The following is a 72,089-nucleotide window of genomic DNA, read 5'->3' on the forward strand; positions in this document are numbered from 1 at the left end:
CTACCTCGAAAGCATTTCCTTTATATATTTCTCATACATGCACACTTCTTTCTCCATCATTACTTTTATCTTATCTTGCCCCTTTCTTTACCATTTACCTCTCACTATCTATATTCTATTTGCACTATAAATATATACACTCTCTCTATCACCCCAAATATCTTTATTCTATCACTCCAAACTCCCCACTCTCCACCCACTTCTTCTTTATCTTTCCCTTCATATTAATCTCCCTCGTAAATGCACACCCTCTCTTTTTATCAATATTAATTTTTTTTAGCTCTCTATATTATCACTATAATTATATTGAAATTACAAGGGAAGTATCAAAAAAAATTATTCAATCACTATATATTAAAATTTAAAAAATACAATTTTTTATATTATATTAATTAAAATATATAGTACAACTAATATACTCTAATATAATTACTTTTGTATACGTAATTAAACTATTTTTAAAATCATAATATAATATTTCTAATTAAAATATTTAAATTTTTACTTAACCTCTATCTCTTTTAACTTAATATAATTTACCATTTATCATATACATTCATTTTTATGTTACATATTAAAAAAATCACAAGATCACTTAAATAATTCCTAATAAATTATTAGATAACTCTAACTAAAAATCTTTTAAACCAATATATTTTCTAATTCAGTTATAAAATTATCGATAACTTGATCTTGAATTATATTCACTTTTTATATTATTAAAAATTTAACAAGTTACTTAGCTAGCTACACTAAATATTAATATTGCTATCAAAATAAAATCAAAATACACACAAATAGGAGGCATTTTCATGTACAAGTTCGAAAAGGACTTGATAATGATAATTTAATATTTGATTATTGTGTTAAATATATTTTTTAATTTTATTTTATTCAAATATTGTGAAATCATTGTCAAAAAGTAGTGGTAGAAGACGATTATACCAATGATGCTATTTTTATTATAGTTTCCATAATCTATTATCAAAATACTAAGACTTTTATTATCTAATAATACATCACACTGCTCTATAATCCATAAACATAATCTAAAACATTACATTATTATTATTTTATGACCCATCATCAGAATAATAATAAAAATCTCCAACAAACAACCATCAATTTTACCATAAAACCAACTTGAGTTGTGGATTGTGTTAAGATATCTTTTGTTTATGTGTTAAACGATATTGCTTAACTATCAAATCCAAAACCTAACCAAATCCATGAAAATTCAAGCAAGTTTTTGCATATCAAAATCCTTTCTCTGCATGCCAATCTCACTATAAATGATCCGCAGAGCATCAACAGTTACAACGTTGTATATTGATTTAGAACAAGTTGATGGTTTACCATATTGACTTGAATGTCATCTTTATCATCAAGCTCACCTCCCCAAAAAAAAATCTTGCACGTCTATGTGAATCAAAACATCTACAAAAATTGTTATCTTATTGTATTTCTATCCCTAGTGAAGCAGCCACTGAAGCAAACTATGGTAATGACTCTCTTTTTTCAGTGTCTGACAATGTCAGAAAATCAAAAAATTCTAACTAAAGTTGCGTAGGGAGAAAGACTTATAGCTTAAATATCAGCTGAAAAGCGATGGTGGAAGGCCATTCATTTCATCCAACTAAAATAGTTGTTCATTTCATACAACATTTTATAAAAGCTCATAAGCACACATCCTACCCTTTTTCTCAAGTAAATTTGTTTTCTTTATTTATAATAAAAAAATCTATTTCCATGACTACTCTAAAAAAAATAATGCATATTACTCTCAGTAAATTTTCTTAAAAACTATTAATTATTAAAATAATTTATTTTTATTAAATAATCTTTGAAAATATCACATAGAAAGACTTCAAACTATAATAGAGATTATTTTATATAAAGTTTAGAAAGTATGAATGTTAAATATTTAATTTAGTAAAAAATAATTAAAATAAGAAGTAATGTTAAGTTTTGAAGTTTATATTTTAACTTGATAAAAAAATTTTAAATAAAAGAACTAAATGAAAATAGAAGCTTATTTTTTTAAGAGCTTTATGATGAACATATTTGTTATCAAATTAGAATTTTTGATTTTATTAAGTGATTTTATTGACTGGAACAAGAGAGCAAGAAAAAGTCACATTGTTTTCTAAAACTATGTTATGATAGAGTAAGATTTTCTACTAGATTATATCTATATATATATATATATATATATATATATATATATATATATATATATATATATATATATATATATATATATATATATATATATATATATATATATATATATATATATATATAATAAGTCGACCAAAGGCCTATTGCATTGATTGAATATATATATATATATATATATATATATATATATATATATATATATATATATATATATATAAGTCGACCAAAGGACTATTGCATTGATTCAATTTATTATATTACTTTAGTTTTTAAAAAAAGCTTATATATAGTTTAAAATTTAATCATGGGATTAAATCAAAGCATTAAATAGTATGTTAATTTAAAATTTAAAAAAAATCTATTTGCAAATTGATTAAAAATATTCTTTGTGTACAATATTATGTTGAGTTTTCTGAAAACACACAGATTCCATTTTAATTTAAACATTATATTGAAGACTTATTTAGAAACATTCTATTCTAATATTATGATTTAATATTAATTTTAATATGGAAAAATATTTTATTTGCATGTTAGCTTTAGTGCATTTATTTATTATTTTTTAGGATTTCAAATCTTTGTGTCTATTATTATTTATTTTGTACATTATAAGTTGATTTTATAATATTCTATATCTCAGTGTACCTTTTTCTCCTTCATAAACTTATACTATCTTGAACAACTAAATATAGATAAGGATCATATTTAACTACAATTTCTTTTACAATATTTAATTACTTTTTTCAATATCAATACACCACCTACAAACATACATTAATTTAGAGTAAATGTCTAATTTATAGTATAATTTATTAGTTCATAAAACTATGCTCTTAATTTATTTTCCTAACTTCACTCTATTTTCACATAATTAGCTATGGTGAGACCAAGTTTAACCTTTCATTCGGAGGACCAGAGAAGATAACATCAAAGGGAATATCATAGACAATATCAAAGAGACTATCATAGATGTCAACAAGAACAAAGGACAAGGTGTAACCAAGTTGATAAGGAGAGGCGTATTAGAAGAAGGGTTGAACAAACAGTTGAAGAATTGGAAATTCAATAAATAAATGGAAGAAATGTACAAAGAAATATACGATGTTAGATTTCTTTAGAAATCCTTCTCCTTCAAAATGAAGCACAAAATGAGTGTCAAGAAGATTATGGCCAACCAATTGAAAGGTACAACCAACCATCTATTGCAAATATTGATTTGGATGTTCAAAATGAAAATCCTAAATTAGTACAACAAGTATCTAAAATCCCATAGCATGAAAATGTTTGGAGCATTAATTATGATGTTGAAGGAACTATGGAAAACACTACTAACCCAAATGGTCTTCTTGGTACCGAGTTCAGAAGATTACAGATACAATTTAGGCATCATATAGATAGTTTGAAGACTCCAAATATTTCTTGTTTGTCAGGAATCATATCTTTTTATGAAAGTTTCTCTTACTTCTAAAGGTCCTATATCTAACAGGTGTTGACAAGATAGAGGAATTCATAAATTTTCTTCTCTAAACCATATGGATCGTGGGTCTCAACCACAAGTTCTTGCAAATTTGACCCAAGTTGAAGAGATGTTGATTGCACATGTTAGTCCTATACTTCATGTTACATATGCAACTAGTGACCAATACAGGTACAAGGGACACACTATGTTTTCCTTAGCATGTTGAAGAAGAAACTAAAGTTTCACTACATGCAATTGACAAGTTGCCAATAATTATTTTTTGTAGACATGATCAACATGGCACCTATTATAACTTTATTGTAAATAGGGAGTGTGTGTACAAAGCATTGAGGTAAAAAGTAGAAAATGATCCCTTTTATGTAGATGTTAGAATCAATGAAGGTGCTCCCAATGACTTGACCCAAATTTTTGATGAGAATATTTTTAATAGGTTGAAGAAAGTGCACATAGAGTTTGATTCTAATGCAAATGAGGTCATTTTCATTGGTCCACTCATGGAGGCAAATGAAGGCAATATACTTGACCATTCTACATCTATGGCCTCTAGACCACTCAATGCTCAAAGAGAAATGGAATTAATTCATGCATGGGCTAAAAATCCTGATTCACTCAATTAATTTATTGGTCAACTATAGGTGCATCTCCTATCAATGAATATGTTACGTCAGGATTGTTGGATATGGCTTTTCCAACATTGTTTCCTAACGGAAGATCTGACTAGTTAGAACCAAGAATGAAGAAAGTTTATCTTAATGAATTTTCTAAACATCTAATTTGGTATAGGGATCATCATTTTGGTAAACATCCAAGATTCAAGTATATTATGACAAACATGATAATGAGGCATCATGCACAAAGTTCATCATCTGTATTTGTAAAAATGAATTTACAAGATTTTCCAATTACAATCAATGAGTTCCATGAACGTATGGAAAATATGCCACATAATAATTTGATTGATAGCTTGATAAGGTTTGGAACAAGTCTAAGAGGCACAAGGTCATACTGGGCTAAAATTAAAGGTGAATTGATAGACTTGGTTCACCAACTAGGAACTCCTATAATATTTTTCACATTGAGTGCAGCAGACATGTAGTGGTCTAGTTTACATGCATTAATGCCAGGGACACCACCAAGTGATCTGTGGGAGGCTCAAAAATGGAGAAGATAGGATATCATTAAATATCTTCACATTGTTGCACATTACATGCATCTCATACATACAATGTATAGAAAATAAATACTTCAAAGGGGTATGAAAGTCAAATAATTTTGGTGTAGATATTAGTGGCAACACTAAGGTTCACCTCATGTGCATGGATTCCTATGGTTGGAAGGAGCACCAAATATGGACACTATTGATTGGTCAAATGAGCAAGAGAGGAAAAGTGTTGAAAGATATTTTCATTCCATTATTCATGCATGGAATCCTAGACATGATCTGCACTAAAGAAATATATAGGTATTTTTTGAATGATATGATCGCATATCTCACTATGTTATGATGATTACAGATTTATTCAAGCACAAATTTTATTAATAACTAACTATAATATGTACAACTATTTTTAGGCTTTTCAACATTTTGGTCAACATCCATGTCTCAAAAATGTTGCACAACTAGCATAGATGGATATTGATCAAGACTATGAAGAGATATTGAACTGTGTTGAAAGATACACTATCTGTAGGGAGGGTGCACACTTATGTATAAAAAAGGGAAGAATGGTTTGTAGGTAATTGTTGTATGAATTTAGATTTTTATGTCTATTTAACACATCAAACACTTACATAAGTCAATAGAAACTTATAATTTTATCCCTCCTAGGTATAATGCTCCTTGGCTAGTGAATCTATGTGGGTCTAGATTATATGAGGATTCAAAAATAGGTGAAAAAAAATTGAGCCAACAAGAAATGATGATAGAGTTAACACACATAATTGACACATTATGCAACTTTGGAGGGAAAATGTAGATTGGCAACCCATACTTTCTAGACATGAAGTTATCAAGTATATCGCAAAGTATAGAAAGAGACATTGGAGTTTAGGAAACATGTCATATGTTGTTAGAGCTTCCACTTATGGAGATTAGTAGAATGTTTGTTAATTTAAATGTATCACATGAAGTTTTCAAACCTATAACAATTAATATAAAGAATAATGAGGAAGATCATACAAAGTCTTTTATACAAGGGTATAAAACAAGACCCCTTTGTATGGAAGGTCTAACATTAATTGATTCAGCAAGATCTTGGATAGAAAATCCTAAGAAAAGAGGAGATAAAAAATTAGGGTCAATAGAAATAGCAGCTATAGTTAGAGTTTTCCTAAGGTTTATATCGATTCCTCGATGGGACTCTAACAAATGGGTTGATTTTTGTTCATCTGAGTTGTTGTTGTACAAATCTTTCTATGACATTTAGAGGGACATTGGTGATAGTGATGATACTATAGTGTCCAATTAGGAGTCACTCCAATATACTCCTTGGCATGTTCAATGAGCCAAACAACTAGAAAATGATAAACCTACAAGTGACTCAGATGTAGAAGATATTGTATACATGCTCAAGAAAATACTACGGAGCATGAATGGGAAATCATATCTAAATTGCATCGTGGTCAACACATGCAAGTTTCTGAAATAGACATGTTGGGAAGAAGAGATATTGATAGGAATACAAACTGGTCTATTGCATATTAATTTGAAGATAATATTGTTGTAGCTATTAACTTTATTGGTGAAATCAAGAAACATCAATGTCTAATGTATGATGACAATCCAGAATGCATCAACTTTTCAAGTATGAGTGGAAACCAACAAATGGCCATTGACATTATTATAACAAATTACCATAGGAATCAGGTGGGGAACCCTCTATGTATTCCATTAGTCAATCTCTTCATATGGATGAAATCCCAAATCCTTCTCCATTTCTATTACTCGCACTAACTGGAGTAGCAACTTTTAATATAGGAGCTTCAACAATTCATTCAAAGTTGTGAATACCAATAAAATATTTAACTCAACTAGAGGGGACACAACTTACAATTTTTCAAGAAGAAATGACTCACATTAGATATATTTTGATTGATGAAATGAGTTTCATTGGTCAAAACTTGTTGGAAAATATAGATTCCCATCTTAGACAGGCATTCCCAGAAAATGCTGATAGAAGTTTTGTTGGTAAATCCTAAGATAGATGATTGGAATAGATTCTTATGATGAGGATCTTGATATGGCTTGATGCTCTAACCAATGATTAGTTTGACAAAGAAGTACATTTATTCTCAACCAATGATAATGTACACATTCATAATAGGATAATGTTGTACTCTTTTAGGTATCATATTGTGCGTAGTCTTGCAATCAAGAGAAGGAATGATAACATAGTTGAAGATGGTTCAAGTGATTAAATAGAGTTAGAGTTATTAATTGGCAAAGATTCCACAGTGATGTTGAATATGAATCTTTGGATAGAAGCTAGCCTTGTCAATGGATCTTTGGGATATATATGGAGCATTGTGTATAGGCCAGGAACCAGTCCTCCTAAACTACCAACCTATGCCACTGTTGAATTTGATAATTATTCTAGAATACCATTTGATGACCACCATGCAAAAGTAGTTCCTATAGCCCTATTATAGAGAGGAAGTACCTTTCAACTACCATTAAGATTGGCATGGGCATTGACAATTCATAAATCATAGGGACTAACTCTCCAAAAAGAAATAATTGATATAGGTACAAAGGAAAGATATGGATTAACATTTGTGGCTATTTCTTGTGTAAATTCTATAGAAGGATTGAGAATGATGCCACCATTTACATATGAATACTATGAAAAAATGAAAAGCAGGAAGCATCTTTCAAGTAGGAAGGCTAAGGAAATGAGATTGAGAAGCCTTGACCATCAATGATGTAATAATGAGTTACTTTTACAAAAATTCATAATTAATTATTCTTCTATTTTGTGTCAAATTTGTGTTTTATTACTTTGAAACAATACACTTGTACTAGACATTTGAAAATTATGTTTATTTACTCTTTAATGTCTATGAATGATCATTATAATGTCATGTTTCCATAAATAAAATCTTAATGCAATATGGTTTTTACATTGATATACTCCACACTTTATAATGATACTTCACTTATTATGTTATGAAAATATTTTGATTTCAAATTTATATCCCTCCAATTAAGTATCATTGACATGATTCTGATTTCAATTTTGTATCACATTTTATTTCAGCTATAGAAACTTCGGATAGAGAGTCAAGGAACATTGACATGAGCCCTATAGCTTCCATAGGTTCAAATAATTTCTTTGAAATAGAGTTTTCCAGGTGCAATCAGATAATTCAAGAGTCTTCTATAACTATGTCCATAGAACTTGAGAATGCAGCTTTGGCAATTGATGATGTACAAGAAGTTGAGATAATTGAGATGGAAGATGTTGTGAGATTTGTGTGTAATGCATTTTCAAAAGTAGATGTGTTTCCATCCATGATGAAAGAAGTGTACAATTATCATTTAACAAATAAAGGACACAATACAACTTTTATCTCTAAAGAATATATGATTTACTTACATCATTATGGAGAAATGTTCTCCATGTAGTGAATTTATATCTTCCATTTTTTTCATTTTACTTTATTTGAATAATTGTATTGTGAGATATAATTTTTCTTCAATCTATGTAAGAGAATAATAACATCCAATTTCACAAAAAGGTTCATGTTTATTTCAACCATACTTTCAAATTTTTTCAACATGTATCCTTCTCACCTTGTTGATCTAATATTAAACCCTTTGCATGATACATGTCACTCATATGTTGGCCATTAAATTGATGTGTTAATTATAACACTAAACCTATTCTATAGAATATGATTCATTTTATACTAACTTTTGGTCTAACCATTATGTTAATAACATCAACTAACTAGACATGTTATAGGAATGTATGGTAAGCCTAATTCTCACCAAACAATACTCTAATTATATATATAAATAACAAGAGTATAATACAACTTAAGGAACTTCACTATACTTAATTTTCATAGGATTATGCTAAGACACATGTGCAAGGGGAGCACGATATTATCATAAATGTACCCACAACATTATATTTATTCATAATCTTAGAATAGTATTAGTAAAATTGATTGTATTCCTAATGTTAAGTCTAATTCTAACCTTATTTCAAATTGTGTTACCTTTTTGTAAATGTAACTTTTGTTATAACTCTAACCCTAAGTCCAACTCTAACCCTGATTCTACCCATATAGTCTTTTGATAAACATAAATCTATCTATATCCCTAACCATATTCATAATGATAATTCTAATCTAATCCTAAATCTGAGTAAAAATATAACCCTAACCCTCAGTCAAACTCTAACCCTAATTCTAACCATATATTATTCTGATAAACTTTACCCTAACTATACCCCTAACCAAAATCCTAATGATAAGCCTAACTCTAATCCTATGTCTAACTCAAACTCTAAACCCAACCCTAAGTTGAAACCTATCCCTAACTCTAAGTCTAACCCTAAATCTAACATACATAATTTTGATAAACTTAAGTCTATCTATACCCCTAACCATATTCATAATGATAAGTCTAACTATAATCATAACTCTACGTAAAAATATCTTAGGAAAAAATTAAATTAGAAAAAGAATATTCATAAGACAATTAAATAAATTAGAAAAAAAAATTTCCAAAATTATATAGTATTAGAGTAATTATTCAAAAAATCTCTTTCATGTGTGCTCTGACTACATCTCTCTCTCTCTCTCTCTCTCTCTCTCTCTCTCTCTCTCTCTCTATATATATATATATATATATATATATATATATATATATATAATGTCGAGAGTCATCCTTCTTGAGGCACCTATTTTAATTCAAAACCTATCCCACACCAAAAAAAACCTATCTAGGCTAGTATATTTGTGAATAATATATAGTTTTGTTTAAAAAAACTAAATATATTTTGCTATCTTTATAGTTATTTTTCTATCGAAATCATTTTCTATTTTTTTACAAGATAATATAAAATATGTTCACTATTAAGAATTTTGTTATATCATATAAATAATTATATTAAATGTTTTTATTTTTTAAGCCCTACAATAGTGTGCATATTGGAATGAAGGTTGAAGTCTATTAATACGCCCGATACCACATCTGATTGCATTGGCTCAATATATATAACTAGACATTCATGTGAAAGTACTAGAAAATGATTGTTGGTGGAGAGTGATTGTTGATAGATTTGAATCACCTCTCAGTAGCAAGAATTGTTTGAAATATATTTCCCCAATAGTCAACTCTACGACTATTTTCACTCTCTCAGTTAAAGGTTAATGGATTCAAACATAGTCATATTGAATAGTTCATTATTTATTTTTGTATTGATTTTATATACTTGATAAATCATTTCAAGTACAATTTCAAGATCCATTATTACTTATCCAATAATACTATTTCAAGTAGCACTTAGTGGTTCACTATTTTTTTTTCGTATTGAGATCTACTACATCTTTTATCATGTTGTGTATATTTAATTACTATATTTAATTGTTGGGTTGTTTATTTAGGAATATTCTACATTAGATTATTTATAATTATGCCGAGAGACATATAAAATGGTAGAAAACATAAGAATATGTTGTGTAAATAAAAAGGTATTTTTAGCATTACAAATGAACATATAATTATGCTAAACATTCTATACAATCACAACACAAATCCAAATCAAGCACAAAAATATATCAAAAATGATTCTTTATTAATAAAAAAGAAAATTAGGTGGTTATAAAAGTTAAAAAGCTATTTATAAATTCTTTTTATTTTTGCCTTGCAGTAAACAAAAAATAAATAAAGTAAATAAACAAAAAAGTATTGAAGTAAAATATAATTAAAAAAATTAAAAAGATTAATCAAAGTCGTATAAATTAAATTAAAAAGAAAAAAATATATATATTTTTTAAAGGTATATTAACCAACATTTAATTTCCTCCCATGGCAATGCGAATTAGAGGAACCTCTATTTGAACCAAATTTGGCATCCGTTGAAAGCCTGGCCTGCACCTCCTTTCTATGACAATCAAATGAGATACCTAGACACTAGATAGAAGTTGGTAATGTTTACACTTTATAGAAAAGATCCAATATTTTTCCTTCCTCTAGGGATGAGCATTGCTAATTCAGTTACAAAATTCTCATTATCAGGGTAATTTTGGAAGGGGAATCCAAGACTTGTTGGTAAATAGATTTGTCACTGTAAAGGTGACCCAGCAGAGTGTATGTGGAAAATTGTTCACAACAGTTGGAGAGGCCCTTGATATGCAGACTTCCTCTACATTTAGAAGGGAAGCTCCCTTATATGATATAATTTTGAGGTTTTTCAAATAAAGATGAAATCAAACTTTAAAAGATCAATAGAAAGGCATTGATGACAAATGCACCAGATGACTTCAAAGATTTCTTGGATTAACTTAAACTACTAATTACAACAATCAAGATCTATGCTTGAGAATTATCACTAGCACAATATTGATCCAAAGATTCATAAACATCTACACAATACCATGAAAATGCTCAATGCAAAGAGAATCAATATTTCTAACAATTGAGAAATATTTTGATAGAAGAGAACTCAAATAGAATTTCTTACACCAAGAACATAATAGATATTTTCAATGCCAAAGACAAAATTTGTAGATACTTTCAAAAAAAATTCTTCTTATCAAAATTTTAGCATAGGTGTTCCCTTTTTCTAAACTCCAAAAAGTCCCTTTACAAAGCCAAAATGATTCTTATATAGACATGGAGGTTAAGAACTACTCCTTCGTGGTTAATAACTACCTCCAAAATACATAATTTAGGAGAGGTTAATTAACCTCACTAAAAATAACCTATACAAGGAAAACTCCAAAAACATGACTTAAGTTAGAATTACTATGAATGCATATATATATATATATATATATATATATATATATATATATATATATATATATATATATATATATATATATATATATATATATATATACAATCACTAGTCTTCTAGCTATGAACTCCATCTATTTGGGCATTATTGACTTATCTTGGAAAGTCATATAAGCATTGAGGATGATCACCATTGAATCATAATTGGGAATGAACATGTCTTCCATCCTGAGTTTGGTCAGAAAGTATTTATCCTAGATTGCTTTGACTCTTGTTGATAGGCTGAAATATTGCAATCTTCCAGAGTGACTGAGATTAGACTGAGCTTTATCATAGTTTCAGCATCTGACACTCAGTTCTCCACTTCTGAATGAATTTTGATATTGAAGGAATCAAGAAGAAATTGGTAACCAATATGTTGAAGATCATTTACTACTGCTCCACATGTGATAATAGAGACTAGTTCATCTGCAACTTTCATTTTCAACTGTTCACATGAAGCTATTAGTTTTTCAAACTCAGTAATCCCTTTGTTGATATTTATCATCTTCTAGTTAATACTTTTACTCCAGATACGTGTTTGATTCTCACTTGGATCAAAAATAATTTTCTTGAGAATCAGGGTGTTTATATCTAACTTGGATATTTCTTGTAGTTCATCAACTACTTTTTTCTAGGTGACTTTCTGCTCCTTGTTTCTTTTTAGCTCTTTAAACATCTCTTGCATCTGTTCCATGGCTTTTCAATATATTTTGTTTACCCCAATTATGAGTTTTGAAGCATCTTCTATATTCTATTTATCCAAGCTTCGATCAACATACTATGTGACTTGTATTTGTTTATTTTTTCAACAACAACATGATCAAGAATACCATCAGGGCCCGCTAAGGCTAGTGAAGTAACTATTGCCTTTTCATTAGAAGAATTTCTAACCAAATTGATGTAAGAAACTAGCATCTGAACCTGCTCTTTGAATTGCTCCTTTGATATTTTCTCTTTCTTTTCTCTTTGTAACATTTGGGCAGCAGTCAATTCAAAATTTTGAAAATCTCCTTCCACACTAGATAGACCAAGATCAACCTTATTCAGATTGAAATCTGACTCTGATGCTTCATCAACATTCTTGTCTATAATGGGCCTTGTTATTTCTATGCATAGATTGCCTAAATTTTTATCAACGGCCAACCTAGACATCACTTTAGTCTTTTTCACTTTAGGAGGCTTCTGAAGAAAACTAGAGATTACATCAAATGGAGGTGGGATCATCTAACCAACTTTCTTCTTCTTTTGGAGCCATGAATTTGTAGAAGCTGGAAGTGAAACTTGCATGTTACCTATTGTATTTTCAGAAATCATCATCAAATCTTCTAAATTAGATAATTGATTATCTATTTGTGTGATGTCTATTAATGATATCTCAAGAAGAGAGAGACTCAAAGGAGAAATTACTATGTCATGTGAGGATGTAACTAGAATGTGTTGTTCAACAGTTTGAGGGCTTCTTTGAACCTTCTCATTAGGTTTATTTCCTTCCTGATTCACTCTATTAGATTTACTTTTTGGTTTTGTCCTCTTTTTGACTATAAGCTTAGCTAGTTGATTTAGATCTTCATCTTTATCTAGATCACTCTTATCCAATTGCTACATTTTCTCACTAGAATTTTCCTCCAACGCCATTCGAGATGATTCTCCTTGATTACTTCTCATCCCTTTACTTTGAAATTCATCAGTCAATTTTTTTGCTATGATTCTACTGATCGATTCCCTTGTTCTTTTAAGGACATATGTAATTCTTTCCTTTAGGTTTTTAAACTCCTGAATTGACCAATCAATAGGGGGAAGATCTAGTAATTCAATTTTCTCATAGTATAAGGGATCGACCAAGGAAGCTTCATCATCATTTCTACCTTTCACATTGATATCCACCTTGAAGTCTATCACTTGCCTTACAGTAAGTTGCATCCAATCTCTCTTCCTAACTTTGAAATCACTTTCACAATCTTCCCAAAAAATTTCTAGAGCCAGAAAGTGACCAAGGCTAGGGGTTAGCTTTAATTCATTAATTGCATAGCCTTTACTATCATAAGGGAAACACATGGTATAACAATGTAAATTAATTTTGGTGATGGATCTCTCCATGTTCCTCACATCTGATGTAGTATCACAACTATAATGTCCAATGCTGATAGGGAAAGGTATTTCATCTATCCTTCTATTCTTGCAAACCTTATTTATTTGAATAATGTATCTACACATTTCTATCAAGACCATATTATCATCATCAAATCTAGGTAGCATAAGGGGATAGCCATCATAGGTGGCTAACCTAATATAAGTAAACTTCGGGAACTGTATGAAAACACTTCCATTCTTTTGTACTTCCATCATTGCTTCTAGTGAAATTTTGAGTCCCATGTTTCCCTGAAGTTCTCTTAAAATCAACATTGTGAATGCATCATTCACTCTCTTGAAATGGTGCAGGCTACTATCATATTGTATCTAAGGAAGATGGTTGTAAATAATAGCCACATTTTCATATACACCTTGATGATTAAGCCAAAGCCAACTTTTGGTGCTTGCAATAGCATAGAAGAGATAAGAAGTCATGTAGAAATAATCATTTGCTTGGAGTTCTATGAGTTGCCTATGTAGCGAGTCACTGATAATTTCAGCCCAATCAATGTGTTGCTTCCCTTTGTAAACCATGTTAATAAATAGGAACATCCTCCCAAGGTCTTATTATCCTACTTAATAGAGTTACCATATTTGCTACATCTTCTTTTAACAATGATCTGTGGATGGACTTGGCTAGTTGAGATTTCCCTTTTCTTGGTTGCAAGAGCCATGATCTAGCAACAATGTTTAAATACTAAGTTTGATTTTCCATAAAGTACTCCTTCACAATTCTTAAATTGATGTTGGCATATTGTGCTCTGATAGGTAATCAGAAAGTAATGGTGATAGAAACAAGATTCAAACAGACAATCACTTTATTATTTGATGAAATGACTTCCCTGGTATTTGGATGATAGGCTTTCATGCATTCCAACACTAGATTAGGACACTGTGCTGAGATGGGGTTCCCTCCTGCTCAAGCTATGCCACTTTCTAATATTTTTTAGCTAAAGGGGTCCTATCCTCGCTCTCAAGAGATGAGAAAAAATCTTGAAGGAAAACACTTCCTAAGATGGTATCGCCAATGTTAGGAAGTGTACTTTTTAAAATGGGAGCATAATCAGGACTTTGATATTTATACATCATGACCTATCATTTGATCTTTCTTCCAATTTCTTCAAATGCCTTTGGAAGTTTGTACTTTCAATGAGCAATTTATAAGTTGTACCAACATTCTACCATCACTTTTCCAGTACAAATGACTTCCCAAGGAACCTTTCTACTTTGAATCTTTCACATAGGCTAAGTTTTCAAAATCAATCCCCTTTCTATGCATAAGGCATGATTTATTGCATACCTTTCCTTTTCCTACTCTTATCATGGATGCTTATACTTCTCTCAAGCTCTATTCCTCTTTAATACACACACTAAATGAATAACTCACCAAGTAGCTGAAGATATGATTTCTTCTATGATGTTGAACTTCAAAACAAATCTTATTTATGTGAGCCACCAAAATCCGATTCATACCATGTATCCAACTTCCTTCACTAAACATTCAATGTGCCACAAGGGGAATTTTGGAGTCTCTTTTCATATATGCCTTTGTTATTTGTAACAGGATATGATTTAGATTCGCTATTCATCACTCTAGTACTTTTAGGCATTTTTTCTAACAAATAACATGCATCATCCATGTTTTTATGCTTTAGGTTGGCGGCATTCCATTACACAATTCATGTGCCTTGACTTAGTTTGGAGGCTAGCATGTTCTATTGATACCTACATGGACAGAATGATGCTCAAAATGGATTGCAAAAACCTTGAGGGCCCGTTTGGCTATGGGAATAGGAATAGCTATTTTGGAATACTTATTCTAGAATAGAAAATGGGGCTATGTATTCCTGTTCTCTATTTGGTTTAGCCAATATTCGATGGAGAATTCACAGACCCCAAAATTTATATTTTCTAAAATAAATAAAAGTGGAATAGGAATACATATTCCAATAACACCTATTTGGGTGGAATTACAAAAGCCCATTTTTGGGCCAAAATTGAAATACGTATTCCTATTTTACTTCATATTCCAATTCTGATTTGGTGCATCCAAATGAAGAATTCAAAATTTTAAGAATTTACATATGCCTATTCTGCTTGTATTCCTATTGCCAAACGGGCCCTGAAGGTTAATATCTATCAAACCAATGGAACTTTATGCCTACGCATTCCTTCCAAGTTATTCTTTGTTAAGAGGCATTATTTGCAATGTATGAAGTCTCTGATCTTCAAGTGCATAGGCTAGAGACTGAAGTCATGGTTCCCGCATCATCTTCTACCATTTTAAAATCTCAACATTGATAGCCATTGTCCAGGACCTTTACCAAACAGATCCCATGCATCACCTATGACCTTCTTTGCATGCGAGTTGGAAAGCTTGGATGAATTACTAGTCTAATAGTCCATGCATTTTGTTTATAATTGGGTCAATCAATAGACATTTTTTCAAGCAATTATAATTTCTTCTTCTTCATGTATGATCAAGGTGCCACAAATTCCAAACTCTCTTCACATAGTGAATTCAATTCATTTGAAAGAAATTTAATAACACCATCTAATGTGTCATGGGTTGGACTGAGGAAATGGTAGAGGTTATTTTGTCCAGAAAGTCACATGCTTAGGTTACCAGCTGTTACTTCTATATTCAAATGTCCTTCAACTCTTGGAAGCCCGAACTGACCCATTGCTCACTACGTGGACTCTCTTTATTCATTTGTATTGTTCACTATCTGATAGTTGGGTGGAGTGTACAACATGTTCTCTAAAACATTAGATTTTCTATTCTAGGTGCTTGAGACTATCATATGGGCACGATCATTATGTCAAATAGATTACATGTTTAGATTAATGACAACCATCTAAGACTTATAGTTAAGTTCCTTTGTTTGATAATTATCATGATCGATCTATTTGTCTTATATCTCTTGCCAAACCACCATTATAGAGTGGGATACATCAACATCGAGAAACATCTATTGCATTTGGTGTAATGATATATTGTCTTGATAAACAAGTCAACAGTTCTGCTAGAAAAATAATAGGTTGGATAAGCTAAAATGATTCATGTCCTCTCATGCCAAAAGATTTGGTTTCTTTCCCAATATTTGTAATTTTTTTCATGATTGACATCTGTAGTTGTATCTATCTCACGTTTGGCATTTTATCAACCAATAGTCATGACAATTTTGATAGTCTTTTGTAATCAAGAGTTTCCATAGAGTAGGATCTCTTCAATATATTTGCAATCAGTGACTTGAGAGCTTTGTCAAACTTGGACGCCTTTTCTTTGACTCTACATTATACCCATTGTCTCTACCTCTCATTTTCTTTACTTTTATCAACTAAAAGGTTAATAACCGTCTGAAAAATATGTGTTCTAGAAGTTTATCTTAGCCTTTTTTTTGGACCTCGAACCTTAACCTTTTTAGATGAGGTTAATGGGTAATGATTCATTTCGAAACATGTATTTTGGAAATAAATCTTAACCTTTTTTTTTAAAGTGGAGAGGTTAAGATTTTAAGATGAAACACATGTTTTGGGATGCTTCATTAACCTTTGATAACTTGAGACTCGAAAACTAGATTTCAAAGATTTGAAGTGCTGGACAAAGCTTGGAATGAGTCAAAGATATTTGAAAAATAAAAATGTTTTAAAAGCTTGAGGAGAAACAGTCATTTCAATCTTTAAAAAGAGGTGCATCAAAGGAATAACCATAGTTGACATGATGAGGATTTTAAAAATTCAAAGCAATTTTTTTATATCTAGGCAACAGGACTACAACAAAGAACAAAGAACAATATTCTGCCATTAAAATATACCATGGAAAGCTCTTTTAAAATAATAATCAATCTGGGAAAACTCTATGCTTTTATGGTCAAAATTTACACTGCAAATTAGAATGTTGGACAAGCACCAATGTGATCATATTGCATGCTTTGTTGCACCAGTTATGTACAATTCAACCTAGTTTTTTCAGCTTCTAACAAAGAGAATTTTTGGGGGGAGTTTTGTGTATTCAATGGTAAAATAGCAGCCTTTTAAATTAGATCAGGTCGAATTATACTTGTGATTGCAATAAAAAAAATTTAATTAATGAGGGAATAGTTGTATAAATATTTTTTATTGATGTTTGACCATAGGTGTGTTGTTTTAGATCTCTTGAGAATAGGTAAGGTTAGAGCCAAAAATAGATGCATGGAAAATATTAACTATTATGTTAGTATTTAGGGTGGTTTTTGTCTATTTTTTCATCTATTATATTGTTATTAATAATCAATTTCATAATATTTGTATTTGTGGTCAAATTTATAGTGAGAATGGTGTTAAATAATGGTTTGGATAAGGATTGCATTCTTGTACTTTAACTTAAAAACCACCAACATGAAATGCAATATAATTATTATATAGGAAAATAGCAGATTATATTTATTGTCATATGTTAAGGAATGTAAAAAAAATTTAGATAGTAAAATAGTGGATTATTCCTACTATCACATGTTAAGGAATCCAACATAATTTTTAAATAGTAAAATAGTAGATTATTTCTAAATTGTCACATGTTAAGTTATATGTGGGCTTCTCAATTAAGTTTTTCAATCAAAATGGGATTCACTTTTTAGATCATTTTGAGTTATATTGAAGAAGTGGAGCATCAAAAGAAACAAAAACAAGAGAAATTCAATTAAGAAGAATAAGGAGAAACTTCCCAACATTGAAAGCCCATTAGAATCAAGGATTTTTTCTCATTGCTTGCATTCTAGAAGGAAATATTTAGTAGAATCTTGATTTTCTATTTTATAGGTTATATGTTTAATTATAATTTAATTTGAGTAACACATTCATTTGCAGTTGTGGATGTTGATGGTGTTCTACAAATCCTAGTCTCTTTAATTGAAAAAAAATATTTCCTTATCAGAATTGCAAAGATTCAATGTGTGTTGAAATTTGTTGAAACATTATTGATCATGGCTATCTATATGCTTAGAGTATTTATATGTTCTAAATAGTCCAAATAATCCAAATATCTTCTTATAATTAAAGAGATTCAATATGTGTTGAAATCTGATGAAATTTTGGTGATCTTGGCTTCCACTCTATTAGAGTGCAAACTAGAATTCCAAATTGTATATGATTAGAGAAATTGGATTTTATATGAATTTCTTGTTTGTAGGAATGAAGCATCTAGTCATTCCAATTATGGGAGTTATGTGATAGCAAATAAAAAGGCAGAGATTGAAACAAAATGTGGTGTCCAAATAGGTCAGTGTGTAGGATGGAACAAAGGCGTAAGGCCCAACAACATCACAATGTGAATACAAATCATAATTATTTAGAATTTGACTTCTTGGTCACTCCTCGCTTAAATGAGTTATCTTAATGGACTAATTGCTTATAGTTACTGAATCACCACTTTGTGTAGGAACTAGTAATTGCACCAGCCTTTAGTACCAAAAAAAAGATAAATACTCGACCTACATAATTGTCCACGAATATGATAGCACTGAAAGAATGGATTGGAAAAAAATGTAGAGACTTGAGGTTCTGGAATAGTGCACCAAGGGGAATATCCACTATTTTCTTTTTTAATGTAGGTTCTATATACCAACTGCCAAGATTTGCAAACATATAGCATCTCAATAGTCTCACATCTTGTATTATGCTCAAATGTTGTGTCATTCTTGATTGGGCTATTTTGACTTATAAAATTCACAGACACCAAATTCATTCACAACATGGCTTTTGATAAGTAGGAATTAATCTCCACAGCAAGTCAATGAATTTGACTGAAAAATCACACGATTAAATCTTGATAGCAATATCAAAATTTGACTTGCTATGGAAATTATCTCCTACTTATCAATTGATGAGCTTAAGGGGATTTCTAATGAATGGTTCATAAGGCACAACACTTGGTGAAGGTTTTGCAAATGGGGTTGAAAGCTTTGGGTTTAACCATGGAGGAAACTTCATAGTTAAGTGTGCTAAGGCTGGAGTAGTAATAGGATGGGTGACCTCCCAAGAAGTCCCAGTGCTTCACCCCTATGAGCATCACCTAGATCCAATGAGTGCTAATTGTTCCATTTATTCTCATGAGAGATGGATTCATGTTGAATCACTACTCATGAAACATGGGTCAATGAGTTTGACTCAAAAATCACATAGTTAAATCCTAGTAGCAATATCACAATTTGACTTGCTGTGGAAATTATCTCATACTTATCAATTGATGAGCTTAAGGGGATTTCTAATGAATGTTTTTAAAGGAAAAACACTTGGTGAAGGTTTTTCAAATGGGGTTGCAAGTTTTGGGTTTAACCATGGAGAAAACTTCATAGTTAAGCATGCTCAGGCTAGCGTAGTACTGGGATGGGTGACCTCTTGGGAAGTCTCGATGCTTCACCCCTGTGAGCATCACCTAGATCCAATGAGTGCTAATTGTTATATTTATTCTCATGAGAGACGGAGTCACTTTGAATCACTACTCATGAAACATGGGTCAATGAGTTTGACTCAAAAATCACACAGTTAAATCCTGATAGCAATATCACAATTTGACTTGCTGTGGAAATTATCTTCTACTTATCAATTGATGAGCTTAAGGGGCTTTCTAGTGAATGGTTCATAAGGCACAACACTTGGTGAAGGTTTTGCAAATGGGGTTGCAAGCTTTGGGTTTAACCATGGAGGAAACTATTATTATTTTTATAGCTTAATTGTTTTGGATTGTGCAAATTTGTTGTCTAGGCAAAAAAACTAGAGCTGAATAAGTTATGTCTATTTTAATAATCTTAAGAAAGCATACTTGATATCTTCACCTTAAAAGACTTTCAATACTTATTATATTGAACAACTTTTTAATTAGATTAATTAATAGTTAGAATCACAATCAGAATAACTTATGTAATGGACTAAAATGTTACATGGCAACAGTTGAACCCTAAATTTGTAATGCAATTTAACAAACAAATGAAATTGGAACAAATTTTTAATTAGATTAATAATTACAATCACAATCAGAATAACTCATGTAATAGACTAAAATGTTACATGGCAATAGCCGAACCCTGAATTGCGATGCAATTTAACAAATAAATGAATCTAGCTAGTAAACTAATCCACAAGGAAAAGTCATAAAATTCAACCTGTTAGAACATCCCACTTAAATCATATTAGCAAATGATAAATGATGGAATAAAAAATGAAACCTAACTAATCTATAACAAATATCAAATGGAAAGAATGCAAACACCACAATCACCTGCACTCAAACTGAATTTTTCAATCAATGGTTAGGATATATTAGTTTTCACTCATTCTAAATTTTGACATATACTTGTATTTTGTAGGACAAGTTCAAACAATCAATTTTATGCTTTTAATTTTTTAGATATAATGTATTTTAAAGTTCAAATATAATAAACAAGCATTAAAAAAGTTATGTTTGAAACAAAAATAAAACTTGCAGTTATGAGATTTCCACAATACATGAATTATGCAGCTATTTTTCTGGGTCAATATTGTGTAAAAACTGTTATACATACCAAGTTACCAAAAGAAAAGCAATAAGAATTGTTTAAATTGTTGGAAATAGTAGGTGTGGAAGAATGAAATAGTGATGTAAAAGACAAATGACTATAGGTGGTCAACAAGCACAATATTATATTGTGATGAAAAGGAGGGAAAGTGTTCAAACATAATTTTTAAAATACATCTCCTTACACAAACATCTAATAAATTGGGTACAACTCTTACCTACATGAGGGAAATGAATGGTGTAGTAGTTTTTCAAGGATGGTTCATTTCGTATTATCTTAAAAACAAGCATTTCATAAAAAAATTTGTCTCCCTTATGAAAACTATAATGGGCCAAAATAGAAACAAATTCATGGCAAATAATATACATATAAATATTTTGCCTAATTTGAAACAATATCCACAAACTAGAAAAGAGGTTGTAAAACAATTTGGATTCTTCAACATTCTATTAATAGTTATGGAACCAATTTATGTACACATGATTTTGTTTGCAAAATTTTAGATGACAGTAAATGGTTAAGTATGATCAGTTTAGAGATAAATAAAAGGATATTGAGATCTTCAAAATTCAGAGCTCTATAGAAGCACAAAAGTTGTGCAACATGCTATACAAAAGTGAGGATTAAATATTATGTGCATTGAAATGGTATACAAAATATAGATGATGAACTTGTCCGTGTGGAGTAGCATAGTGCTTTACAAGCAATCCTTAAGAGTTATAGCACCTAGTGGTTAATGCCTTAAAATCTTTACAATGGTGGCGTTGACAGCCAATGTGAAAGTGTCACAGAGTTGTAATTTGCACAATCATAGACCATTTTTGAGATATTATTTTGGTATTTCTCATATGTTATGGATGTTATCTTTGGGAAGTGCTAGTTGAGTAGATCAACTGTTAGGCTACAATCAATGTTGCCTTCTTGTCTTTGTAGTGTGCATAACAGTTTGTGGCACCATGTGGGCTTTGCAAGTCCTACACTGTAGGTGCAGTTGATAGAGTCAAGATTAGTGGAAGTGTCATAAGGCAACTAGGTAAGTAGAGTCCATGTCTTTTAGTTGTGCAATTGTCGTGTCGGGTGTCAATCTATATTGCTTGCAAATAGGTTTGATTATGCTTATCTTGTTCTCGGTTGTCAAAGCAATAAAACATGGTGCATCACCTCGTTCAAACTGTGATTTTCTTTGCACGGTGAATTTAGTGACTCATATGTTGTACCCAACTATTATTTATGGTAATAAGTTGTCTATCAATGCATTACTAATGTTCATTGTAATTGTCATGTGCCCATTAGCATCGACGAGGTCTACATGGACAATTTCTACTTTGTTCGGTGCATTTGGATTTTTGCCGGTTGATGATCCGTAGACAACTAGAATTTCTCCTTCAAATGCCAATCCAACCGAATGTTTACAATGGTCTCAAGTTGTACTTATTTGTTGTGGTACTGATGTGAGGCTGCAAGCAAGTGAGAAGGTTACTAAGAAATTTGCTACTGAGTTGAAGACAATGTCTAGGTGGATTACAAACTTGAGTCAAATATATTTGAATTCTTTATTTGACCTAGATAGAAGACAGAAGAAAAGTTTTGTTGAATTTTCCCAATCTATTTCCCTAAAATTTTGGCACATTTATGAGCTATTAATGAGGCCACTCAAAACAAGAATCAATGAAGATTTTTTTGATACAAAGCATTAATTAAATGTGCTATAATTATCTAAACCAAAGCCTTTAAGTTCAATTGAAATGGAATGGTTGGATAAGAAGTTTGCAGCAAGTGGTATGAGGAAACTATGTTATAAAGCATGTAGATTTTGTTGAGAACTAAAAAAAAAAATACAATGGTTAAGGGAATAGTGAAAACCAGCAAGAATACTTTATGAAATGTTGGCATCAGGAAAATCCCATGTTCGAGACACTTCTCCGATGGAATAAAGGTTACGTGCTAAAAAATAGATGAAATTTTGAAAGAGGAATGCATTATTTTTATCACCACCTAAGTTGAAATGACTGATTTCTTGGTTCATCAAATGATTCCTCTATCATGTGCATTTTCATTGCATAAGGGGGATGAGAAATGATCCAGATCTATCTGAAATTATTGTCTGATTTGCGAAGGCAATTAACCAAAAGAGGGGGCTTTACTATTGGCAATATCTTTACTCCTGCATTTTCTCATCCTAATGATGGATCATGTAGTATGATCCAAAACGTTGATGCTAAAAAAGTACACACAATCAAATCCAGAAGACCAATTATTTACAAATGAATTGTAGAAATCTGTAAATAAGTTCCAAAACACCCAAGAAATATCTGATGGTCAATAAAGAGTAATTAAGTATTCATACACCCATTCAATGAATGAATACTAGACCCCCAAAAAATAGAGGGTTCATAAAAATCAGTAAGAAAGCTTCCACCCACATGCTTCACAGCGAAAACACTATAGAAAAGTAAGAGGAAACATTACAAAACAGATACTTAACTAACACACCTCACACCAATCTCACCACGCTGAGAAATAACTTGACAGCGAACCGTCCAATTTATGTTCCAACAATTTATATGGATTTGCTTATCTAAATTTAACTCAATTTCAATATGACCAAATTGTTATTTTTTTTATCATCAAATATTTTTTAAGATTCTGATCAGACTTGTGAGTCGACCGTTGATCAGATTTTATAATATTTTTTAAGATTTTGATTAGACTTGTGAGTCAATCGTTGATCAGATTTTATTATATTTTTTATTTTATTCATTTCTTTGAAGTAGCAAATACTAAATTTTTTGGTCTACTTAGATTTTATAAAACTAAAAATGATTAAAATAATTGAATTTTAGATTTGAAGTAAATAAAAATATTGTATTGCTCAATTTTTTTTAACATAGTTATAAACATTCATTAAATAGATGGATAATCTAATAATTAGATGGGTAAATAGAAAAATAATTGGATAATAAATAAGATAATAAATAATTTTAAATAATTAGAAAGATAATTAGATAAATAATTAGATAGATGTTAATGTTTTCATCAAGTAAAACAAGATAAGGCTCAAACTCTTATAGCAAAAATAACACAAATTCTATAGAAAAAAAAAAGATAAGGTCATGAGTAATGACACCTACAGAATAGAACTAGGACCAACTATTACTAATCAATAGACAAAAACCAACAAAAACTATCCAAATTGACTCAGGCCAAAAATATGGAACAAGTTGTCCAAAAACAAACAACCAGCAACAAGGAACCAACAAAACCATTGTGCACCATCCACTAAGCATTGTACTAGTGAAATTAGATCATCAAACACCATCCACCTAAATCCAACAACTTAAAAAACCAGTCACCAGGGACCAAGGACCCAACACAGACCCACCAGAGCCAAAATTGGAAGGTCAACCAACTAGCTTTGTAGCTCCTTAAAATACTCCATGAAAGAGAATTTTGGAGGGCATGCATACATAGTCTCACTCGTCTTCTGGAAGACCACCAAATTACCATCCTTTTTTCTTAAGCTTTCCTCCTTGTGCTTCCTCTTTGCCAATCATTCTTCAAGGTAAAGTTCCAAGCTACCAATGTCAACCTCCATTTTTTCCTAAAAATAATTTTTATGGGGAATCGAATTATTAATTTGATCCTAGAGTTCGTCCTTACCTTTCTTCATATCCATAAGAGCCTTCAATAATTCATACTTCTCTTCCTCAGAGGGAAAAATGTTCCAAAGATTTATTAAACATTCAATGTTAATATAGTTATTCTATGCAAGTTGTTTAATATATAGATAATATTAGTATTAGACATTGTGATATTGCTATTAGGATTCAGCTTATGTAATTTTTATAAGTCAAACTAATTGACCCATGTTTCATAAGTACATGTTCACATGAACATGTAAGAAAATATAAACGAGGAAAGGATAATATAGAATCCAAAAGAGAAAGTTAACAAAGAAAACAGTATCATAAAAAATTATAAATTGTATCTTATACCAAAGGAGCCATCAATTGAGATACAAACTTTTAAAAGGGGAAAAGAAGTGACAATCCCTATGCATCATTATGAATGAGACATAATCCTAAGAAGGAGAGATATTGACAAATATATTCAATTTAAAGATTGTTACCATAAGGCCCAAAATCTTGCAAGTGATTCCAAAGATTAACACAAGGAGATGAGATTTTTGAAAGGGAAAAATGAAGAAAAACTTATGTGAATAAATAAGGATGAGGAAAAGACTAGAATGTGCGTGCACGCGCGCGCGCGTGTGTGTGTGTGTGTGTGTGAGAGAGAGAGAGAGAGAGAGAGAGAGAGCCATAAGCTCATTACAAGATCTATATTGTGGATGGGTGTTGATAGATAATGAGATAGGGATGTCTCTTATATAGAAATGGAAAAGTGAGTTATTTAGTAAATTCCAAGTGAATAAATGCCACATTCATAAGTGTGTGTGCCAAGTGTCACAATCCTCTAAAGAAGGAATCTAATATCCTTATAAAAGAATTTTTTTAAAATAACATGTATCCTAGGACAAACACCTAAAATGTCTTAACACTTGGACTACATGACAAAAATTACTTAAGAGAAAGTTTGGTTTATTCCAATTAAATAAATAAAGACAAACAAGGAAATATTACTACTTATAAAACCACCCTTCAATATTTACTTGGGGAGATTACAATAAGGGGTATCAAACTCATTTACAAAAATCTGGAACTTTATCTTCGATATAAGAAATAAATTGAAATTGTTGGAATTACAAATAGGAAAGGTAAATTTCTGGGGGAAGGGGGGGTGTGAATCAGTGCTTTAAACTTTGACCCATTAAAATATTCACCATACATCCATCTCACATATTCAATAAGTAACTAAAATACCATGTAAAGCATATACATCTAAATCATGTAAACAAGTAAGCATTCAAACATATATAACACAAGATATGATTACCAAAAACCCTCCAATGAGAAGGTAAAACTGGGGTGGGGATGACACCCAAAAATCTTCACAACTGCAGTAGTAAAGTGTATCTCATGAAGGTTACAATGTTTGATCATGAACCATGATCTACCTTGTGAAAGGTTTGCCCTATTAAAGGCTTACAAAGACTATTAGGTCTTACCCTATTAAAAGTGTGTCTGGTTAAAGGACTTCAACTCACAATCAAGTAAGCCCCTTGTTAGAGGATTTCAATACAACCTATTAGGACTACTCTATTAATAGATTTAACTGATTCACTTGTTAGAATGTCTCAAAAATGATCTTACGGTTAGCACTCTGATGCTTGATGACCGATCACCTCTATTCTATTGTGTACTTGATCCTTCTTGATCAGATGACTCTCTGTTGTTCACTATTTCCTTCCTCTATTCTCCTTTAACTGATTCTACAATACAATTTAGATCATAATGCCTTGGTCACCATGAATGTCCTAGTTTGCACATGCAAAACTCTCCTTTTTCATTCATTCATTATGTTGCTCGCTCATAAGAAGTTTAGGGTTTGTCCTCCTTAAGAAGACCTAGGTGACTTAGGGTTAGGTATGAATCAATGGTTTTGATTCATCCATATTGCCGCTTAATCCTTCCCTTTACCTGATTGGGTGTATGTAATACATAGGGATTCTAACTTAAGATTCATCCTTATCACCAAAATATCATTATTCAATCCTTAAGTCAGCTAAAAAATGATTTACATAGTAATTTGTGCCAATAAAAACAACTATGCCAAAGGTATGTTACTCAGCATCTAAATTCGCCAATACTTAGCACATACTGACTTCAATGTAGTCACTCAGCATCTGAATGACTTGGTATGCACTACTTGCTCGACACTTGAATCACTCAACATATATTGTCTGCTCGGCACTTGAGTTACTTGACACTCACTGTTTACTCGACATGATCTAACTTACATGTTGTGCTCGACATATGTTACTTATTTGACATGAATTAAGTAAATGCCTTAAGTGTATCGACACTCACTTGTCAAAACCAATCTAAGATTAACAATCTCCTCCTTTGACATGAGTGTCAAAAACATGTGGTTGTACATTAATACTCTTACTTGGCTTCTATACAAAATTTCAAAATATTAATATTTTGCAACATGACTTAAATACCTCAAAATCTTATAACTCCCCCTGAGTTGTTTGATTTGTTTTATACTTTATTATGTATCAAAATCTTTCTCCTATTGAGTAGATTTGCCTCAACTAATACTCTTTCACTGTTGCATTATTTTTTACTTTTACTCTATTTATTTTTTCTTAAATGCTCTTACTCCCCATATTTTCTCTTACTCTCCCATTCTTGCTCTACTCCCCCATAGCTCTTACTCCCCTTTTTCGACACTGATGTCAATGGGTTACACACTAACCAAAAGATATTTATGGACCTCAAGAATAATCTTAAGCATTGCATCCCAATTATCACATGCTACCTCCAAAGACTTAATTTGGATGGCCAGCTCGGTAGCAAGGTGTACTAAGCCATCTAATGTAGAAAGATTGGGGTCTTTCTTCATAAGTGTTTCTGCATAGCCTAGCTCCCTATGTAGAATCTCCATGTGAGGAGTCAATTTCAACTAGATGCTAATCAGTTTAGCCCTTATGATGGCTTCATCGACTTGTAGTGTGGCTAACTAACTTTGGGTTTACAAGAAGGTCCTAAAATGTTTATAACTTTGAGCTGGAGTCATGGTCAATTTGGCTCTAGATGAATGCATTTGAATTTCCAAGCTCAGGATGTGATTCCTTGTCTCTTGTGTGAAGAGTGTAGGATTACACAATTTGGTCTACTAAGAGAAAATGTTCTCTAGTACCTTCTTCACACTTTTTAATTTTGTTGCCAATGCAACTTGTGTTAGTGCTATATCACTAGATATGTTCTCATTTACTTTAGTTTGAAACTTCTTCTCAAACCATTCTAATAATTTGGCATTAGTATCTAGGTCTATATCACTTACTTTGTCCATTATGTTGTTCAATTGTTCAATGATTGGCTTTGTTTCATTTGGAGTAGGCCGACTGAATGCATCTAAGAAAATTTCTTTGATCTCAATCAAAGCTTGCTTCTACCTATTCTCCCTTCTGAGCGGTTCTTGATGTTTCTTTCTTGCTAGGACCTCTTGAAGTATACCCATCTTCTCAATTGTTATTGTTGCATAGTCAACCTTAGGCAACACAATTTCTTCATCTAGGGTAACATTTCCATGAGTGATTACCTCTTCTGCCTTAGATGAACTAGGACTTGGCATTGAGAATTGCAAAGATGTTGTATCTGTGCTCAGCCTCTGAAGAGTTTGATTGGAAGGAGTTTCTAATTCAGGTAATGTTACCAATACTTGAATTTCTTCTAGATCCTTCAGCTTGGGTGTCAAAGCTGTCTCTTCAGGCTTGTCCTTTTCTACCTCATTGATTCTAGTTGCACCTTGAACTTGTGTTGGAGGTGTAGGTACATCTACCTGACCTATTTGACTTGGTTTCCCATCATTAACTGGTGTTTCCACCTTATCTTCTCCAACTATCTCAACCTTGTCTTTTTCAAGTTCTTGATCATTTTGTGAGACTAGAGTGCTTTCTTTGGGTGTACTAATAGTGCATCCTATTGTCTCCTTCCTTTGATAAACAACTAAGTGTGCTGAAGGTTATACACTTGTGACTTGAGGAGTGATTATAGGTGTGGTTTGTGTTTTCACTTCCTCCCCTATAGTTATAGATTCTGACTTCTCAATTTCATTAATACTTACCAATATAGGGTTGCCACATAATTTGGCCTATAGTGTGAATTGGTCAAGTATCATTTTCAAATCTTCCTCTACTAGGGGATTAATGTTCTGAGCAATAGGATCAGAAACATCCTTTACTATAACAATTTTAGTACTTACACTTATTACCTATGGAGGGCTAACATTCAACATTTGTGTATCTTGTACACTCTGATCTGGTTGTTGCTCTTCCTCAACTGTTGCCTCATCATCAATATTCAATTCAGTGCCCCTCAACTATGCCTTCTTCATTTTTATCCTCTTCCTCATCTTCTACCTCAATAGGTTATTGCTCATCATCGTTGGTTGTGGCTAGTCCATATGTAATTTTCCACATTTTTTTGGACTTCTTTACAACATCCTCTATGTTATTTTGTAATATGTTGAATGCCCTATACTTAGGTACAAATCATATTTCTTTATGGCTTTTGTCATTTCAGCCTTGCTAAGTTTTGGCATAACTTGGGCGAGGGAAGTCTCCCTAATTTTCCTTTCTGTGTTCAAACAATAATACCATTTTTTCTCAACTCTATCATATAGACTCTTAGGTATTGAGTTGGCAATTTCTAGAGGAGCCTTCTTAAATGTAGTCATCATGGTATATATTGCTTCCTCTACTTGATTTTTCTCAATCTTTCCAAGGTTATCAAATTCAATGTGAGAGAATCCTGACAAATTAGCACTATTTGTGATGTTCTCACATAAATTATCTAGATCTGAAGAGGGACTATGAATCACCACTTGGAATTGGTTGATGTCATCAAAATCAGTCTTCTCCTCATTAGATTCAGCCCAAGCAAATGTTGAAATATCATTGAAAAGATCATTGTATGAGAAATATTGTTATGAGGGAAATTGTTATATGTTTCAATCATTATTTTGTCACTAATGTCAAACCTGCTATTTGCTGGTAAGACAATTTCTTATAGATTCGAGTATTATCACTTAGTTGATTGATGAAGAGGATTTGATCAATAAGAGGTAACAACAATACCTAGAGCAAAGGTTGAGTTATTCTTATGTAATGAAGTACAAGGATCAGTTAAGACAGTGGTAACATGATGCATTGATTATATACTTAAGGTTACAAATGTTGGCTAAACTTAAAAAGAATAGAAGAACATGCAATACAAAATTTGTTTGCTAAGCTTGACCAAGTGGATAGTAGGTGCCAAGCAAAGTCAGTACAAGCCGAGTAGAAAATTTGTTAGTGTTGATTAAATGCAAATTATAATGGATGTCAAGTAAGTTAGTTAGTGCTAAGTAAAGTTTAGTAGGTGTCGAGCACTAGTAAACTTTAGTTGATGCTGAGTGATCTTGTAGTGGATGCCGAGTAACAAAGTGTTTGCCAAGCATCAAAAGTTTGATAGTGCTGAGCTGCTGCATTATTTAAAAGATCATGAATTCGATGAATCTGAGCCAAAAAGTTTGTTTTCTTGGATTTTTTGAACCAAGTGGAAGATAAGGATGATGAGCTGGTGGCATAGAATTCTAGGTAAACTATTTTTGAGGTGAATTCAAGTGGATTCTAGAGGAAGTTTCTAGAATAGACAAGATATGGGGTAGATACATTGTATCCTACCTAACCCATCTTAACCCTAATTTGGATGATGGAGAATGAATCACAAAATATCTTAATTTCTTATATAAGGAATGTCTGGTCATGAAGAAAAGGTTTTCATATGCGAGAACCCAAGGGAGACAAGAGGAAAAAGAAGTTTATCTTCATCAAGTGACCTAAGAAAAGAGTTTGCAATGGCATGTTAAACAAGAAGGCTTAAGGAGTTGAATTCTTGAAGGGTGAACAAGCTATCAGAGCTACAAAGAATGAAGGCCAAGTAGAATGGAGGACTGAATAGTGATCTATAATTTGCAAGAGAAGTTTTAAGTTGTATTATATCAAAGCTCTATTATTACTCTCTAACAATTGTATCAATGTAGGGTAAATCTTTTGGATTAAGGTTGACCTAACAGTCATTTGTAAATCCTTTAATAGGGTGGCATTCTAAGTGAATGACCTAAAGTCCTCTAACAAGGCTCACTTCTAACAGGGTGACTGAAATCCTTTAACATGGTCACATTTAATAGTATGTATTGTAACCTTTAACAAGGTTGGCCTCTCACAGGGCATCACTTTAGAAGAGTGAAAAAGTGGTAGCATGTTACTAGTAGTTTTTCCCAAATTGGTTTTCCATGTAAATCATTGTGTTATGCATGTTGTTGAATCTATTATGTTTCATGCTTTACATTTTTGCAAATTGATTTGATAGTAAGCTACAAGTTTTATGTTATTGCATAATCTTATGGATGCATACATAATGGTAAATGTTTTATGGGTTCACTAAGTTGTGAAAAGTTTTATTTGTACATTTGGACCTTGGATAATTGATTCACCCCCCTCCCCCCCTCTTAGTTATTCAAAATAATTCTAACAACAACATACCTTCTTCTTAGTCTTTTATGTGCTCTACCTTCCTGCTCTTTAGGATTGGCTACCTCTTTAGTCTTATGTCTAGTGACTCTTGTAGTAGCCCTTGTGGTAGGTGTTTTTCGTTTGGGCTAACTTGGTTTTACAACCTTATTTGGTCTTTTCACTGCAGATGTCTTTTTCTTTCTTTCCTTTTTGTTAGTGGGTGTAGATGCTTCATTAACTTCTTCTTCCTTGGCACCTTTTACAATTTATGTCTCCCCTTCCTGTTGATCCTCTCCTTGTCCTTGTGTTAGAGCCAATGGTGCTTGAACCTACGTATCTTCTTCTTCTTCTTCATCTTCCTCGGCTCCTTCACCAAATTTTTCTTTTAGTTTCTTCACCAATTTATTCTTCTTCATGATTACAGAGGCAGTCTTCAATGCCATAGTGATTTTAGATTTGGTCAATTCATAGTTACCAAATGCTTTGGCTTCTTTGTCCAATTATTTTGCAAGTAATGATGTGATTACTGTAGAGGCCTCATTAACATTTATCTCATAATCTAATGGCCTTAGCCATCTTACTCTAGGAATTTCTACTTGTACATATGTATGATCAGTATCAACTAGGAAGAAAACGTCATCATAATGTTTCTCCACTAGTGCAACTAGTATCCTTAATCTCTTCTTCATGGACTGTTTGAAATCTTCAAAATAACTCGTCATTACTAACTCAAAGTTATTGGTTAATTTTTCAATGAACTCTCTTGTATGTACTACAATTGATCTATTTGTCTTCCATGCAACCTTGCCAAAAGTAGGAAATGTATTCTACATAGAAGAAAATACATATGAAAATAGATCCAAATTTTCACTGAGCACTCTTTCTTTTCCTTGTTGCTCCTAAGTTTTCAATTAATTGTTGCAATTGCAACTCGACAAGATCATAAGTATGATCTTTCTTGACAATTTTATAGCCTATGTCCATTGCAATGTAAGGTACAATATTTAATCTACTTGATTGATAAAAATTATGTATTATTACCCTCATTGCAAAAGCTATTAGGGGATCTATGATTTTATCAATGGTCATACCCCTTTTGTTCCATACAGCCCCTGTGTTCTTTTCAATAACTTCTTTAGACTCAATTCTCATAGCCTCTAGCCGATCTAGGGTTGGATACCCTATTACCCTATGAGTAATTTTATTTGTGATCTCAACTAGCACATTATCTAACCATACTAAGTTGTCATGTATTCTTCTTAAGAAAATCCTTGTCAATTTAGTTTTGAAGACATTTGGAAAATCTAGGGCATAAGTTAACCCTTTCTTCTCGATAGTATTGAATTCTTCTCTTAATGCTTCATTTTCACATAGCCTTCCATATGCTTCTCTAATTTCCATGTCACCAATGCTACCAATCTTGAAATTATAACAATACCTGACATCTTGTATCATTAATACTCGCAGTGGTATCATAGACAATGCATCGGAGGGATCCTACTGATATGCTATGTCTAGAATAGCCTTAAAAATAGGTTGTTTAGTCTCATTACTAATTAAGTAAAAATTTAAGACTTCTTTTCCCTCTACACCTTTTTCTTTCAAAGAACTAGATGCCATCACATAAATGCATGGTCTTAGTTTCGCATTCATGTGCCTGATAACCTTTTTTGTTGCACTTATGGAAGTGACCCATGTTCTTCTACTTAACATTTTGATTTATAGTCTTTCTCCTACACACATTAGAAATATGTCCTTTCTTACCACAATGATGACAAGTAGGTTTTGAGTTCTTACTTCTATTACTTCTTTCTTCAACACTTTTGGATGATTCTCCTTCTTTTGTACTTATGTATCCCAATCCAAATGTGTCATTGTTAGATCTTGGAGATCTCATCAACTATTCAAAGTATTTGATAGCTTCATTTGGTTTATTAAATCTTTCAAAAAACTCATTTTCCCTTTTTAGGTCATTGCTCAACTATTCATTCTGTAACTTTAGTGTAGTTATCTCAATGTCCTTGGCATTTAGTTCATGGTTTGCATTCATCATTTGACTCAATATTTCTGATTGCATGTTAGCAATCCTAGTTACCTCTAATGAATTCTCTTCTAGTTTCCTAGTCAAAACTCTTTTGTCATCTTCAATCATGACTTTGTCTTCTATAGCTTTCTTTTTCTATTCAGTCACCTCACATAGTAATATGGCTTGTGATTCTTGTTCAATCTTAAGATTTCTGATCTCTTCAATTAGGGTTTTATTCTTTTCCATTAGATCTACAATTGCTACATCAAATTCATTAGAGTTTCCATTTGCAAATATCTTAGTAGTGCCATCTCTCTGTATTGTGTGTCATTCTCCTCAATAGAAATTTCCTTCCTTCTGTTCAATGATTTCTTTAGGTAATCTCTTGCTTCATTCAACTAATGTAGAATGAGTTGTATTTCAATTCCCTAATTATCAATGATCTTTCCCAACTTGTAGACTTCCATTTCTAAGATCTTTCCTCAAAGTTTCAAGGCTTCACTTTCAGAGAACTAGGCTCTGATACCAATTGTTGCAATTATGAATAGGAAAGGTGAACTTTTGAGAAGCCAGGTGGGGGGGTGAATTAGTGCTTTAAACTTTGACCCATTAAAATATTCACCACACATCCATCTCACATATTCAATAAATAAATTGAAATACCATGTAAAGCATATACATCTAAAGCATATAAACAAGTAAGAATTCACACATATATGATACAAGATATGATTAGTTAAAAACCCTCCAATAAGAAGGTAAAACTGGGGTGGTGATGACACCCACAAATCTTTACTACTGCAGTAATAAAGTGTATCCCATGAGGGTTACAATGTTTGATCATGAACCATGATCTACCCTATGAAAGGTCTACCCTGTTAAAGGCTTACAAAGGCTATTAGGTCTTACCTTGTTAAAGGATTTCAACACCCTATTAAAAGTGTGCCTGATTAAAGGACTTCAACTCACAATTAAGTAAGCACCTTGTTATAGGATTTCAATACAACTTGTTAGGACTATTTTGTTAAGAGATTTAATTGATTTGCCTATTAGAATGTCTCAGCAATGATCATACGGTTAGCACTCTGATGCTTGATAATAGATCACCTCTATTTTTTTGTGTTCTTGACCCTTCTTGATTAGATGACTCTTTAATGTTCATTGTTTCCTTCCTCTATTCTCTTTTAATTGATTCTGCAATACAATTCAAATCATAATACCATGGTCACCATGCATGTCCTAGTTTGCGCATGCAAAACTCTCCTTTTTCATTCATTCATTCTCTTGCTCACTCATAAGAAGTTTAGGGTTTTTCCTCCTTAAGAAGACCTAGGTGACTTAGGGTTAGGTATGAATCAATAGTTGTGATTCATCCATATTGTTGCTTAAACCTTCCCTTTACCTGATTGGGTGCATGTAATACATAGGGATTAAAACTTAAGATTCATCTTCATCACCAAAATATCATAATTCAATCCTTAAGTCGGCTAAAAAATGATTTACATAGTAGTTTGCGCCATTACAAACAACTATGAAAAAACTATGTTACTTGGCATCTAAAGTCCTTGATGCTTGACACATACTAACTTCAATGTTGTCACTCGGCATGCACTACTTGGTCAGTGCTTGAATCACTCGACATATACTATTTGCTCAGCACTTGAGTGACTTGGCAGTCACTTTTTACTCGACATGGGTGCTTGACATATGTTACTTATTTAGTAGGAACTAAGTAAATGACTTAAGTGTATAGACACTCACTTGTCAAAACCAGTCTGAGATTAATAGAAATGACTTCAAGTGTGTAGCATGTCTTCTATCAACATGGGTAGATTTTGTACATTCATCTTTATAAAGCCAAGAAAAGTGAAAGAGTTTTTTGAATGTTTTCAAGAGGAAGTATATCTACATCTTAAAGTGGATTCATGGTCTATAGGATATGTAAAATAATAAACATGTCTTGTATGTGCCTTGATGGAACATCTAAAAATAGAAATAAGAAACAAGGAAATGATCTAGAAAGATAATATCATTCTATACTCAAGTTAGAAAATCTTGTGAAATGCTAAGACTCTAATAAAACTTGCATACAATAAACTAAGATAGAGTGATAAATATAAATGTAAAATGTCACAAGAAATTCATGGAGCTAATCTGATATCAAGATAAATCATATGCTCAAAATATAAAAAAGAACAAGTTAGATATGAAAATATTGATCAATTCTCTCATAAAAGAATATATAGTAATACAAAAATAACCATAAACAAGGCCAATTAATAAAACCTCCATCAACATATCATCAATTGCATGGATGTAGATAGTTCACTTATGTGTCATCACACTCCAAGTTAATGAGTTGTGAATCCATAACCTTCATGATGGACAATCTAAGGAATGAAGTATGTTGAGCATTATCATATTAGTATATTAATTAAAGAAATGTGAGAGAGACAAAGATAAATTAGTAAAATATGTGACTCAAGTTCTAGATCAACACAAGATCCTAATTAGTCCCTTAGGTAGAAAAGGAATCTATAATGAGTAATAAAAATACATTTTCTTCAAATAAGAGCTCCAACATGGTGTAAAAAGATTTTCAAGAGCAATATCCTTACCATGAGGGAAAATATCAAGATGGGTCAAACCAACTGAAAATTCAGGGAGCTCCATTAATTTTAAGGAAACTTGCAAGAATCAATATAACTATTTCCACATAACCCATAATAGATCTAAAATAAATATGTAATTAAAATCCACATGCAAGAGAATAGACAACATACCCACAAAAATTGTGAGACACAATATACCCTGGGAAACCCTCATTGAGGGAAAAAAAACTCAGCCTCCAAAAGCATCCATCACCATGTATTATTCAGCAAAAACACCATTGCAATACAACCATGGAAGCCTTCAAAGCCATAGCCACAACCAAGCAATCCATGTGAACAAGCATGAATCCACACATCCCATGCAATGCTTCCAACCTTCACAAATGCTCCTTTTGCTAACCTATCAATCCTTGTCCCGCTTGACTCTTTCCCTTTTGTCTTCTCGTTTTTCACACCAACAACTACCCTTGTGGCTATAGTAGCAAGTCCAAAAAAACCACCAAGTGGTATTACATAAACCATGTGCTACCCAACCCATTGACCGCACATTTAATATTGGAAATTTAATTCTTGTCCCCATATTATTAAATAATTACATGAAATATTATAACATTGTTACAATACAACTCATCAAGTATATCCTATGGGAATCCTTCCATGTTGCATGTCCATCTAGGTGCAACATTACATAATAAAATAAAATAATACAATATAACAATATTATGCAATGTGTGCAACACCCATTATCTAACATTAAGAACATACTCTTCATGAGAAATATAATGGAAAAAAAATAGAGGGAAACTCCATATAAATATCTTTCTTTAATATGGAACTAATTAGAGGGAAACACCATTACTATTATAATCTCAATGTGGAACAAAGGGAACAAAATGCAGGGAAACTATATATAAAGTAAGTGCACACCATTATAGGATGAAGGGATACTCCATGGGTCGAATATAGGTAAGTTATAATCAATGGGCCCTCTATAGTTAACCTTGAAAATTTTCTTCTGAATGCAACTTACACAAAATCTATTAAAATTAATATAAATCAATGGTATAGAACCATAAAATGTGAACATGGGCATAAAAAGATACTATAAAAGCATAAATCTATAGGGTTTCTTTCATTTATCCTTGTAGTCTCTATTTTTATCATCTCTTATGTTTTTGAATTTGTCTCCATTCCTAGTGCTATTCTTATTAGGGCACCTCGTAGCAATATGACCAACTTCATTACAATTGAAACACATGATGGGTAACTTACCTTTGCATTTACCTTTGTGTCTGTGAAATCTCCTAGCAAGCAATGCTTCAAGTTGTTCAAAATCGTCCTCACCTATATCACTATCATTAGAAACATATTTGACCTTTTTATTTTTCTTCTCTTTAGGTTCTTTTAATGATAACTTAGATTGGAAAGAAGATTCAACATTCTTAGATTTTAAATTATCAAAATTTGAGAGCTCAAAGGTAGTAAGTCTACCTATCAATCCTTCAAGGGTTAGATCATTTTTAGGTGTGCATGTTAGTTCTTGAATGGAAGAGACTCTAATAGCATAGATGTGTAGTAGTGTTCTCAATACTTTGTTGATCACAGTCTCATATTCAATCTTACCAGTTGCTTCTCTAATAGCATTAACAACTACTTTTACTCCGGCATGATATTGAGCAATATTCTCACCTTCTTGCATCCTAATATCATCAAATTTACCTTTAAGACTTTTAGAATTTGACTCTTTGCACATTTTTGGCTCCTCCATAGATCTTCTAAATAACATCCCACATCTTCTTTTTTGTGTCATAGTCCTTGATGTCATTATATTTAGTGTAACTTAGGGAAGATGCAATGTCTAGCATGGCCTAATTGTGTGCTTTCTTCTTTTTTAGATCCTCAGTAGTAAGGGCTCTAGTAGGGTCAACATGCTTAGTGGTGATGGTGGATTGTGCATGATCTACAAGTCCTCCTAGATGTAGCTTCATCAAAATTTTCCATGCAAGAAAGTTTTCCTTGTTAAGCATGAGTAACTCTCTTTTGGACATCTTGATCTTTTTGCTTATTGTACCTTCAAACCATCTCTCATAAGCAACCAACGCTCTGATACCAATTGTTGGAATTCTTTACAATAACTGAGAGCGGGGTAGATCAGTTATCCAAGGTCTAAAATTCCTAATAGAACTTTTCAACACTTTAACAAACTCATACCCATAAGATGTATCTTACATGCATCCATAATACTTAAACTTTGTAGGTTACTATCTTAGGTCAAAATAAATTTGTAGAAATGTAAACATGAAACAACATAAGAACATTCACACAATTTGACACAAGGAATTTACATGGAAACCCAATTTGGGAAAACCCACCAGTAACATGATACTACTTCTCACTCTTCTGAAGTGATGCCCTATGAGAGGCCAACCCTATTAAAGGTTACAATACATACTATTAAATGTAGCCTGGTTAAAGGATTTTATCACCTTGTTAGGAGTGAGCCTTGTTAGAAGACTTTAGCTCATTCAATTAGAATACCACCCAGTTAAAGGATTTAAAAATGATTTTTAGGTCAACCTTAATCCAAAGGATTTACTTTAGATTGATACAATTGTTGGAAAGTAATAGTAAGGCTTGATCTGATAAAAATTTACTACTCACTTTGCAAATTACAAATCTCTATTTTAGTCCTCCATTCTGCTTGGCTTTTCACACTTCACTTCTGATACCTTGTTCGCCCTTCAAGCATTCATCTTGTTAAGCCTTCTAGCTTTACATGACAATTTGTAGACTCTCCTATTTGGCCATCGTATAAAGCAATACCCTAGACTCCTTGTCTACTTAGGGTTTTGTCACATCCCCACTAGCCAACTTTTGCTTCATGCCTTGTATCCCCTTTTCAATAGAATTTAAGTCTTCTAGCACTCAATAACAATCGTCCATTTCAGTATTAGGTAGGATTCATTGAATTTACCCATGCTTTTCTTTTTCTCCCTCTAGAGACTTCCCTTACACTCCTTCATGAATTTGTCTCAAAATGGTTTACCTTCAATTCTATACCACCAGCTCATCAAGCTTATCTTCCACACAATTCAAGAATTCAACTTTGTTAGCTCATATTCAATGAATCTTCAATCTTTCTCTTATTGTTATTACTCTGCAATAACTGTCCTCTGATGCCTGGCACATACAATGTCACTCAACATCTATGAGACTTTCACTTGGCACTTACATTATTTTACGATCACTTGGCACTGTCTAGAAATTACTTAGCATATACTGTAAATCACTCAATATACACTGTATTTCCACTTTGCTTGGCATCAACTAATTTTCTTCTCTTCTTGTACTAACATTTATCGGCACCAACTATTCAGTTAGTTAAGCTTAGCAGACACAATTCTTCTTCATTTTTCTGTTAGACTTAGTTAGTCTATCTATCAAATTTAGCTTTAAGAAGATAGATAAGAGAACATATCATCCATGTCTTACTTGGTCTTAGTATTTCTTTTCTATACCAAATAACTCAACCTTTCCTCTAGGTGGTCTTGTTATTACATTTGATCAAATCCTCTTCATCAATCAAAATAAATAATAGAATTAAAACCAAACAAGCTAATGTCTCACCAAGAAGTAATTGGTTTGACATCATTGATAATATAATGATGGTTTCCAGATTCCACATATCAAAAAAATCTTGTTTTCAACAATCTCCCTCTATCACTATGTGTCCCTCCTCCATATAGGGTAATGTGACTTTATCAGTTCCTTTTCTATGTCTCCCTCTTTCTAATTTTCTTTCATATTTCCCTCATAGTGCTAATCAATCACTCTTGTTATTTCTCTGATATTCTGACTTCTCTAATTGACTCCCTCTTACTAGGTATGTCTGCTCACTTTTTGTTCACTTTCTCTCTTTGTTTACTATCTCCCTCTTTTGATATATCTCAGTTTTCTATGTAGTTTCAATATATCCTTGTCATCTCAATATGTAGATGTTATGAATTTAGGTTCTCCCTTGTCATCTATCTTTTGACTAATCATCTTATGCAACTCCTTGATTACTTTAGGTAGATCCTAAAGATAGATCCACTACATCAATTTGTAAAGTATGACATGTAGCTCAATTGATGTAGGGCACAACTCTATCTCTTTAATCATCTTTGGATAGGGGTATCACCACTAATAAATTTTGACCCTTTTTTCAATGAAACTTGGTCAAAATTTTGACCCATGTTGGTCAAAGTTGCACCCAAGTGGTGGATCACAAATTTTCTTGTGAAAGATTAGATGAAACCTCAAATTAGTCAAAATTTTGACCAAATACTTGGTTGAAATGGACCACGTTTGGTATGACCAATATTGATGGGCATTGGTCAAAATTTAGATCGATCTTGGTCAAAATGCTAGCCAAGATTGGTCAAAATTTCAACCAAGCTTAGTCAAAATGCCAGCCAAGATTGGTCAAAATTTTGACCAATCTTGGTCGAAATGCCAGCCAAGATTGGTCAATATTTCAACCAATTGTTGGTTGACATGGACACCACAATGAAAAGGTCACCATACTCACGACCAAAGAACTGGTCAAAAGTTTGACCAATATTGGTTGAAATGCTAGCCAATAGTGGTTGAAATTTTGACTGATCTTTGGTTGAAATGGTCACCAAAATGACAAGAATGCCATTCTCATGGCCAAATAATTGGTTGAAATGCTAGCCAAGATGGGTCAAAATTTTGACCAATCTTTGGTTGAAATGGACACCATAATGACAAGGATTCCATACTCATGACCAAAGAATTGGTCAAAATTTTGACCAATCTAATTTGTTAAAAGAAAAACAATACAAGATGCATGATGATGCATGCAGATGGATGGAAATAAATTGGTGCACCTTTATTTAGAATAGTAGGGGCCTCTACCCTGCCATTTTATAGGCAGAGACACCACCCTCCTATAGAATGGTAGGTCCTCCCCACGCTATCATAGATCCTTGCTCTGCATGCATGCACCATTACACTGGAATGACTATCCACCCACACAAACTATAGGGGGGTAATAGGAAGGGTTCACCCTTACAATTCTATGGTGACCAAGGCTAGAACCCCTATAGATTTATGGCTAGAACCCGAGTGAATAATGGGGCCTAGTAGGACCCCTACTATTCTAAAGGGGCGTGGGATCTGGTAGATCCTTCAATTGATGGTTCAAACTGAGTGATGATTGGGTATCTATTTTAAAAAAATATAGCAGAGGTCCCAGGATAGAAACAAATTGAGGTATGAGAGAACAAAAACTTGGAAAATAAAGCACATGTGAAAACCTCCAAAAATAACATGGAATAATTTAAAACATACCATTTCTTTCATCTTCAAAGAGAATGTCTTGGCATTAGATGGATTTTCCTTCATATCAGTAATGAGATCGGGGAACAATTCAGGGATTGTTAATCCTTCTAGAAGTGCTTCATTTTTTGCCTCCAAGAGAAGTTGGTATATGTCTCTTCCCGTTCTTTGCAAAATTCTACATGCTCTATTTTTAGATTCCAATAAGTATAGAAATCCTAGGATAAAAAAAAATTGATCATTCCTCATTACAGTTATGCAAATAGGGTTGGTATTTTAATTCTTATCTTGATTTTCTATATCAATGGAGCTTCTTAGCACATCTTAAGCAGTAGTAAGGGAGCACAAATAGTCAAATGACCTATTGACTAAAACATTTAATATCATGAGCATTTTCATCTTAATATATTATTACTAAACCTAATCAAAAGAAGCTATAAAGCACCTAGATCATGCAAATATACATTTTATTAGTGATATATTTAAAAACCACACATTATAATTATTTTTCTATTGATTTGCAAACTGTATTATCAAACAATGTTAAGATTGTTATTTTTTGCACTTTATGTTTATCATTCAAGTGATAAACTTAATTGTTGTGTACCTCATAGAAAAGGAGCTTTGCTTTTGACAAGATTCCTAGTATTAAAAATATCTTCATAGAATCACCTTTGAATTTACTAGAGACATGTTCTCTCAATTTAACCCCTCATAACTTGTGGAAAGAATTTGGCCATTTATACAAAATTTAGATTGTTATAGAGTCTACGTGCAACATTTGAAGTTCAATATTTTAATGTTTGGAAAGCATATATATTAGGAGCAAGGAAATCCTCTTAATCATTAATATTGAATGAATATGTGTTGATTGTAAATGAGACTTACTCAAAATTTAGATCGAAGTTTTAAAAAACATTAGGTTCATCTAAGACAACTCTACACCAGGGATTTGCTTCTTTGGAGCCTATTTTTCACAAAGAAGAATGTTGATTTTTTGTAAATTTTGTAGTAGGATTGGATATTATGGTTGTGTTAGTTCATTTTACTTTAGTTTTTACAAAATTTGTATATGTAATTTAATGAAGTTTAGCAGTTGTAAATAGAATTTGGGAAGAGTTATATTGTGATAAAGGGGGATTTCATTTTTCCTTTCATTACAAAATTTAGTATTTTATCAAATCCTTTCATGCTCCTTCCCAAGCTCTCTAGCTAGGCTTTGGGTAATCTATGCCTATGTTTGTAGCGTTATTATTATATATACAAGTTTACAAGATCCCATCAACTACCCTTGGTTTTGCATTTCTACATTTCACATGCATGCAAGACAGGTGGAGAAACCTATGTTTAGTATAGAGTAGATTTTGACTATATTCTTTGATGGGGCTAAAGCTCATATGGGTAATGGAGCCTAACTATTTTTTGGTAGTCCCTCTCTGCATTCAAAGGAACAACTGCTTTTTCATCTAGCAACAACTCACTCAAATCTCATATTGATCTCCCCTTAACTTGACATTTCACCATTTACTAGCCAAGGATATGACTCATTTATCTTAGCAACAACAAGTTATCAAGGGAGATACCTATTAGTTTGGAGGGATGTCAGAAGTTAGACTGGAAGTACAATTTTAGACAATAATCATACTAAATCAATCATAACAAATAAATGTAAGTTTATTGATTAGATAGGAAAAATTATACAAATCCAAGCTTTAAAATCAACTAAAAGTAGATATACGAGTATATTTAGATAATGATTTGTATTTCTTACTCATGCTCAAAAGGAGAAAGCTAACTAAAATGCACTCTGAAAAAAGAATATTCAGTGATTAGAATTTGTCAAGAAGTGAAAGATAAAATAAATGAATATTAAAAAGAAAAAAGAAGCTTGTCTAACCTTAAATAGGGTAAAATGAATGAGATAGATAATCAACTTGGATTGACCAAACCAAAATAATCTATCATTGGGCTTCACCACTAGAGCTCCTTGTACAATAGGATTTCTATCTTGAATATCTAATGTCATTCTAATTATTATAACTTGTAGCATTGTTCCCACTATCAAAAGAATCTGCAAAAAAAAAGTATTTTTAGTCTTTCTAAATTACTATTTAGAAATTAAACAATTGATACTTTCACATTGCATGGTGTTAAAAAAGGATGTGATATCTTTTATAATGAGGTGTTCTTAAAGTTTGAATGTATGGCTAAAGATCTCAAAGCTCTTCTGAGACATTGGCTAAATGGTCCATAAATGGATATTTTTAGTGACATTCCTCTCGCTAATGAAAAACATAGCACTTTACTCCCCAATGCACACATTCATAAAGTACTATCTATCATGGCCCCTAGCATGGAACCTAGGTCAACTTCTAGATTTGTGATTTTTCAAATAAACCATACCTAATATTCAAAAAGTCCCACAATGCCCCAAACATGGAGGCACAAAATGAAAGGCCAAGTTTGAGTGCATCACTGAGAAAAAATTAGTCATGGCATTCAATCTAACTCTTAGGAGTGGAATTATAGTATCCCTCATATCACTAGCTTTCTATAAATTCTACCTCAACATACAGTTCAAATCAAGTGATCAACTTGCACTTTTTTCATTGGAAATCCTTGGGAAGGTGCAGGAAAATTGTTACAAACAACAGTCATCCACTATGTTTGTGTCATATTGATTTTGTCTACTGTACCACTTAAAAGGTCTTATCCTTAAATAAAAACCTTCTTAAATTCAGTGATATATAGGGAGCAATTGAAAATGCATAACCAATTATTCATGCCAAGGGCCTCCAATATGTTATATGTGGCATAGGTCAGTTGGGAGGTCTACAATATTAGCTTGAGGCATACCATCTATATTCAATTCAACAAAATTTGTTCAAGCAAAGAAATCCATCCTTCCTAGCTCAGTGATATACATTGCATGTGTCATTATCATGTACCTTATGCTTTGAGTTAATGCTTGACATAGTTATTCAATGGTTAGAGTGCTTGAACTTTAACATGATCTTCTATTTCTGAAGGTTTCTACTGATAAAACCTTTCGTAACTTTTTGAAGGTAGCAGTTATCTTTATATAGTCCTTAAGAATCTTCACAATCTTTTTATTCCTTGTAGTTTATTTTAGAATGAGTATAAATTGAATTCAGTAGTAATATGATTCACTTAAAGAGATGAGCACATTCTTAAATTTCAAAATTGCAAGAAAATTAAAAATTGGTTGAAGAAGAAAATTTTGTTTCATTGTTATTGTTGCAATCTAGATCTAATACAAGTTGTAGGAACTTGAGTTTCTTTAGATAAATAGATAGGAGATACTTTACTCGATCCTTTTTGGGACCAAAAAATTGCACTCTACCAAATATAGAAAAGCAGACCTTTGCAGATTACTTATTCTCGTTAGGTAAAAAGGAATACAACATCGTGCATTATGATTATTGTTTGATGATTGTGTTCAACAACTTAATGATGATTATTTCAGATGCTTATTATATAGTGCTATATCCAATAAATTAAATACATGATGTAATAATAAAGATGATAGCACACACTAGATACAAGAGTAAAATATGTCTTTATTCTATCATGAAATTATTATAGAGAAGAACAAAGATGGTTGCTCAAGGAGTATAGTTCATCCCACTACACCATGCTACCTTCCTTGATGATACACGATATATTAAAAGACTTCGCAGTTTCCAAGAGGAACCCAACCTCCAACTAGCTGACACTTATAACTACCTGGTGGTGACAAACAACTTAATGCAACCAATTATTATGTTGTTGGATAACTAATATTTTCAAATATAACAATAAATAGTGTATGCTGACTAGACTTATCTTTTAAATCTTAGTAGTGTATTTATGGTGTTTTCTAATGTACTTGAGATCAAACCTGCAACTACAATAGTTTTAGGTTACCTTATGAGTGCTATCACTCTAGTTTAGTTTGAGCCTATAGCTGAAATAATTTAAGCCTATCTTATGGTTGATATAACTCCCCTAATTTAAGTCTATCTTAATGGCTCCTCACAGTATCCTCATTATTGACTAATATTGTTAGCCAATGAAATCCATCTCTTCAAACCAAGGAGGTCTAAAAATTTTGTAAAGCTATGTGGTTGTTGATTTTATCTAGTTAATTCCTATTTTTTCTTGGAAAAAATCTTTGACTAGAATTAAGAAAGAAAAGCATATGTCAATGATGGTTCTATTATACAATATTTTTAACAATAATCTAATTTTTCATTTCAGATTTGTCAAAGGAATTATTGGTTAACATTAACAAATTTAGGCAAAACATGAAGCTTCCTATTCTGACCAAAAATGAAAATATCGCTTGTTTGGCAGAGTAGTTAGTAGTTTAGTTCAAAGGCCAACTATGTAGTAATTCTATAGGAGAAGATACTTTGCCAGACACAGAACCTCAATTTTCAATCTATCCATAGTTTTTGGAAAATTGCCACCTGAATATATCTTATACACAAGATGGAGTAGTTATTTTGGATTGCATTCTTGGTTTGGATCCAAAGATAGAATTTTAGAATTATATGCATTCAAAATATCTTAAGTATGTGAACGACACAAAATTTATGTCAACTAGGGTTTCTTCTGAAGATAATTGGTTTGTGTTGGTTCTGGCTACAAATACAAATGGTGAAAATTTTCAAACTTATAGTAGAGGCATGATACATTGTGTTAATAAGTTGCTATCCTTACTACCAATCTTAGGGGCTTTACTTCTAGTAGCCTGAAACTCCAATTGGTTGATTCCAATTATTTAAAACCCATTTAGTTTGATATGATCTAAACATCACATTCCATGTCTTAAGAACAATCTCAATGCCCAAATCCACTGAGCCCGAAGCCCATATTTTAGTTTCTTTGGGCATTGTGGTCTATTCCACTTGTCCCAAATTTTATTGGGATGACATTGTTCACATAAAACTAACTCATGTTCAATTTCCAAAAAGATTTGCTATCAAATTATGCTGTCTAATTTTAACATTCTAGAAGGTGAGTTTTATTTTCTTTCCATTTACTAATTTAATTGTGTCCTTGAGCATCAAAATTTTCAAATTCAATATGAAATGTATATTTTTAGTATGCCCTATTTTTTGCCTAAAATAATGAAATCTAAATAACAAGACATTAACAATCATTACTAGTTTTGTAGGTAAATTAGAAGACAAGAAAAACACCAAAATACAATTTAGAAAGTTGGGTATCTAATAATTGATTTTTAAATATTGAGTCTTTCAAACTTTTTATTCGTTGTATGAAAAATATTAATCTTACTAAACAAGTTAAATATATTTGATGGGCATTTATCTTAGCAACAACAAGTTATTGAGGGAGATACTTATTAGTTTGGAGGGATGTTAGAAGTTTGAGCTCCTTGACTTAGCTCACAATAATCTAGAGGGGGTATTACCTTCTGATGTCATTATTAGCCTTGGAAACCTATAACTCTACCTCAATATTTCCTGGAATTCCTTTCAAGGGTCATTCCCATGGCAGGTGAGTAAAATTGTAATGTCTCAAGCCATTGATAAATCAAATATGTTTCTTTCTATCTTAGTGCATACCTATGTAACAAGAGCATAGAGAGGGAGAGTTAGATAGCTATAAAGTATTTGAATTGCAACCCTAATGAAAAAAAAATGCATTTTGAGTTAGAAATTTTGTGGATATGGATATAAATGTAATATTGAAAGGAAAATATTTACAAAGATTGTCTAGAATTTTTTAATTTTGTGTGTGTTTCATGATCATGTTTGGTCATTTCTTCTAATGCCAAAAATTTCAATTTTTTCCATATTAGGGCACTACCAAACCATCATATTGACTATTTGGGGAAATTTAACATAACAAGTAAACTTAGCCACAACTTACTCTAATTACAACGTCCACCATTTGATCATGGAAGTGGGATTTTAGACCATATTCATAATGCATCAATCATAACAAATAGATGTAAGTTTGTTGATCAGATAGGAAAAATCATACAAATCCAAGCTTTAAAATCAACTGAAAGTAGATATATGAGGATTTTCAGATAATGATTTTTATTTCTTACCCATGCCCAAAAGAAGAAAGCTAACTGAAATGAACTTTGCAAAATGAATATTAAATGATTAAAATTTGTCAAGAAGTGAAAGATAGTAATACTAAAGTCAATAGAAATGAACCTGAACACTCAAACCCTACACAACAAAGACAACATTTCACTACATATATGCAATATATAACATATTTTATGCCTAACAAACATTTCTAAAAACAAAAGGCTAGTTGAGACTAAAAATAAGTATATATGGCCATAAAAGTATAAAAGGAGGAACAAAGATACTCTAGAATCTCGATGCTAGCCAAATCACTAGATGAATAATAGAACCTATTAGGTCCTTGGGTGAGGATAGATAGGTTGTTAAGTTAAATCTTGCTCCTAAATTGCAATTATGGCTCTAAGTTGCAAAACATGGGTTTGTTTGAAAAAAATGGGTAGAAGGGCTAACCAAGGGTCAAAACCATTTTTAAATGTCTCAATAAATCTATTCATTCCATTGACCAAGTTTGATGAGCACATCTTATTATAATTGCAAGATTTTGCAAAAATTGCTAAAAAGTTGAAAAAGTTGCAAAATTGCAATCTTGGCAATTTTGTAACTTTTCTTGCTCAATGAGAAAAATTTCTATGGGAGTTATTTAATAGGTTTTTAATAATTAAACAAGGCTTGTAACACATATATAAGTCCATTCTTGATCATTTTCAAGGGTTGGATGAGTTTTGGTTGTATAGTGTACGGATTTGGCATTGAAATGTAATTGTAGCTAGTTAGAAATAGAGAAATTTCATTGTGTAAATGGATTGGCTTGGAGTTTTTATTGAATGGAATATTTAGTTACATTTATTTCAGTTCTTCCTAGGTTTTCAAGTCATCAAGTTTTAATTTTATTACTATTGTACGTTGGTTTTTGGCTCTTTACTAGTTTTCTTGTTCATAACATCTGGTTTTGTAAAAATGGATTGAAACTCTCTTTCCCATAGTTGAAAATTCATGAAACCAAGGGGAAAGAGATTTAATTAAATTTACTATAACATACCATAATTAGATCTCTTTTTAATGGTGGAAAACATTCATTTTTGCAAGCCCTATTCAAGAAATCTAGCCTTGACTTATGATTTTTTATTGGTAAACAATAGAAAGAAGGGGCTTGACTGATTAGTTTCCTCAAACCAATGATGGAAATAATTTTTTAATGGTCTAATCTTTCTCCTTGTGAAATTTTAAGTGTTGGAGTGACCTTTGAAACAAGTTATGCTTATTTTATTTTGAACTGGGCTAAATTGCTTCGAAACCCTCATGAATTGGGCCTAATTGATTTGGATTGTGTGAAGGGTTTGAAATTTTTAAACCACTAAAATCCTTATATTATTGATAAAGATTATCCATATCTCATTTGGTTTTATGGGATTCTTAAGAGTTTTATTGTGAAAATGCTCAAAATTCTCTTTTGTAACCCTCATATTTTTTGGTATCACAGCAACATTATTCATCTTGGTTGATTTTTCTTACAAGATCTCTTCATGTTGGTTGGTACTTGGGTTTGAACTATCAACTTACATCTTATAAAGCTGGTAAAATTCTTCAAAGACCAAGGAATAGGTTGGAAGGAAAGATGACCCTGTTCTAGCCCTATTTGCGAAGGAATAACAACATCAATATGTAAGATTGGCCACAAAGTTGGAAGAAAATTTGTGCAAGGTTTACGTGATAGTCAAAACATGTTCGTGTGGTCCTAATGATGCATCTGGAAGCCTCAAAACCCTCAATAAAAGCCTAGGCTTCATTAGCGTCTGGTGAACCAAGAGCTAGTGAACAACTCCATAGTGGAAAGTGCACATATGAGCAACAATTTTTTGTGTTTTTCTTGATTCTATTGGTGTAGCAAGGTGAAAGAAAAGGATCTTGGATTGATCCTAAGTTGGCGAGCCAAGAATCACCATCAAGTTCATAGAAGTGATGTAGTAACCACCTAGGAAGAACTAGGAAGTAAGGAAGCAAGCCTTGTTGTTACATCAATGATGCAAAATTTTGATACTTAAATTGTTCACATAGTAATCCACAAAGTTATTGACATATATTATCAGACCTCAAGGATGTTAGTATGTGTAGTCTAAGTAATGTGAATTTGATAAGGATATTTTTATATTAGTTAGTCTTTGTTAACTCACACTTGCTATAAGTTTTGGGCGTGACCACTTATTTTGAATTAGCTAATGTTTATAGCCTATGCATGGAGTGTGAAATTTTGAATCAAGTTACAGAAACATTACATTATTTTTCCTAATAGTGACTTAGAACCATCAGCTATGTTGCACTTTATATGTGACGCGTAGATTTATATTATAGGTCATGAATTTAATGCTATAATGAAGCCTAGAGAAAAAAAGTAGAGAATCACCAAAGAATGCCAATAATAATTGATTTCAATATACTATTTTAGCCCATATCATCCCTCATTCTAGTTCAGACCCCTTTGCAGTTCAGCTAAGTATCACCGAGGATTCATTCCCAAAAAAATGTCCTTTCAAATTTGAAAAAATATGGGTGAGGGATGAAAACCTAATGAGTAAAATAGAACAATAGTTGAAGGAAGCAGAGTTATCAAGATCAAAATATATTATATTGCTTGGTAACTAAGCTAAAGATGATCAAGAACAAATTGCTACTTTGGTAATAGTTTTGAATAAAAAGAAAGAATAGATTAGAATATTGAGGATCCTAAAAGGGTTTTGACTGATAAAGGAATGGACACAAAACTCTATCTCAAAGAAAAGAAACTAATAGCTAGTTAGGAAGATATCTTTGGTATGTTAGTTTGAGCTTCACTTGGTTTTGATAATACTTTAATATTCTCTAGTTAACAAGGCCAACCACATGAAGTTGGAAGCTCATCTGGCCTCACCCCCCCTCCCACTAACATCAATATAAATTACCCATTATCATCTAATTACATACTTCATTCATTCATTCATCCATTTATGAACTATAAAATTCAATCAATACAATCACATAACATTGATTAATATGATATAAAACTCGTTAATACACAATACTAATCAAGATGACATTAACACATAACAATATTCATTAACATGAAATAAAAAATAGTATTAATATGCAACATTCATAGATAATTACTTAAAACAATGTTCTTTCTTTATCCAAACAAGGTTTATCACAGAGCATTATTTTAGAAGTCATTTCTTCTTTTTGTTTTTGTTAACTCTCTTAAGGTAAAGGTTGATAGGAGCATCAATATCTACCTCATTCTCCTCCTCTTGTGGCACATGTAATGTCAAATTATGATGCCTCCTCCTATTTTGAGGAGTAGGAGATTGTTGGACTAAAGGGGGCTCTATTGCAAGAACAAGTAAATGGGTTAAATTAGCATACTCTTTTTCTTTCTTTTTTTAACTTTTACAAGTATTTAATTAACCAGTACAACATAACATGCATTTTTCTTACCTAACAATGCCACATCATGTACATTAACATTTTGATTCACCACCATCTCAATATGCTTAACATTTGGAACATGCTCCTCTCCTTCACCATGATGTTCAACATGCTCTAAAATATTCAAAAAAAGGTTACACATTAAATTGGAATTGAAGATCTTAAATTGTATTCATAATTGTGTAATTAATTTCCAATAGAAAATTAATACCTCCACCACTATGATGCACATCATGGCCTTCATCAAGCATAGGCTCTATGATAGGATATGAAGTCTGTAGTGAAATTTTATGTGCATTGTTATGCAGTCAATTTATCTTCAAACCTAACACCAAAAAAGAAATTTCTCAACTATTCAATTTGATTTACTTTTCATCTAACCAATTTACCTGTGTCTCATTTGGTGCACTAGATTCATGGGTATGGCTTTCAAATTCTTGGTGTAGGCGTGCAGCCATGAATTTACAACCTTCCTTCAATGAAATTTATTTATCTTCAACCGCGAGCTCTACATTGAATTCTGTGCTCTATATTTTTTTCTTAATATCATCAGTTTTGCATTTATGGTTTGATTAAACAAATTTTTTTGAAACATTATATAAAAAAAAATTATATGAAATTCCATTGCGGCTACTTACAAGTCGAGATTGAAGATTCATATAGCCACCAGAGCCAAGTTTGTGTTGGCCAACCTTTTCTAGTCTCGCTTTTATAGCCACTAATGTGTCTTGCAATCTATGAATAGTTTGAAACATGTTAGATTATATATTTAAAAAGATCACTAATTAGTGCATGATTACATTCTACTTAATACTATCGTGATATACCTTCTTTTGACCTATTTTGGTTCATTTCCTTTATTATCACATAGCCTTTTCTCTTTTGCATCTTCTATTATTTCATTCCACTCCATCAATGGAAGTATAGGAGGATGGTCATACTTTGGGTTCTCCTTTAGACCCCCTCTATATTGGTCCCTCATATTATTTATATGTCTTGATGCTCTTTTGAGAAGTAGGGTAGTATCAAAAATGTTTTTTCCAAAAAGGTCCTCAAAAGATGTAATGAGCTGATTTTTTAATTGAGGACCCTAGTCATTCCACCTTTTTTTAGAAATAAAATTGTTAAATTGATAACTTTATTATAATAAAATAAATGGAAGAAAAGAAAAATATTTTAGCAATGATATGAAACTATGTACCTTTTACGTATGGTGGGTCCAAATAGCCTCAATGACATATCAAAAAGATGATCAAAGAAAACATTATTTCCTACAAAAACATCATAGGATTATTAGGCCAAAATGAGTTATTTATAAGTAAAATATGATTACACTATAAATAATAACAATTTTAAAGCACCTAGAAGCTTTCGTAATTTTAATAGAAACATAGTTTTCTTGTTCAACAACAATGTCCTCGCAATTGAACCAGTACTAGTCACATGGACTACTGTAGGAAATGGATTAGCTTTAGTAGTACTAGTTTCTGAAGGTCTATCTATTAGTGCACAAAATAGGTTTATAAGTATAAAATCCACCCAACAAAAGAAAATGCATGATTAACACATTGTAAAATATAGCAAAACAAGGTTTTACTAGTTGTACTTGGCATAGGAGAGGATGTTTGCATGCTCCTTGTTGATGAAAATACACTCAGCAATATTGGAGTGACAACCAAAGGAGGCATCCACACTTCATCATGAGCTAAAGAATACAATGTTGTTAGTAAAGACATTTTCAATGGATAAAGATCAAATGGAATACTAGCTAGAAGCATCGAAGAAAAAAGTTAAGTGTTGTAATGTTGATGAAAAAAAAAAATGTTGCACTAGTTTCACTTTCAAAATTAGATGTCCTATTTCAACACTGAGTAATTTCCTTAAATAATACTCTAATTTTCAGTAATTTTGCGAAGAGAAAGTGTTACTTACATGAAGGTTGTGCACTACAATGCGGTGTCATAGGTGTCACATATTGTTGTAGAAGAACATATAATTTTTTAGATCATGATCCATAAGATACTATAAAATATAAACATATATTGAACTTCTATTATTGCTTGAGATTAATTACTACTTACCTTCAAATATTTGACTATACGGGCCAATTCTTCTTTCAGTGCCTCTTTCTCCTCGCTTGTGTCACCCTCAATGATAATGTTAACAATTTCATCACTATATCTTTGTATGAGTTGTTGGGCCATGAAAATAGTGTTAGCACTAAGGGTGATGTCATCTAGAAATGACATCCATATTTTAGATCACATTTGATCTACTTTTATTTTAGCTTTTCCCTATCATTTGGGACATCAATATTAGTAAAATTCCATCAAAATAACTCCAAATCCATAAAGAAAAGAACATAGTAATATGACATTTATTTCTATATAACTTGAACAATTACAATAATTAAGGTTTACCTTAACTGAAGAAGGTGTGTGAGATGGCACACCCCTACATGTGGGAGGTGGTCTATCCATGTTGCCTTGTGAAAAAAATTAGTAATTCTTAGCAATCAACAACAAAATGAAAGTAATAGACTTACCAAAAAAAAATATTAATAATAAAGTAGATTGTATATTGGAGTCAACATTAATTAGAGGCAAGTGTTTTAAATGTTATACTTACCAGTCCCATGATAGGGAATTTTTTTGTATCTACACATTTCAAATTGTAATCTATTAGAAGCTCTTCACTTGTACTTATTGATGTTATTGCACATACAAAAACAAAATTTCCTTTGTGTGCCTTGAATATACATTTTGCCAACTTATTAGCTGACACAGGTCAAGAACTATTTATAAATCCTGTAATATTCCTTGTTGCTTTTGGCCTCCCATCAATATACATAGTGAACATTTTACTTTGATCATTTTGTTTGCATTGTATATAATTTGGTGACAATGCATACCTACGCATACTTTTTTTATATTGCATAATCCACATCCAATTGTTGTAATTGTAACAAGGTCATACATACTTCATCAATTCAACAAGTTTATTTTAATAGACTTTTATGCCATCCATAGAAAATAGGCCCAAACCATGTAATGAAGATGGAGCTATGCAATATATCCTTTCATTAACAAAAAAATTAGTGTTAACTGGAGATAGTTCCTTGGGTACCCATTCAATCTAAAGATGTGTGTACTTGAAGGGAACCTTCCTATAGCCTTCACTCTCATTATCATAAGAACATGACCCCCCTCCTCAGCAAGAAAAAAACATATTTGTTTGTTGAATTGTCTTCTAGCCTTTTGACCTCTAGTTAATCTCCCTATTTTAGACCTACTAGATATTTCAATTTTTTCTTCTATTTCCGCATTTTCCTCACTCAAGGAAGACAGATCAGACAAATACCTATTTGGTGATACCTGCAATCCATAAAATGAGAGACATACTTGGACAAAAGTTGATGTTGATTGTGCAAAATCTTGGTCAAAGGTATTGAATAGCCTACATATGTAAATCATTTATCTTAAGTTAGCCAAAAATTTGGTCTAATTAATGTGCATATCTAAAAAAATATTGGACATGTTGTACTTAATGTTTATATCTGCACATATGGTTTTGAAAGAAAAAATTGGTCACCTTGCTCATCAAATTCACTCATATTATAATCAATGAAAAATTGTCCACTTACAATGCTCTATAAACTAAAAATTGCATGATACATACATTGAAATTAAATAAATTTCTATAAATAAAGATAATGACCCCATCATACTTGACATTGATCATACCTTGACAAACATTTCATTGATCATGTAATTGATTGTCATCTTCATCCATGTCATCATCATCATCACCATCATTGTACTTGTCACTTTGATCATCATCGTCACCACCACCATCTTCATCACCATCATCATCATCTTCATCACCATTACCATGACCACCATCATAATGACCATCATCACCATGATCATCACCATCTTCATCAGCATGATCATGATTGTCATCATCATCATCATCACCATTATCATCAACATGACTAGAATCATCATCTTCTTCTTCTTCATCATTCTATAATAGTCATTTGTGATCATCATTTACTTCATCTTCTGATTCTTTAGTATCTTCTTCTTCCATCACATTATAATTTATTGGCCTTCCTCTTGGATCATGTCTAACAAAAACTAACCAACCTAGTTTGTGTGGAATTCCAAAGTAAAACACTTGCTCACATTGGCTTGGAAGAACATAGGAATCATCTCCAATTGGCTCCAATGACCTTGTATTAATCATTGTAAATCTACTATCATATTCAATAGTTCAGTCCTATCAGGATCATTTTGATTCAGCCGTAGCCTATACCATTTGACAATAAATAGAACTAATATGAATGAATTAAAGTCACACTCAAATATATCATCTAAAATGCCATAGTATCGATTTTCAAATTGTTGAGGATATATTTCATTTCTAGATGAAATATTGGTGACAATAAAGACTGCACTTATCTTGGAATCACAAATTTTCTTCATTTTGTCTAATTTTTTAATGCAAAATTTATAACCATGGTAATACATAGCTTTGTGGTATTTTATCTGCAATTATTCAAAGATATGAAGATTATTTGCATTGATTTGTGAATTGATATTAAACTTATGGCTCATTGTTAGTAACCTTTTGCATACCTTTCTATCTCTTAAGCCATATGCTAGATCAAGTACCATTGGCATATCATTAGGATCTCCATTATGATGAGCTTCTTTAACCAATGATGCAACACCATCCCATGTTAATTAGTGATCATTTTCTTAAGACTGTTGAATCCATATCATCATCCAATCAAGACTGTTTGCAATATAGACATGTAGTGCATCTCACTCATGAACAACTATTAAAAAAATTAGACCAATTAGAAACAACTTATATTGATGATAGATGAGAATTAATTATCTAAAAAAAATAACCTATAATTACCTCTCACTCTCCTTAATCTACCTTTCCCTATCAAGTACTCCCTTTCAAATTTTTTAATAGAGTTAGGATCCCAAATGCAATCTACATGGATATTTGCTGCAAATTTTGGAAGATATTTACTAATGTACACCATCATCTAGTATACCATATATCTCTCTACCATAGAACCCTCAAGATGAGCTCTTTGTTAAACCAAGCCCTCAATAAATTTCAAGTGCCTCTCAACCATCCACATTGACCTAGTTTTTATAGGTCCACACAATTCAATCTCCTCAACTTGATGTATGAGGTAGTGTTCTTGAGCATTGAAAGAGGTTGACGGTAGACACTTTTGCATTTCACACATAAGCTACAAATTTTTTCGCTTCCAATATTTATATATTTTTAATTGATTTATTTAGATGATAACCACCTAAAAGAGATTAAACATGTAAAAACATATAGGATATTTCAGATAACATTATACAATAGGTTACATAAAAAGTAAAGAAAGTCATAAATATAATATATGTGCAACAAATATAACAAATAACACTTCTAACCTCATGTATTTTTCAAGATCATACATAACTTGTTTAATGCTATTGTAAAACTTGTGTAGGAGGGATAGAGGTAGGAAATACTGTAATCATTAAAAAATGATCATTTCAATATATTATGAAATAATTCAATAGGTAGTACATTCAATTTTACAAATATATTGTAAATAAAGAACATGACTTACCTTGACGAATGTATGTCAATCATGTGTTTTCAACCTTGGCCCAAAATCACCTTTCTATGATACAAGAGTGCTTATATTTGTATTAAATTCTATAATAAAAAAAAAATTTATTACTTCTTTTAATGCATCACTTTGTTGCTCTGTTAATAACCAAGGAAGGGCACTCATGATTATGTAGTCCCCATTGCTATTTGATTCAATGAAATCTTTCAATGTATGATTGGATTCATGTATGTCAATACAAATTTTGGAAAATTTTTCTCTATCATGCCTTCCATCCAATATATTTCCACAATGTCTCTATTACATTCTTTTCAATATGCATAGCATCAAACAAATGCACAATTGGGAGATCCTTGTAGCATGGTAACCTACTAAATTGAGTAGGATAACTTTTTATTCCTCTAGGAAGTTGGTTATTGATGCCTTAATGACCTTTCTGAGAATCAATTACATCATTACTAAATAAAAGACAATATCAAAATATAAATTTTAAACTTCAAACCACAAACTAGACATAACCTCGATGATTTAGTTGATTGTATTCCAACTTGCATAAATGAGGTGTCATTCTTCATGGCCTTGATGTTTTTTCTTCTTTCCCATTAAAAATATTTTTTTAGTAATTCAATACTATGATTATTGTGGAGAAAGTGCTTAAATTCATTAAACACCTACTTTCCTAAAATTCTTGAATGACAAGATTTGAAATACAACAATAATGTGTAAGCACTATAACATACTAGAAATATGTGACCTTAACAATATAACATACCACAAAAATGAGTTAACCCAGGGGCATCATGTATTGTCCATACAAGTATTACATAGAATTGAAATTGTCTTTGTCCTATTGGTCTAGAGATGTCATACATAGTGACCCCATTTCATAACTTTAACAACTCATCAATAAGGGGTTCAATATACACGTTCATATCTTTAACTTGGTACTGACCTAGTAATTAAATGAACAAAAATATTATATAATTATTATTACCATTTTCATGTTGTTGGTCTCAAATTGATTTTGACAATTGAGTGTCAACAAACTTAACCAAGTCTCAAAGATGATGCTGAGTATAATATAGATGTCGAGCTATATTATGTGTCAAGCTAGAGATTCTATAGGTGTCGAGTGAACTTCAAATGCTGAGCAAGATTTAACTACCAAGAGATAAGTGATGCCGAGTCACTATAGATGTCAAGAAAAGTATTGATGTCGAGTGAAACATAATCACTATAGGAGCCGAGTAAGAAAAAATTTCTTTATGTGCCGAGCATCAGCAAGTATTAAGTGCCGAGTAACACAGAATCAACATATTAGTTTGTGAAGGAAAAAACTTAGATGTAAACCATTTTTCAGTTGACTCAAGATGAATGTGGAAGGATATTGAAGATAAGATTGAATATTTTCTATTACTCGTGTAATCTACATGAAGTGAATAAGAAAAATGGAGAAGACATGCAACCTATAGGAAAAGTAAAAGAATTGAGTAGGAAAAGAGGAATGAATATTGATTGTAGATTCGTACCTATCCCTCAGTCTTCAAAGCCTTTAGAAAGAAGGACAAAACACCATTTTGCATATGAATGTGAGAAGTGTATGGGTGAACTATAGTGAAGTTTAGAGGTGTGTTTAAAGACTTAGAAGCAGTAGAACAACATTGCAAAAATTAGTTGATCAAGAATAGAGTATTAGAATTTTGAGGGGAAGACATATCAGATCAAACAAGGATTAGAGTAGATAGAGAAGAACAAGGATCTGGAATCAACAATTAAAGATTCCAAGTCATTAGGTCAAGACTTTCTAATACCCTCTAGCCATTGTATTAAGAATGAAAATCCTATGATGATAGGTTGGCTTAATAGCCATGTTGTAAGCCTTTAGACAAGGTGCTAAATCTTTTAACAAGGTAATATTCCAAGTGAGTGTTTGTAAATCTTCTAATCAGGTCACTTTTAACAGAGTGTAAAGTCTTTAACAGGATAGGCCTTTGATAGGGCAAGCCGTCAGAAGTGTTGAAACTTTGTAACCTTAAACAATTACATATTGTTACAGTGATATTTTGTGGGTGTCATCCCCACCCTAGTTTTATCTTCTCATTTTGGTGGTTTTTTGGGTTACCAAAATCTTGTGTCATCCATTTTCATGCATGTCTTTACTTTTCATGTTAAGTAAATATGTTAGATGCATGTGAATGATCTTAGCTAAAAGTTTTAAAAGGTTAAAGTTAGTTACTTCTGATTCACCCCCCCTCTTAGAAGTAAATCTTTCCAATTGTAAATTCCAACAATTGGTATCAGAGATGAGTCCTCACAAGAAAGAGCCTTACAGCTTGGAGAAAAGATCTGGAAATGGAAGTCTACAAACTTGGGAAGATCAGAGAAAACTAGGAGATTGACATACAAATCATTCTACATACTATGGAAGAAGCAAGAGAAGAACTGATAAAATCCTTAAAGAGAAGAAGAGATATTGCCATAGCTGAGAATGATACATAGTACAAGGAGATTGACACCTCACAAGTGTTTGCAAATGGAGATTCCAAAGAGTATGATGTAGTAATAGTAGATCTGATGGAAAAGAATAGAGCTCAAGTAGAAGAGATCAAAACTCTCAAGATTGAACTAGAATCACAAGCCATGATGCTTTGTGAAGTCACTAAATAGAAGAAAAGAGCTATTGAAGATAAAGCTATGATGGAGGAGGACAAAAGAAACCTTGCCAATAGATTGAAGGAGAAGTCAACTAAGCTAGCAAGAATTTCCAACATGTAGCTAGACACCCTAAGTCAGATGATGAATGCACATCATGAACTGAATATCAAAGACATTAAGATCTCTACACTGAAGATGCAAAATAAACAATTGCAAAATGACCTAAAAAGAGAAAAGGAGATTGCATAAATCTTCAACAAACCAAACAAGGCTATCAAGTACTTTGAGCAACTACTAAAATCACCAAGAGCCAGAAATGATACTATAGGATTAGGTTACACTAGCACTAAAGAAGGAGAGTCATCCAAAACTGTAGAAGAAAGAAGTAACAAAGGTAAGAACACTAAACCTACTTGTCATTTTTATGGTAAAAAGGGATATACTTCTAATGTGTGTAGAAGCAAGAATACCAATGAAAAACCTAAAAATATGAATTACTATCACAAGTGCAATAAACAAGGTCACCAGACACATGAGTGTAGAACTAGAACTATTAGAACACCAATATTTGAAGGTCACTGCTACAATTGCAAGAAGTATGAACATAGAGCTTTTGAGTGTAGATCAAAGTCTATGTGGACACTTAATCAACCAACAAAAGAAAATAATCATGGACATCACTACAATTGGTACTATAACACTAGGTATAATTGTCACTACTATCAGGAATATGGACACATACCTAAAAATTGCATAAGAACACATTTTAGTGAAAACTATAGTAGACGGTTAAGTCAAACCACATGTTTTAGTTTTTTGAAGATTGGTCATATTAGTAGGAATTGCCCAACAAGGTCAAAGGCACCCAACTCCAAAGTCAAAAAAGGAAAAGAGAAGGTGGATGTTGAACACATCAGAGGAGAAATGAATAAGACATGGAAGAAGAAATATGGGAGTAGCTCATCAAATGATGAGATCACTTCACCTAAAAGGTCAAGTGATCACACTTCATCAAACTAAGCACAAGAAGGCATGAGGAACTGATATACAAAGCATTATCATGCATCAGTTCCTAAATAAGCAAGAACTAAAAAGAAGAGATCAACATAAATAGAGATGCAAAGACAAAACTTCAAGATTTCATAAGTGTTTTCAAGTTGTCCTTAGATGCCAAGTGATTGGTTGCAACTGAGTTGGTAGTGGAAGCCAAGTGAGAGATACTTCTATGGAAGCTGAGTTATGTTGAAATTCTTAAGAAGCTGAGTGATGGAAAGTCAATGGAAGTTGAGTGGACAACTATAAATGCACTATGCATTAAATGCTATAAAAATAGGGTATATTATCACATTTTGAATCATTTTCTTCAATGTGAACGAAGAGTAAAGGTGAAGAAGAGTGAAGAATGACTTCAAAGTAGAGAATCCAACATTTGAGCAAATTTCAATAGTGATTCAACTCAGTTTCATTGAATTCAAGGTATTTACATTTGTGCCGAGCTATGCAATCTTAAGTTTCTTTGTGTTTCAAACCCTAGATTGCACAAATGGCTTCTAGCTCTAGGAAAATATAGGACAAAGAGCTATTAGAGGTTAAACTAGTGTCTAATGAAGTAAAACAACTAGATTTTTGGCCAATCCCTGAAGTGACATAAAATGACCCAGTCAGAGCCCTATCCATTATATCCCTTTAAGTAGTTATGGTCCAAGATGTAAAAAGATGTTACAATTTTAAAATTGGAGCCATAGGAGATATGGAGATGAGGGAAGCCTATGACAAGTTGTGTGAGAACAGAGTGTTGAAAGATGAGTTTCAAATTGTTGAAAGGAAGGGTTTGACGTGTGCCCTAGAATTCCCCACCATCTTTAAAACTGAATGGATTAGGATAGTACTTAGCAGGATCCATGATGGAAGTTTATGGTTGGAAGAAAGCCCAGTAAAAATAACAAAAAGGGTTGTACATAGAGTGACAAGGTACCCAAACCTAGATTGGCCAAAGACCCTTAGAAGTGATGCCAAGGAAGCAATTGAGAAGAACACTGGTGCCAAATGGAACAAGAGAGGAATGACAATAGACACCATCCAAGACCCTCTTGTTAACTTTGATGTTAGGTTTATTGCACATAAATTTTACCAATCCAATAGACTCAACAGTGTACCATGCATTGCAGTGGATGTAGGCTACAAACTAGTGAAAAATGATCATACTTATGATCTTGGAGAACTGTAACTGCAACAAATTAATGAAAATTTAGCAGCAATAAGAAGAACCAAGGGAGAACACTGCAAGTTTGCTGCAATTTTGCTTTGCATATTTTTCTATGTTCAAAAAGAATTCCCTTCTTTTGGAAAAGTTGATTCCAAAACCAATAGGTCTATAGTAGCTCAAGTTAATGAATATATAGAACAAATGGGAGCTAATTTTTAAATTCTAATAACTAGCTATTTTGAAGACTTCAAGAAGATCATGAAGTAGAGGCTAAGGATACCAGTTTTATTGGTAGAAAAGAATTTAAATGATGTATGCTTTCTTGTAGATATTGATTATACTTATATTCAAGTAGCCATACCAAGAGTTAGATGGCTAATAACTCTTGGCTATGAGATAAATATAGATGAGGCATCTATAGCCATAACTACACTATTAGCTGAGGAAGTGGACAAAAGTGTACCACATTTTTGTACTTTTGATGTAGTCAGAACAAAGGTGGATATAGAGATGAAAATTTCCTCCACACTAAAGAGAAAGCATAAATTTGTAAAGAAACTCAAAGCCAAATTTGGTGAGGGCACTGCAGAAGAAGTTGAAGAAGAAGAAGAAGAAGCAGAAGATGATGAAGAAGGACATGGATAGGAAACACTTGCATTGACCCAAGGCATGGGTGAAGATGTAGAAGAAAAGGAAGGTGTCAAGTAGGAAGCACCCAAGGCTGAACCTAAGAAGAGAAAAACACAAAAATAGCCAGTTGCACAGCCCAAGGGGAAGAAGAAAGCAACAAAACCAAGCCCAATCAAGCCAACTACAAGGGTAGACACCAGGGCAACAACAAAAATGTAAAAGGAATAGGGGAAGAAAAAAGCCATAGAGCAAGGAGGGCCTACAGAACAAAAGAAAAGAAGAAAATATGTTGCACCCCCAAAGTCAAGTTAAGAAAAGATAGAGCTTGACAATGAACAATTTAGATTGGTAAGACCTTCTACCAAAACTAATTTGGAAAATATTTGTGATAAAATTAGGGACAATGTAGATTTGACAGGATTAAAAGGCATTGATTTTAATAAATTGTCAAGAGAAGAACAAAACATAGTGGAAGAGTCTATCTACACTATGATAGACAACTTCAAGACTACCCTCCTTGAACTAGAAAATTCTATGCCTAAGGAGCTAAACTCCATTATAGAAAATAAATGGCATTACTGCCTTAATATGGAAAAGGACATAAGGGAGTCAACATTGGCTCATGTAATGCTAGACCTAACTAAAGGTCAAACAAGTAAGGCCGGTAAGAAACATGGGAGCAAATTTGCACCCAAATACAAAGTGTTCAGTATTCTGCAAAATCAAATTGAAGATGTTGTAAAGAAATCCACACACTTGTGGAAATTGATTATGGATTGACTACTATCAAGGAAGGGCAAGAAGATCCCTTTGAAGGAAGAAATGATGAGGAAGAAGATGAGAATGAAAAAGTGGAGGAAGGAGAGAAGGAGAAAGAAGAGGAAACAATGGAAAAGACATAGCAAGGTGAAGAGGCAACAATTGAGGAGCAGCAGCCAGAATAAAGTGTCCAAGACATCCAATTGTCACCACCTAGTCCTCCACATACAACACCTAGAACTATAGACACTGTAATTGTAAAGGATGTTTTTGACACCTCAAGTTAGAACACCAATCCACTAACTATAGAGGATCTCAAAAAGATCCTTCACCAAACAACATTGCAGTCACAGTTGTGCACAAATCCTATTTTGGTGAGTGTGGAAGAGTTGCAAAATGTTGTAGTAGAGATTACCAAGGATAAGGTAAACGCACAAGAACCACCTTCACAACCTCCCATAGCTATAGATGATCAACCAAAAGAGCAAGCAACACAAGACACAAATGCTAAGGTTGACTCTATAGTAATAGTAACAACAACTACTAAGGAGTCAACAAAAGAGCAAATAGGACAAGATTTTCCTACAAAAAAAAGCCAAGGTGCACCTCCTCAAATCATTATTATTGATTAGGGTAGAGGAGAAGAAGATAAGGAAGAGGAGTGAAGCAGGGGCATCTAGAGGTATAAGGGCAATCATGTGTCATCAAAAAAATAAATATTTAGACTTAGTTTATGTTTCATGTGTTTTCATTTCTGGATACCCATTTGGATCAAATAAAGGTTCCAACTCTCATAGTTCCACTATCAATGTTCTAGATTAGAGTTTTTAATCACCTTGGGATACGTGTAAATGCTAGAAAAATAGGAGTATTTAATTGAGCCATAATTTTGGTGAACTAGAAAGTGTAAATTGGTTAGATGATTGTCATTTTAATTTAAGGAATTCCAGAAAAAGAATCAGGTCAAAAGGCCCCACGGTTTGAAAGTTATCGCAATTTTTCAGTTTCTAGAGACATCCTAAGAATGCTTCAAAATCAGTTAGGGGCATTAAATGACCTTGAATAGGGCCAAAAATGGGGGAGGAGAAAAGCTTTTCAATAGGGCTATAGAGTGCTTTGAGAGCTTTTCAAAAATGTAAACGGTTCATCAATCGAAGCTACGGTTGAAAAGTTATGCCTCCTGAAAGTTCAGTTACCATTTCTGGATTCTTCTAATTTTGTGTCGACTTCTAATGTGACTTCTAGAGCCTTCTATTTGGTTGGTGGATTCCTACTAGCACTTTTTATAATGTATTCCTAATCCTTAACCCTTTGAGGTCTATTTAAGAACATTTCTGGCATTCTAAAAGGCAGTTCAGAGTGGAGTACGAGAGAAGGTACTGGGAGAAGAATTTATCTCTAGATTTATGCTATTGTAAGCCCATAGGGCATGTTTTGAAGTCTATTTTCTCTGTACCAAATGTACTAGCATATTTTCATAGTTAATAAAATTTTCCCTTTCCTATTGTGTCCATTCTATGGTTGGGTTGTGTCCCCATCAAGCAATATCAGAGCTAGTTTTCCTGAGTGTATAGACAGAGTGCTGACTGTGAGGTAGTTTGCACCAGCAATGTGTGGTTGTAGGTTTGAGTTAAGAAGATGCCTCTAAGAAGAGAGCATGGTGGAAGGGTTAGAGATATTAATCCTAAGGAAGTTAGAGCCCTCCAAAGGTAGGTACAAGCATTGCAGGAAGAGCTTTGTAGAGGAACAAATGTTGCCACAAGCAATGAAAGTGAGGATGACAATGAAGAAGAAGAAATTGGACCAGAAGGGAAATTTGACAAAAAAGTTTTGAATCAGGTAGAGGAAAGGCTTTTTAGGCCATTACTAAGTTTCGAAAAAGACCTACAATTGATGTGGGTGTATTTTCAAGAAATTTGAAACTAGATGAGTTAATCAATTGGATCAATGAACTGGAAGAGTACTTTGAGTATGAGGATATCAAGGATCTAGATAGGGTTAAGTTTGCAAAGGCAAAACTAAAAGGCCATGCAAAAATTTGGTGGCAAAAGGTTCAATTAGAAAGAAACCGAATAGGAAAGGATAAGATCACAAGGTGGGATCGTATGGTGGATAAATTGAAGAAGCAATTCATTCCTATTGATTATGTGCTTGATTTGTTTAAGAAGATGCATGGGTTAAAGCAAGTAGGAAAATCAGTCCAAAAATATATAGAGGAGTTTTACCGACTTCTTATCAGAGCAAGGCATGTAGAAGCAAATAAGGAGAAGGTTGCTTTTTATATCAATGGGTTGGGACCTAGCATCCAAGAGGAATTAAGTCTAGTAAGAATGACCAGCATTGAAGAGGCATACTAGTTTTCCCTATGAGTTGAAGAGAAGCTAAATAAGAGGTTTGAAGGGAGACAAAGAGGGTGTGGTCAAGGAGGCGGAGGTAGTGGTAGGTCATCTGGAGGCCGAAATGAAACCCAAAAGAAAAATGAAGATATGGGTACTAATAGGAACCAGAGGAACAAGGGTTTCAACCACTCACGTGATCAAGACTTTGGAAATAAGAGAGGAAGAGGTAGAGGATGTGGACAAGGAAGAGGAGGCTTCCATGGTATCTGTTTCCATTGCAATGAAGAAGGTCATCATGTGTTTTAATGTCCTCAATGACTAGGAAGGACAAATAGGAGAGTTGAGGGTAAAGCTAGGGTTGCTCATGTGGATGAGGATGCACAATAATCACATTCAGAGGATGCAGAAAGAGGAGAGAATTGAGTGAATGAAAGGGTCCTACTAAGTGGTGAGATTAAACTCGGACAAAGGAGGAGTTTATTCTATACCAGGTGCAAGTGTGACAATAAATGTTGTGATGTGATCATTGATGGTGGTAGCACTAATAACTTGGTATCAGAGGAGATGGTTTCTAAGCTGGAGCTCAAGAGGGAGAAATGCCCCCAGCGCTATCAGATTGCTTGGGTGAAAGATGATCATAAGGTCCTGGTAAGTGAACAATTTTTAGTGAAATTAAAAATTGGAATTTACCATGATGAAGTTCTCTATGATGTTATTCCAATGGATAGTTTCCATCTATTGTTGGGAAGACCGTGGTAGTTTGATAGGCATGTAGTACATGATGGTCATGCAAACACATATTCTCTGACCAAGGATGGAGTTTTTCACAAACTGAAGCCCATGAAAAAGGAAGGTGAAAAGGTATGTAGTAGTGCTAGGATCTATCTTGTTGATGGAAGGAAGTTTTTAGATGGCATGAAACATCAGCGTATGTGTTATGCTTTGATCCCTAGGAAAGATAAAGAAGGTAGCAGTGAAATACCACTTGAAGTTTCATATTTACTAGGTGAGTTTGGAGATATCATCTCTAATAATGTTCCAGAAGGATTGCCACCGGTAAGGCAAATCAGTCATCAAATAGATTTAATTCTAGGAGCTAGTTTGCCTAACAAGGCTGCTCATTGGATGACTCCTACTAAAACTGAGGAGTTAAATAGACAGGTTCAGGAGCTATTGAGGAAGGGCTTAATTCAGTTGAGCCTAAGTCCATGTGCAGTAGCTATAGTACTGGCACCAAAGAAGGATGGAGAGTGGAGGATGTGTACAGATTCTCGAGCTATAAACAAGATAACCATCAAGTATCAATTTCCTTTGTCAAGAAAGGACGATCTTATGGATTGTTTAAGTGGAGCTTAGTACTTCAGAAAGATAGATCTCAAAAGTGCCTATCACCAAATACAAATTTGAGAAGGAGATGAGTGGAAAATAGCCTTCAAGAACAAGGAGGGTCTTTATGAGTGGTTAGTCATGCCCTTTGGATTGAAAAACACCCTAAGCACCTTCATGCGGCTTATGAATGAGGTACTTAAGAAGTTCTTGGGAAAATTTGTTATTGTCTATTTGGATGATATTTTAATTTTTAGCAAGACTTTGGAAGAACATTTATTGCATATTCATAGTGTCCTTGAAAGGTTAAGGGAAGAGAAACTATTAATTAATCTAAAGAAGTGTATCTTTGCAAAAAAGGAATTAGTCTACTTGGGGTTTGTTATATCACCTGAAGGTTTCAAAATTGATCTAGAGAAGGTAAAAGTCATCTTGGAATGGCCTACTCCAAGGTCTGCTACTGAGGTAAGATCATTTCATGGTCTAGTTAGTTTTAATAGAAAGTTCATTAAGAATTTTAGGGGCATATGTGCACCCCTAATTGACACAATAAGAGGGGATAGAAAAGAGTTCAAATGGACAATGGCAGCTGTAAGAAATTTTGAATTGCTGAAGAAGAAGGTGACAAAACAACCTGTGTTGGCACTTCTTGATTTTAGAAAAGTTTTCCAGGTGGATTCTAATGCTAGTTGCAGCACTATTGGGGATGTATTAAGCCAAGAAGGTAAGCCTATTGCATCTTTTAGTGAAAAATTGAATGATGCAAAAAAGAAGTATTCTGTTTATAATCAAGAGTTCTATGCAATAGTTCAAGCCTTAAAGAAATGGAAGCATTATTTATTGCCAAAGGAATTTGTTTTATATACTGATCACCAAGCATTATAGTACCTAAGTAGCCAAAGTAAATTGAATCAGAGGCATATGAAGTGGGTAGAGTTCTTGAAGAGCTATACATTTGTGTTGAAGCATAGAAGTGGAAAATCTAATAGAGTTGCAAATGCACTAAGTAGGAGATAGTTGTTGCTTACAGTAATGGAGGTTGAAGTAGTTGGGTTTGATGAACTCAAGAATCTGTACCCTGAGGATCATGATTTTGCTGAAGCATGGAAAGCTTGTAAAGAACCTGTTGTTGTAGACAGAACTAAGTGGTTAGACTATCTAATTCAGGATGGTATGTTATTCAAGGGCAGTCAATTATGCATTCCAAGGAGTTACATGAGGGAAAATTGAATTAAGGAGAAATACAGTGGAGGGATGGTAGGACATTTTGGTCTAGATAAGACCATTTCCATTCTCAAAGAACATTATTTTTGGCCTCAGATTTCACAAGATGTGAAGAAGTTTGTACAGAGTTGTTAGATTTGTCAAGTTGCCAAGGGATTTAGTCACAATACTGGACTATATCAGCTATTTCTTGTTCCATCAAAGCCATGGGAGGACATAAGTATGGATTTTGTTCTTGGATTTCCCAGGACACAAAGGGGTAATGACTCAGTATTTGTCGTGGTTGATAGGTTCTCCAAACTGGCAGATTTCATTCCATGCCACAAAACTCATGATGCTATCCATATTACAGACTTGTTTTTCAAAGAGGTGGTAAGACTATATGGTCTCCCAAGGAGTATAGTTTCTGATAGAGATACTAAATTTGTTGGGTATTTCTGGGGAACATTGTGGAAAAAGTTGAGAACAGAATTGAAGTTCAGTTCCACACATCACCCACAGACTGACGGCCAAACAAAAGCAGTAAACAGAAGTTTGGGCAATTTGCTAAGATGTTTAGTTGGGGATAAGCACAAGGGGTGGGATTAGATTCTATCACAAATAGAGTTTGCTTACAATAACTCTATAAATAGGAGTACTGGAAAATCACCATTCCAAATTGTATATGGAAGTATCCCAAGGACTACACCAGAATTAAGGAAGATAGAGTAAGTAGAGAGGACAAGTGTTGAAGCTGAAGAATTTGCTAAACATATCAAGCGTCTACATGAGGAGGTTCAGACACACATTACCAAGATGAATCAATAGTATAAATCTAGGGCTGATCAAAGGAGAAGACATAAGGAATTCAAGTAGGGGATATAGTCATGGTACACTTAAGAAAATAAAGATTTCCAACCAATACTTACAACATGTTGAAAATGAAGAAATTTGGCCCCTACAAAATTCTCAAGAAACATGACTCAAAGAATGCATATGAGGTGGAGTTTCCTGATGGTATTTACCTTTCTCCTATTTTCAACATTGTAGACTTAATAGAGTATCATGATGATGGTTTAGATGAGGAGCCAATGTTAGAGCCATGTCCAATTCCTACTTCTAAGAAGGAGGAGATAGAAGACATTCTAGATCATCGTGTCGGTAGGAGTACCAGACATAGGCAGTATGAAGAGTATTTGGTCAAATAGAAAGGATGGCCAATCGAGGACTCAACATGGATTTTAGTAGTTGAGGTTTCCCATTTGGGATTTCCTCTACCATTCAAAAAGTGACAGGGTCACTTTTCAATCTACCCTGGGTGTCTGATGCAGGAGCATCTAGAGGTATAAGGGCAATCCTATGTCATCAAAAAAAAAAAAGTATTTAGACTTAGTTTATATTTCATGTGTTTTCATTTTTGGATACCCATTTGGGTCAAATAAAGGTTCCAACTCTCACAGTTCCACTATCAGTGTTCTGGGCTAGAGTTTTTAATCACCTTGGGATACGTGTAAATGCCAAAAAAATAGGAGTATGTAATTGAGCCATCATTTTGGTGAACTAGAAGGTGTAAATTGGTTAGATGATTTTCATTGTAATTTAGAGCATTTCCAAAGAAGAATTAGGTCAAAAGGACCCATGGTTTGAAAGTTAGCACAGTTTTTCAATTTTTCAAGACATCCTAAGAATGCTTCAAAATCAGGTTAGGGGCATTAAATGACCTCAAACAGGGCCAAAAAATATGAGACCAGAAAAGCTTGTCCACAGGGCTATAGAGCACTTCGAGAGCTTTTTGAAAATCTAAACGGTTCATCAATCAGAGCTACGGTTCAAAAGTTATGCCTCCCGAAAGTTTGGTTACCATTTTTGGATTCTTCTAATTTTGCGCTGAATTCTAATGTGACTTCTAGAGCCTTCTTTTTGGTCGGTGGATGTCTAATAGCACTTTCTAGAATGTATTCCTAATTCTTAACCCTCCAGGGTCCATTTAAGAACATTTTTGGCATTGTAAAAGGCAGTTCGGAGTGGAGTTTGAGAGAAGGTATTGGGAGAAGAATTTATCTCCAGATTTATGCTTTTGTAAGCCCATAGGGCATGTTTTGAAGTCTATTTTCTCTATACCAAATGTACTAGCATATTTTCATATTTAATAAAAATTTTCCTTTCCTGTTGTGCCCATTCTGTGCTTGGGTTGTGTCCCCATCAAGTGGTATTAGAGCTAGTTTTTTTGAGTGTGTAGATAGAGCACCGACTATGAGGCAGTTTGAACTAGGACTGTGTGGTTGTGGGTTTGAGATAAGAAGATGCCTCCATGAAGAGAACATGGTAGAAGGTACAAAGCTATTAATCCTAAGGAGGTTAGAGCCCTCCAAAGGCAGGTACAAGTGTTGCAAGAAGAGCTCCATAGAGGAACAAATGTTGCTGCAGGCGACGAAAGTGAGGATGATAATGAAGAAGAAGAAATTGGACCAGAAGGGGAAGTTGACGGGGAGGTTTTGAATCAGGTAGAGGAAAGGATTTTTAGGGCCATTACTAATTTTGGGAAAAGACCTACAATTGATGTGGGCGTATTTTCAAGAAATTTGAAACTAGATGAGTTGATCGATTGGATTAATGAACTGGAAGAGTACTTTGAGTATGAGGATATCAGGGATCTAGATAGGGTTAAGTTTGCAAAGGCCAAATTGAAAGGCCATGCCAAAATCTTGTGGCAAGAGGTTCAATTGGAAAGAAACAGAAGAGGAAAGGAGAAGATCACAAGGTGGGATTGTATGGTGAACAAATTGAAGAAGCAATTCATTCCTATTGATTATGAGCTTGATTTGTTTAAGAAGATGCATGGGTTAAAGCAAGTAGGAAAATTAGTCCAAGAATATACAGAGGAGTTTTATTGACTTTTGATCAGAGCAGGGCATGTAGAAGCGCATAATGAGAAGGTTGCTCGTTATATCAGTGGGTTGAGACCTAGCATCTAGGAGAAATTAAGTCTGGTAAGAATGACCAGTATTGAAGAGGCATACCAGTTTGCCCTACGAGTTAAAGAGAAGCTAAATAAGAGGTTTGAAGGGAGACAAAGAGGGCATGGTCAAGGAGGAAGGGGTAGTGGTAGGTCATCTGGAGGCCGAAATGAAACCCAAAAGAAAAATGAAGATGTGGGTACTAGTATGAACCAAAGGAACAAGGGTTTCAACCACTCACATGATCAAGAATTTGGAAATCAGAGAGAGGAAGAGGTAGAGGATGTGGACAAAGAAGAGGAGGCTTTCATGGTACCTGTTTCCATTGCAATGAAGAAGGTGATCATGCCTTTGAATGTCCTCAATGACAAGGAAGGACAGATAGGAGAGTTGAGGATAAAGCTAGGGTTGCTCATGTGGATGATGATGCGCAATCATCACATTCAGAGGATGCAGAAAGAGGAGAGACTTTAGTGAATGAAAGGGTCCTAATAAGTGGTGAGATTGAACCTAGACAAAGGTTGAGTTTATTCCATGCCAGGTGCAAGTTTGAGGATAAATGTAGTGATGTGATCATTGATGGTGGTAGCACTAATAACTTGGTATCAGAGGAGATGGTTTCTAAGCTAAAGCTCAAGAGGGAGAAATGCCCCAAGCCCTATTAGATTGCTTGGATGAAAGATGATCATAAGGTCCTGGTAAGTGAACAATGTTTAGTGAAATTCAAAATTAGGAGTTACCATGATGAAGTTCTCTGTGATGTTATTCCAATGGATGTTTTCCATCTATTTTTGGGAAGACTATGGTAGTTTGGTAGGCATGTAGTACATGATGGTCATGCAAACACATATTCTCTAACCAAGGATGGAGTTCACCACAAATTGAAGCCCATGAAAAAGGAAGGTGAAAAGGTATACAACAGTGCTAGGATCTATCTTGTTGATGGAAGGAAGTTTTTAGATGGCATGAAACATCAGCTTATGTGTTATGCTTTGATCCCTAGGAAAGATAAAGAAGGTAGTAGTGAAATACCACTTGAAGTTCCAGATTTACTAGGTGAGTTTGGAGATATCATCTCTGATAATGTTCTAGAAGCAATGCCACTAGTAAGGCAAATTAGTCATTAGATAGATTTAATTCTAGGACCTAGTTTTCCCAACAAGGCTGCTCATAGGATGACTCGTACTGAAATTGAGGAGCTAAATAGGCAGGTTCAGGAGCTATTGAGGAAGGGCTTGATTCAGGAGAGCTTGAGTCCATTTACAGTACCTACAATACTGGCACCAAAGAAGGATTGAGAGTGGAGGATGTGTATAGACTC

General features: G+C 32.9%; 1 pseudogene; it reads left to right on the forward strand.

The window, feature by feature from the left end:
* Positions 1-45,531: 45,531 nt before the first annotated feature.
* On the forward strand, positions 45,532-46,264 carry LOC149565569 (putative GPI-anchored protein At3g06035 pseudogene; annotated as a pseudogene).
* Positions 46,265-72,089: the final 25,825 nt, after the last annotated feature.

This window comes from Cupressus sempervirens, chromosome 3 (assembly GCF_028749045.1).
Source record: "Cupressus sempervirens isolate cs-2001-9-10 chromosome 3, ASM2874904v1, whole genome shotgun sequence".
NCBI lineage: Eukaryota > Viridiplantae > Streptophyta > Pinopsida > Cupressales > Cupressaceae > Cupressus > Cupressus sempervirens.